Here is a 72,089-nt window from a genome sequence, read left to right as displayed (position 1 = left end):
AGCTGGCTATATTTACAGTGCAGGAGCCAGTGCCTCTAAAGGCTGCCTGCTGTCTGCACAGTAAATGACCATGAGGCGTGGTTATATCTACAATTCTAGTTCTTAGGCTCCCACAACATAAGAAAGTCAACGAGTTGCCCTGCCTGGTCCTGGGAAATGTCTGTATATACAACATATATTCAGTACAGATCTGTGTACCAGATGTACCAGGAGGTGATGTAGTTACAGCAAAGCAAGGGAAAGAATATGGATAACAGCCATGGAACTACATTTTAAGAAAGGTATATGTTTGATGGGACTTTGAGGTTTTGCAGCAGGAGAAAGTGCTTCTAAACCATTTTATTAATGAATCTCTTTCAGTGAGTTGGAAAGTTCAATTTGTTGAATTAGTATATTTTCACTCAGTATCGATATTACTATAACTAAAAAGCAGGAAAAAATCTTAAGAATATGTAATTTATCATCAAAATGTAGGCTAATTTAGGTCCATTTAACTGCTATCCTCATCAATTACCCCATCTGCAAAAATACCTCACTGTGATAGCACTCTGTCAACTTATATCTGTTGTAAATAATTTTAAGATTTATCCTGTTTCATAGCATTGAAAGAAGCTTCATGCAAGTGCAAAATAACTAAGAAAGAGTTCAGAATTTTTAGAAAAGAGTATGCATTTTATGTTGTCCAAATAAATACTTTGAAAGATTTCACATAAAAAATAGCTTAGCAATTTCCATGTTCAGCTCAATTTCCTCAGAAATTAAAAAGCATCAGAAAACAGCTGAGAAAATAAGCTCTGGCTAGTTCTACTTTGTTTACATTTTATTTATGTGGATCAGCTGCAAAACAGAGTGCTAATGCTATTCATCTTTAATGAACCTTTGTACTGAGGACAGGGAGTTTATGAGGACTAAACCCTGTGAATAATATTGGACTTCTGAGCTAAATCAGCACAGTAGGACTAAAATGCTTTATTGGATCTTATTCACAAGAGGTTTATACTATACCACTGATATCTTCCATTCCACTTAATCACTTTTATGAACACAGGCTAAGCCCCTACCACAAATTGCCACCCGAGAGCTTAGCAGTCTAAATGATACTTCGCTGAAGCTTCAGAAAGCCTCTGTTTTGGAGAAAACATACTAAAGCAACCTGGCCCTCTTGGTTTCAAATTTGCTTTAGAAAGCATTTATCACCACTCTTCTTTGGTAGGATCATATTCATGAATAACGACATTATTGAAATGTGTCTGTCACTCATCTGTATTGCCCCAGCTTGCACTGTCTTTCGGTAACTCAGAAAGTGTGAAGTCATTTATTTGCACTTCCTTAGAAATGCAAGAAATTTAGTAATGAGTTTTTGTAACCTAGGTGACTTTATATTATTAATAGTGTTCCATTACTTTTATATGGTTTCTACAGAGTATATAATTCTATGTTCCATATACACCATTGTGGCACTTGTCTTTGTTATAGGTGTCAATGGTTATCTCCCTATTTATGACAGTGGTTGGGGCTTTAAAGTAGTTTTTACTTACCCAAGAACTCTTTTACATTGGTAGCAACTCAAACCTTTGTGTGAGGGGAGGTCTGATAAATTAAACAGGGCACTATTTAATTCCTTTACTAGAGAATTAAACATGCCATGAGCTGTCCTCTGGCATTGAATCCAGGTGGTTCACAACTAATCGTGTCCTCTGCCTCTAGAAGAGTTTGCACACACTCTGGCCTGCCTGTGGGAAATGATCCCATCCCCATAAAGCTCCCAAGCCCTTTCCAGGGAGCAGGAGAGTAGTAGATGATTTAGGTCAGAACCAGGGCAAGAATCACCCTAGCAATTCACCAGGACAAGCAAGCTCCAGACTACTTGTAAAGACACAGGGAGGTCCCCATGAGGGATCATAGTACTTCACTGGAGCATTTTGATCGTACAGATATGAAGATTATCAGGTCCTCCAATGCAATAGTAATAGAGGTACTGAAATACTTTTTTCCATTGTGACAATAGACACATCAGGCATTCTAAAAGAATTGAGATCAGAAATACTGTCAGCTTAGGGCTTCTTGTTACTGTCATGAAAAGCATCAGCATGTTATTGCTTGTACAAGAAGGCAGGAACGTATTTCTAAGAGGCTGCAGTGCATTCGGATCACAAAGGTAATATTCCATGCAGTGCACCATTAAAGAGATTTCATTCCCCGTTGAAGAGCAAGAAGAAAAAAATGTGTACGCTATCATGAAAAGAACCTTCTTCACAGAAGTATTCATTTTAATTGGCTTTTTGTAGTTATCCTCTTCAAACAACACTGAAAGTGTCTTCTGACAGTAGCAAAACTGCTCCTGCATTTATTAATTGATGACAGCACAAAAGAAAGTAATTAAAAGTCCCATGAAGCCATTCATTCTGACTGTCCCACTTGTAGCAAGACATTTATTCCCACTGTGCTAAGATTAACTGTTTCAGAGAAATGTATAAACAATGTGAACTACAGTCAATAACACCCTCATCTGCCAGCAGCATTGGCAAATGACAGGCAATCTAGGCACCACTTAGACTGGCTCCTCAGATTACTTTCATCAGATTGAGTCTCAGTGATCAATACCAAATATTTAACGCTTGCACCTCCTGCTTTGCAACAAGACTGGAAACAATTTGCTGTACAGTTATCTTTCATCACTGGATTTATTTAGTCACAAGTGTACATTAGTGGTTCCCCTGTATTTTAGAAGCTTGACTCCCATATTCCACAGATTTTACAGTGAAGTAGCTGGTGAAATCTTAAAAAAACAATCTGTGAGGTAATGTATGTTCCCAAACCATCACGTCTGCTTTTGTGTGCACGGTGAATAGTGTGCTCTCTCCATTTATTTGTTTAATTTTTGATAGTAATCCCATTACCTTTTCTACTGATCAGAGCAGTCTGAGTCTGCCCAGCTGATTAGCTATTATTATGTCAAGATACTTCGTAATCCCCTCTGATCTCTTCTTAGCAGTGATGCCAGGGCAGTGATACACTTGTTTGGATACGCTCAGACATGCAATCATAGGAATAATGCAGCATACTTACCACTTTTCAACTGTGATTTCCTTATGACCAGAGTCACAGACCAGTTTAGAAAAAATATTTTCTACTTCTGACTTTCCACAGGCATGAAACAAACTGTGAGGCTGCTCCAGAGATACCTGGGACAGGGGGAGAGGGAACCCAGAGCTCACAGAGACTGATGAGACCCATGTCCCCTTGTTTCCTTTTCTTGGTTAACAATGTGTGTGTGGGAAATGCTACTCAGCAATGCCTTCCCAAAGTCTGTCCAATATTGCTTATGTTTCTGTGTCTCACAATAAGTAAATCAGCAGCTGTCCTGTCTGGAAGTTACTGTTAAGTAGCTGTATCCTGGATCTTATCTTAGCCACAACAAACAAAAGATGCAACACAAAGGGAAGAAAACAAAAATTTATATTAAATTTAGCAAAACAAGGACACTGCAGTGCCAAGTTCTCCTTTGGTAAATCAGCACAGATTCATTGTTGTTTACATCAGTGAAGCAGAAGAATGGAAACTGCTGACAGAATGGGAGCTCAGAGGCACATGAGTCACCACTCATTGAATTTCCATACTCTCGTGACCTAGTAGTGTTGATGGGGCATTCAGCAGAAGATGATTTCAAGATTTTTTCTCATCCCAGTAAATGAATGTTTGCATTCCGGGTGCATACTGGAGGTTTCCAGAAAGCTTTCTAACAGTGAAGAAAAAATTCAGACTAGCAACTCAAAATTAGCTTGCATCTCAGGCTAAAGCTCCTTGCCAGGGAAATCTACTAAGGTAAGATCTACTAAAATTTTACTAAGGTAAAATCTACTAAGCCTCCTAAGGGAAGCAGTGGAAATTTCATATCTTGACACATCACAAGCTACACTGGATAAGGCACTAGCACATGCATAAGAAGAAGCAATCTTGCTTTTCACAGGAAGATAAGTTCAAGCACTGAGCTGCTAAGATACTTTGGGGACAAGTGTGATGTGAGGTCTAAAATAAACAGAGCACTTCATTGCACTATCAGTAATGAACTGTAGAGAACTATCCTGTTCCCTGTGCTGTGCTAATAGGGCTCTATCTTCTAAAATACTGAACACCGTAAATGTTTGTTATAAAGGACATAAAATATTTTTAAGGGGAGGAATAAGAATCTGTAATAAAAATAAATAAATAAAAAGGACTTTGGTGATCATATTTATGAAATATAACTAATGAACAAAAACATGAATTGAAAACCTCCCACCAAAACCAGGCTTAATTTCAAAAGACATTTCAGAAAAGCTATCTTTTCTAACACTATTTTTAGTGTACATTTCTGTTAACTTCATATATGTAATTCAATTACCCTAGGTTTCAGTATGTTATTTCAAATGGGAGTTACAGTCAGTATGAATATATTTCAATACCTCTTTGTAACTGATCCATAAAAAAAATAATAATAATGTGGAAGAGGTTTGCTCTAATCTGGACTCAAGCTTTACCACATTTAGTAAGTCTAACTCTATCTAAGAACCTCAACAAAAATTATTTGTTCCGCTGCAGAATTTGGAATAAACATTCCAGCAGTGTGAATGGAAGTGAACATTAAGTGAACATTATTCAAAGGTAGAACATATTGGACTTGTTTCTAAAGTATTTACACACAGTTTGTGGAATTCCTCTATGTCAAACATTCGTCCTGAGATCCAAACATCCATACCAAGTCTTCTGTTATTTTGTAATACTTCAGTAATGCTCACGATTTCCTGATAAACCTTTCAAAGAACATGATCAAGACTGCATAATATATTTTTTGCTGTAATCATATGTGAAATCAAGAACTTAAGAGTTAAAATACACACAGAAGAGAAATCCCTCTCATTTGTTCTGTTTTGTCATCATATTTCTTCAAATAAAAGCAACCTTTCTTACCAAATAATTTATCAATAATTCTTTACTTAAACGTATGCTTCCTGTCATAGATTTTGGCACATACAAAGCATATTGTCCCAATTTAAAGTTATAATAATTTCGAGCACTTTGTGAAATGAATAGAAGTAGCAGTTAAATCTTTCCGTTACATCATTTATAAAGAGCACAGAACTTGCAGTTTCGTAATTCTCTTCTAAGGATCAAAAGACTGAAATGGAAAATATTTTTTAGATCCTGCAAAGAGAGAGAGATCCTGCTGCAGCATAGAGATAATTGTCTTGTGAGTACAAGCCTGAAGATTTCTTTTTTTTTTCTTTTCTTTTCTTTTTCTGCAATAGTGACAACAAATTGAAATAACTACTGAAATCTTTCTGCCTTGCTGAAACTTGCTTAAACAGTTCCCATCTCCATCTTCCTTGTCCCAGTCCGTAGCTCCCAACCTTGTACTAAAACTCATTATTTCCCTGGTTGTGCCTACACAACTGTTTCTGCAACATGGTGCTGCAAAGTCTTGTATCAGCAGTGTAGGAATGAAAACTACCAGTAGTAGTCGTGAATTTCCATGGCTTGAGGCAACCATGGTCAAAGAGAAAACACTCTCTCATGTCAATTTTTATATCTTTAATTGGAAGAACACTAATATTGTGTTTGCTATACCTAAAGCATCTTCACTAAGAGATTTATCATTTTAGCTATGCATGAAGCTAGGAAGCTAGCACTTCTTATCACAATCAAGTGGTCTACTGACATGACAGTGGATGAAAATATTTTTGTCACCATTGCAGAAAAAAAGAAAAAGTTTTTTACCGTATTTTCACATTACTCATTATATTTTATTTTTTTTCTCAGCACTCTTCTTTTGGAGTTACATTAGGCTTATTTTAATCATCTGCTCCATTTGTATGCAGGCCTACATCTGAGAGTCTGCTGTAGCTGAGACACTTCTGTATATATTGTGATATGTCTTATGGTAATCACTGTGATCTGATCCATGTGAAATCATTTCTTTATTCCTTGCAGAAAGTGATAGTTTCTGCCTTTGAGTGGATATATGCCAACTTGCTGTCAGAATGTGGTCACTGAGTTGGTCATAGTCCACAACAAGTCAGCCAAGTGAAAATACAGAAGTTGTGCCTTAACCCAATCACAGAACCCTGTCACTTCAGACTGCTTTATGTTGTACAGGACCAATATATATCAGACACTATATATACAAAAAGGATTAAGTATTGTTCCCTTATAGAAAATATTCACCCTGTGCTAGATGCATGGAATGAGGTAATCTTCATGTACCAGAAGAAGCTGAGCATAGAAGGGAATCTAGTTGCACTTCTCCTACAAGAGATGACTTACATAAAATGTAAATGCTGGACAAAAAGTCCAGCATACAGCTAGACAAATACATAATACATTGTGTGAACAATTGGCTGACAGGTCAGGCTCAAAGGGTTGCAGTAGTTGGGGTTACATCAGGATGGTGGCCAGTCACTAGTGGGGTTCTGAAGGGCTCCATTTTAGGGCCAGTTCTCTTCAATGTTTTTATAAATGACTTGGATGCAGGACTCGAAAGGACAATGTGCCCTGGCAGCCAAAAGGACCAATCATACCCTGGGGTGCATCAAGCATGGCATTGCTAGCTGGCTGAGGGAAAAGGTTGTACTGCTCTGCTCTGCACTTGTGCAGCTTCGCCTCGAGTACAGCATACAGTTTTGGGCATCACAATATAAAAAAAAAAAAAAAAAAGACATAAAACTTTTAGAGAACATACAGAGACAGGCTATGAAGATGATGAGGTGTCTAGTGGGCAAGATATATAAGGAGCGGATGAGGTTAATTTGGTTTGTTAAACCCAGAGCAGAGCAGGCTGAGGGGAGGCCTCATGGTGGCCCGCAGCTCCCTCACGAGGGGAGCGGAGGGGCAGGCGCTGAGCTCTGCTCTCTGGGGACAGCGACAGGACCCGAGGGGATGGCATGGAGCTGGGACAGGGCAGGGTCAGGCTGGGGGTTAGGGAAAGGTTGGGTGGTCAGGCACTAGGACAGGCTCCCCAGGGCAGTGGTCACGGCACTGAGCCTGACAGAGTTCAAGGAGCATTTGGACAACGTTCTCAGACACAGGGTCTGATTTTTGGGTGGTCCTGTGTGAAGCCAACAGTTGGACTTGGTGATCCTTGTGGGACCCTTCCAGCTTAGGACATTCTATGATTCTAAACTGTTGGCTGTGATTGAGTGTATAGACCTTGATTTCAAGCCATAATGCTTTGATAAATTAAACAGCTTTCAACAAAGATTAGATCAAACCACTAAGATGTTACTCTGAGTGAGCACTCCTAGCAACTCCCTGGCTTGCCCCCAGGTCCCTACCTCACTCTAGCTAAATTATTCTTTTTTCAAGCAGTGTGTTGTCACAGAAATGGGAAGACTCCAAACCCATTTTTTTTTCCACAAATATTTTACCACTGTCCTCTGCCACCCTCCCCATGTCATTGCCTGGACTTCCAGGGGAACCTCTGGCTGCACCCGGAGCTGAGAACCCCAGTGGAAGTGCACTTCTCTAGTCATGAGCTACTGAGCCAGGTGGAGATTTCCAGAGCTTTAGTAAGGATTCTCTCTGAAAACATCCTCATTCCATCACTAGAAGCTGTCTGGATACCACATATCAAAACTCTATCTTGCACATAGTGTTCAGTCGCTTCACAACTGCCTGCTGCCCGTGTATGTCAACCATTTGCTCTTTATATAGCTATTAATATTTTTTCCAGCTTTTTTTCTGCTTGCATTAAATTGGTTGTTGGTATTACTGAGCAGAACTGTGAAGCAATATTGTGTTTTAAGCAGCAATCTAAAGCATGAAAGCAAATCCATGATTTTATTTATTTATGTATTTTTATTTTTCACAGAGCCTTCAATTCAGTGTAGTCTCCAGACAACACAGAAGGAAGAACCTTATTTCTTGGGAGCTTGGTAGTTACTTTTTTTTTAAAGAATTTCTCCAGGGTGGATTTTGCACTTAAAACAAGACTTAATCAACATTTATATTGCTTAGCATTGCACTGTGAATGTCTGATGGTTTGACTGACTGAGCCAATCTTCTCTTTCCCTGTGCAACACTGAAATGAGGGACATCTTTTAAAACAGGGGAAGGCTGTTTCCCTGAAGTGCCAATGTCAGGAAAAAAGACCATTCTCTTAGAGTACAAGACTGACAGATATCTTAAGTGATGTAGCTGGAGCTCTGGAGGGCACTGCATGGGCACAATGTCCTGCAGACTGCTACAGCAGCAGCACAGAAGGTATGTTGCCTCTGTACCTTAATAGTCTACAAAACTTTCTGGGGATTGGGAGGAGAGGTACTGGGAGAGAGCTCTTATTGCCTTCTCATTCTTCTCTGGAATCTACTGCAGTAAAAGACTCTGTCAATGCTTTCTTTACTTTTTAGAGTAAAAGACTCTATTATGGCTTTCGCTTTACACAAAGGCATGTAAGACCAGCTTCTGCCTGCCTTGTCGTCAGTGATACTGCCTTCCTGCTTCCGTGCTCCTGGCTCAGTCATGTAGCCACGTGGTGCTTCCATTTGCCTGTCTCTGCCAGCAGGACACTTCCCCACAGAATGACTGTGAGAGTCATTTAATGTTTAATTAATTTAATAATAAAATTAATTAATTAATTAATTAATTAATAAGGACCCTTGGGTGTGTCCTGTCTGGTCCCATGTTTTGTGTATGTTCAATTGGGTTAAAAGCTCCCTATCTAAATTCTCCTGTGTTTCATTCCCACTGACTTCGCAGGGAAAGGAAACTAATGTTTTTTTCACTATTCTCTCTAATGTAAAATTGGTAGGACAGAGCTGTGAATTGGTTCAAAAAAAGCAGTTAAAGGGAGTCATGGAATAAAAATCTATCAGGACTCTTCCATACTAAGATGCTGATTCCACCACCTGATAGCAGGAAGTCCTCATTCAAAAGACGGCTAGACAGCCAGATGCCAAACATGGGAAACCTCACAGTTTGCTAACCAAATTGCTGTTCTTTTCCTTGTGCATTTGTTCCTGGTCTTCATTCCAGATGACTTCTACCAAAGAACATAGCTGAAAGACATCCACACCACCAGATAAGATCCTGGACTGAAGAACTTTTGGTCTAACACAGTAAATTCTTACCTTACAACATTTCTGTGTTTGTTTTTTCTTTAAAATTTAAAGTGTAAGCTTTAAAGCCTCCACTTCTGGTGAAGATATTACATGTATCCCAATGATGCAGGCCTAGATGTGAATGCCTGGTCACTCAGATGAGCAATGCTGTTAAAAATGCTTTTATTACTGTAGCTGTTCACCAACACAGGTTACATGCTAGCTGGACTATAAGAGTAGAAATTGGAAAACATTTTAAATATAGGTTTTAGCCAAACTGCACTTGCAGCATCTAAAAATACTGAAGTTAACAGTGGTTAGCTGTAACCTCTTCCATCACTTCTAACCTAGCAAGGTTTCTTAAGGAAGTGTTATCAGCCATCTGAGTGCTTTATAATTGTAGAGGGATCTTCAGTCTTTAAAGCTATTTTCTTGATACCTGACTGGGGCAAAGCCACAAAAGATTTAAATCCATCTCCACTTTAAAATATTGTCATACCCTCAAGCAACAAGTGAGGAATTCTTCTCATCTCGAAGCCAGTGGTTTTGTTAGGATAGCAGAAAGTGGAATATGAGGTTGCGGTTTATATAGATAATTATCTGAAGTCATAGTGGCCTTTGTTGAAAACTGCACTGAAGAATAATGAAGCACTATATAAACTGTGCATCCTAAAGGGAAGGCAAATGTACATAATGGCATCAAAGTCCATTAATTCCTAATAGGTCCTGTCACAAAGGGGACCTTTGCTATTAAATGATTAATTCAGTCCACTGAGATATTTTTATCTCAAAAACTCTACATTTACAGTCATTTTCATTCAAAAAGACCTACTACTTCTGATATTCACGATTTTTTAATGTGTATATTTAAAATCTCATGAATATTCTGAGGGTTTGACATTTGGAGGTCAGCAAGGGACTGTGCTAGCACTGCCCTCTTTAATATGCATATTAGTTGCTGGTGGTTGGGGAGATTGCTAAGTGTACAGCATCAGCAATTTGCTGAAGCCACAACCCCATGCTTCCCTGCCATCAAACATAGATGAAACAGCGTTTTTCTTTACCCTATGAAACAGACTATGTCCGAGATTGGAAGTCAACCCAGCTAAGGAATAGACATTAGAAAGATGAAAAGGAAATGAGCTTGAAAGGAAATACAATGAAAAAATAGAAAAACAGTGTTAGTATTAGTCAGTTAACTATATGTTGTTTATTCACTTCAGTATAGGTTTCATTGCAACATTGATGGAATACAAATTGACACAAAATTCATGTAAATTTATGTAAATGCATATATAAATGAGTTGCAGCCCTCAGGCTCCTGGCAAGTTGCCACAGTGGCTGTAAGCAGAGCAGAGATTTTGTGCCACTGTAGTACTCTGAGAGGTGTTATTGTGAATTAAAGTGTGGTTTTCTGAGAAACATTAGTAGCTTTATCAGTTTCTACATGAAGTTTGCCAGGGGCGAAAGAAATACCACTTTGTGAACTTTTGGCTTCTTATCTGAGTTAGTAATAGCACTGAGCCTAGAAATAGCTCATGTGTGACCACTACAAACTCTTTCACTTTCTCAGTAGAGTTTATAGTTACTGTGAGACAGAAACACTCAGTTTGTGAACATGATAAACTTCACTGGTGTTTCTCAGGAATCTGTAATAGCCATTAACTCAGAAATAGCTGGTTCATGACCATTATAAACTCCTTTGGCTTCTCAGTGGAGACTTTCTAATAGCCACGAGCAGAGAAATAGCTGGTTCACAACCGTTAAAATCTTTGTCAACATGTCCATTGGGAATATAATGGTTGTAAGCCCAGGAACAGCCAGTACACAATTTGTACACTTTTTTTATTTCTCTGTAGTGAAATACAGCTGTGTAGCCAATAACTTGCCAGTAACAAATAATGCCATAATACAGGCTTACTTAGGCATTCAAGGATAATGCAACAGAATAAAATATAATACATTAAGGTAAATGGCAGGACTACATTTGGGTAACTTTCAAAACCTTGTGACTTATGTCTGCTGATTTTCTCTCTAGCTGCCCCAATGGATTGGCATCCCAGCTCCATTCATAAGGGAAAAAATGTCTCAGAGGAGGTGTCACATAAGAGCAATGATGGGTCACTGTCCTGAAAGGCTGAGGGGCTGTTCAGGTAGGGAACTCTTCTTATTTTTCAATATAATGGATCTCAGGATGAATATAGCACTTCTATGGCATGTCTACAACACTATCTGTAGGCATGTCTACAGAGGGACTTGCTGGATTTGTACCTGTATCTATACGGAGTCAAGTCTGTTGACCACACTGGCAGGTTCAAGCAGCTGACATGGTGGCTGAAACACCCCCTCAGCCCTTAACAACCCACATAGACCACACTCAGCCATGGCATGACTGGAGGTGAGCCTGCTCAAGGCCCTCCTGCCTCTCCACAGAACACTCAGTCTTTGCTAAAGAGTCCTCTCTCCATCAGAAGACTTCTGGAGGAACTTTGGGAGGTTATCAGGGTCCTTGCACACCCATTCCTAGCAATTCTGTACACTTACAGGTGCCCACGCGACAGCTGAGTATAATTTGCAGGCTTCTACCAAAGCAACAAATGTAGGACAAGCCCTAATTTTTAAATATCAAAATGGAAAGGGAGCACTGTAGCACTGTTCCTCTGTGTCCCTTCCCACAGCCTCTTGCTGCACACCTTTTCCTTCCCCATAAGCCCTCTGCTGTGTGAGTCCTCCCTTGTCACTGATCTCACAGGAACCACATCTGAAAACACTTCTTATCAGAGAGATTTTCTGGGTGCTGAAAGTCTCTCCTTTTCCCTTTCTAGCCCACCATAAAAAAGACTGGGTGGGGGCAACAAGGTACTGGTGGCACAGGAGGAAGCATTTAAGCATTTACAGGCTCTTCTCCTTACTGCTTTGGGGAATATATTATTTCTTATAGAAAGAAGTGTTTGTGTAAATCAGGCTCTCTGGGACTGAGTGGTCTTACAGTCTTGGGAGCTAATTCTGTTCCCACTGAACTCCATGTCCAAATCTCTGTTGATTTCAAATGAAGCAGCCCTGGGCTCTTTGGTGGTTTCTCTATTTTTCCCACTAAGAAATTGTTTTCTTTAAACCTCTGACATCACATGATGCAACCCACTGTAAAAACGATGCTCTTGGTGTGCATAGATGTAAAGAAATAATTTTTCACTAATAATGATAATTCTCTGTGGCATAGTGAGCATGGGAGCTGAACCATTGCAGGATAGAAAGCCTCTGGAGGAAGCATGGACTAACACTTCAGGATTCAGAGAAGAAATCATGCTCCAGTAATTAAACATAAGAGGGGAAAAAAAAAAAATAATAATTTTACCTGAGTTTTCACTTTTCCCAAACAAATTTTGGGAAAGCAAAGGACAGATGGAACTTTCAATGAAGTTAAGGGATAAAAAATATATTGAATGGTCAAACTGGCAGGAAAACAGTAAGAGATGCCAAAGTGTGTTGTTATGGTGGTGCTGGGAAAGAACATTAGTCTCAGGAGAAGAGAGGAGGTGATCAAGGGCCTGATCCTGCAAATCTTTATTTGCTTATGTGAATGATCTCATTGATCTTAGCTGGACTCTGTGCCTGGGAAACTATTTGTGGAATCAGATCACAAAGTGTTAGAGAGAAAATGCTTCCTCATTCATTGCCTAACCTGTAAACATCTAGCCAGAGGGACAGACCAGGGCTGGAGGGAGGAAGAGAGGGGTTGTCAGAGTAGGAATGAGAAAGTAACACAGCAAGAGCAATGTTACTCCAGTGTTATCAGAGTGATGTCATTGACATCACTTTGCCACAGTTTGATCTAAAAGAAAGGAGAGATCCAGGATTTAAAGATTTTTATTTTTTTTTTTTTAATTAAATGCTTTTTCTGCATATAGGTTTGCTTCACCCAAGGCTTAGCCCAAGGGAAAGCCTGACAACAAAGTTATAAAACACCTTAAAAAATAAGAAATGTTGGTACAAATGTATCTAGCCTGGTGTAGAAACTGTATCCTACTAATATATTGTACCAGGCTATGATCTATGATGAAACTGCTAAAGAATAAATACCTACTGAAGAAATAAACCTGCTGAAGTAAAAATTTTGTGTTAATATTCATTTATTTCATTTCCTTTGTACTCATTACAGTACCTGCACAGTACCAAATTCATCACTAATGTTTTCCAGTGAAAAAGATTTTCACTTCCAAAAGCTTTGGACTGAGTTACAAGCTACATACACATTAGTTACTGCAAAAAATGGTATTTATGGCAGTTGTATTTTCTCCAGGACCATAGATCTATGTAGGTTCTCAGGGTGCTCCTGTCCTTGATAACATAAAATGTTACTTTACTAGCCCTTGGAGAAAAAGCAGAAGGGTAGATGCAATGTCTCCTAGTCTATTGCATAACCCACTGCTAATCACAGAGCAGCTTAATTGCCACAGTGAGAAAGCTGATGCTTTTAACTCTAACATTATAGATACTGCTGCTTTTCAGAAAAGGTTAGGGGAAGGATTTCTAGAAATATAAAACAGGAATAAAATTACACAGAGGTGTTTTCTTTTTTTTTTTTAACAGAAATGTGAAAGTTGCTTATTTGACTGTGGGATGTACTTTGCAAAAATGTATCTATGCTGAAGCAATTGCAATCACTTGCTGATGTGCAATCAGAAGAAAAGCAGACAGAATAAAAGTGTATGATTTATTTATAAGTCTGAGAAATAAAGAATGTTCACTTCTAATACTTTCCACATTGTAGGCAGGTAGGACAAAAAGGCAGGAAAACACAGAGAGGTGACAATAGTGATTTCTTTTAAGATGCTGAGTATTATTATTATTTTTTTTTTTAAACATGTAAGCTTACCTTCAGAGAGATATAGATCTATAATGACATAATGGAAGAGAAGTTTGTCCTTTCACCACCTGAGACATAGCTTAATCTGTCTAAGGCCATAAGGCCTCAGGCCTATTTTTAGCAAACGTAATGCTAAATAACTTTCTTTGCTTTAATTGAGCTCATTGGACTAATCACTAGAGATAGGAGATCAGGGTACAGTTCCTTAAGAACTATGATGGTAGTAGATATTGACTATATTGTTGATCTTTTCTAAAATAAAAAGCTATGTTATTGCTGATTCTGATCTCCCCTTGGTTCTGCATGAATGTAAATATAATTCAGTGCTTTCACTATAATTTCTTCACATTCAGCCTAGCATCAGTAAGATCTGAAAATGCCATTCGTTCAGCATTCTGAAGAAAATACCTGGCTTTTCATAAAGGCAGAAAAATTCTTATTTTAGTGATTTCTTTGTGATCAAACTTCCTTCCTGAAATATTTAGGGTCATACAGGGAGCTGCAAAGTGAAATGCTGAAAGACTAAGTTCCCAGAGTTAGAATCATATAGAAGAATCATATAATTTCTTGTTTTCAATACAAACAATTCTTCAGATTTCTTTTCCACTGCAAGCTGTTGACTATTCAGATTTTCTAAATTCATAAAGTCTGAAAAATGTAAGTATCAAAATTTTTGACACAGTCCTTTCCCTTTATCAAAAATTGTGTCCTGAGGTGTCATTTTCTTTCCCCACCTCAGCTATCTATCTGCCCTTTACTCTTGTTAACAACCAAAAACTTCCAAAACTAACAACCAACACTTTCCAAAAGGCCCTGTAGGGCATTTATCTGTAAGCCCTCAGATTTATCAAAGGGTGCCCACCGTGCAAGCAGAGGACATGCATGCGAGTAAAGACTGCTCTGGAACCAGCAAGTAGGACTGGGTATAGGGTAAAGGAATGGTAATAGATAAGCTAGAGCCGTAGTAACAGAGCTGTTTAATTTCTGTAAAGGTGTATCTTGGCATTTAAGGGGAGAAGTGTTAGAGGAGCACGACACCTCCAGTTGCCCTGCCTGTGGCCAGCATCCACAACATGTTAAGCACCTGTTGGAGGCACAGAGCAGACCTCCACGTTATCGCCACCAAGAATTACAAGGAACCACCCCTTGTGGCAGGAGATTCAGTATTCTCAGGTCCTGAGAATGCAATCTGTACAGTCAATACAATTATTAGTGCTTATTAAAAGAAGCTCATTGGGACGAAATGACTGAGATGGACTTATGATGAGCAGGAGTCTCCATCTTGAATTAAAAATATCTCATTCTCTCCGTGTGCTTTATGAATCTGGTGTGTATTTGGGAAATTTCTAATATGTGTCAGTTTCAGCTGAAGCTTATAATGTAAATAGGCATAGGAACATTTGGCAGATAACCCAAATTACAGCTTCGCCACTGCAATTTCATTATAAAACAGATATATTAGAAAACTAATCTGCTGGGAGGTACAGCACAAACCAACACTTGCCTTTAAGCTCTTACAATGCCTGAATTAAAGAATTTATTATTATTATTACCTTAACATATTTAAATTAAAGTCAATCAAGTATGTATCTGAACTCTGGGATGAATTATTATCACTGTGTCACTGCCTTGAAATCTGTTAATTATCTAGGAAGAATCCATTTGGAGACTTGCTGCACAGATAGATATGTACCATGTTCCTGATCTGAAGACTTTCACCTGTCATTTAAAATAAGATTAATCTCTTGGATATCAATACATGAGTGCAGGGTCATGAATCTGAATGAAATGATTCTAAGGCAAACTCATAATAAAATTAAACTCCGGCTTCTTTATTGGAGGCTAAAATCATAAGTAGACTTCACTGTCAGGCCTGATGTTTGATTTAATCAGTAATAAATAAATAATCCCTCTCACAAGAAGACCAACTGACTGCCAATTTAGACTTTGCATCGGTCTAACACCTGTGCAGAGTACACACCTGTTTCTAAAGTACTTTTCAAAGAAAGTAGCTTATAGGACATGTGACAAGCAAAGATCGGGAATTAAAGTCTTGCAGGGATCTACAAGAGCTGGGGACATTAGCCACTAAAGACTGGAAAGCATCTGCTTTATAGTGCAATTTAGGACATTCAACAGGCTAAATATTCAAGGTGAAATCCTGATTCCAGCCAAATCAGCAGCAAAACTCCCATAGACTTTAAAAGGCCAAGATTTCTCTTTATCTCATTGTAAGTACCTTTGAACTCAACTTTGTAAGATGATAAACACACAAAAGTAATGACTATTCTCAGTGACTGCCAGAGTTAGGACTTGATTTCAGCTCAGGCATATCTGATACGTTTCTTCATACCTAATAGAAGAAGAGATGCTCTGTACATGTGGGAACAGGTCCTTTACAAACTAGCAGTAAAGCCTGTCTTGCTTATCAGGGTATGGTTTAGGTAACCAGAGATAGGAACAAAGCTTCAAAGGAAGGAAAACCCCTACACTCATTTCTTCCATCCATCCTCCTCCACCCTGGAATAATGAAAGAAGCTCTTTTTGTTCCCTGCACAAAGTAATTTTTTAAGCACTTCTGTTTGAATTTTCCTTTGACCAAGTAGAAAAGGAACCAACAAGACAATTTACATGGTTGGTTACTAGTCTGCTAATTTAAAATATATATATATATCATAGGACAGCAGCACAGTTAGGAACAAGGAAATAAAGGAGCCCTGCAAGGAACAGCAAGCAATAAAAAGTTCCTATTGATTTCATAAAACAGGCCCAATTGTTCTTCAACAGGTCAATTGTGAGTTACGGAAAAGGGAAAAAGGACAAAGACTAGAGATAGTTAGAAAACAATTCCAAGACCCTGTGAGGGGAAAAATAATAATATATATATATATATTATATATTATATATATATATATAATATATATAATAATATATATATTATATATAATATATAATATATAATATAATATATATATATTATATATTATATATAATATATAATATTATATATATAATATATATTTTTATATAATATATATAATATAATATATAATATATAATATATATAATATATTATATATATATTATATATTATATATATATTATTATATTTATAATATATTATAAATATATTATTATTGTATATATATATATATATACAAGCAAAGGAAATCATGTTTTTTTATTTTTTATTTAAAGGAGAAAAGTGATGGATCAATTTCATTCATTGTTTACATCTCTGGATTCAGACAGTAGTATTCTACAGAAGTTAATTCAAAACCATACAAAATGCAGTTTCCAAATCTATGATTTTTTTTTTTTTTGACACTTTTAAAAAATGTTCTAGCAATATGGTACTTTCCTGCTCTCTCCTGAACAGCTTCTTCAAGAAGATGGCCAGAGTCCATTTTTTCTGTGTTACTCTTCTCACATCTTTGTCTGCTTTTATTTTCTTAATTTTCAGACTTTTCACACTTATCTCTATTTGTTAAATCTTTCTATCTCTATCTCATCTGGGGATTTATATTCACAAACACAGAAGGTTTCTGTTATAACAAGGTGTCTAACATGGAGTATTTACAAAGGCAAGAAGATTTGAGTTGGAAGGAAAGTAGTAGCAGAACCTGTTCTGACTAGTCACCTATAAAACACAGCAAAATTTCTCTCCCAGTCACAACTAGAAAGGCTTTATAGCAATTCCACCTCTACAAAATTACCTCTAGTTACGGAGCTCGCTAAAATCCTATGGTGAAGTAGGTTATCACCGAAAGTAACCATCCATGTGCCCCTGCATGGTTAACATCTCGTTTGTCTTACGGCAAAAAGTTGATCCTAATACATTTCTGCATGAGGTGGCTAATGTGACCGGGTAAAAATGTCACCTTCTGACAGTGGTGACAGCCTTAGTGTTTTATACTACTTCCCATCACTGCAAGCATCTGAGCGCTGTTCTTGTCAAATTGGTTGCATTAGGAAAATATATCTTCTGTGAAACACACAGTGGTAGCTGCTTTTTTTCTCTCTTCACTTTGAAGTTTTGATAGCACATAATTTATATCTTTGCTAGCTTTTGGTGACGACTTGCATATTTCTTGGTGCTTGAAAAATAAGTCTTCATAGCCCAAGAATGCCCACAATAGTTCAAAGCAGCAGACCATACATATCTTTGGAAATAGAAAGAGAAATTCTTCTAAGAACTTTTAAGATAGATGAAATAACCTTGCACACACTGTCTTTTCTGAATTCCACCTAGATAACATGGATCCTAAAACATTAGTGTGTGTGTCTTTGATCTTTTTTATCCTTTCTAATGTCACTATTGTAGTTCTGTTATTCAAAAAATTACATACCTTACTATGACTCCTTGGATGTTCTCGCTTTATACAAGAAAGAGCTAGACAGACCTCTTCTAACAGACAAAAAAATAAAAAAATAAATAAATTAAAAAAAAATGCTAAACTCCACAGAAACTTTCCAAAAGGGTTTTGCAAAGGTTCAGGTACAGATCAAAAATTTAATTTTAACTCCTTTAAGAGACCTTAGTATACTGAATAGTATAAGATAGCATTAGAAACAGTTTGAGATAACATTATCAAGAGCAGCTTAGCAAAGATGAACAATTGTAAACAGCATGTGCCTAGCTGAGCTTTAGTCATGGTACTAAGAAATAGGATGTCTAGAAAGCACTGTTAGTGAGAACATCCACAATTTAAAAGCTGAATGGGAGCTTTCAGTGGGTGAAGGTCAGAAAGCAGATCTGACTGTAAACAAACAAAAGTTCTGTCCCTTCTGGCACTGAACCTATATTCCTCATTAGATTCCCACCTGTAGATGCTCTGAAACCTTCTTGAAACTTAGATGCTGAACTGAGGTATAGTTAGGTAGCATTTGTCCCAAATGTCACATACTTGAAGCAGTTTCTAGAATAAATATTTTTCCTTTTTATTTATTATTCACACAATTGCAGACTGAATATTTTTCATGTTCTTGTTATATGTGATAATAATAAGTTATCTGCATTGCGCTGCTTTTAATCTGCTTATTTAATCATGTGTCTGATATTTTAAGCAAGATTCTCACACTGTGATAATATGGTTCCTCTAAGACTATTTTTTGCAGCATCTTTGTTTCCAGTTATATCTGTGTTTCAACACAAGCACTTTCCTGTACCAGTGCAAGACTCAGAGTCTCTGGCCAATGCTGCTTACTGAAAAAAATTTTATTTGCAGTGATGCTCTGTATTTCAAACCAGTTAAATAGATTAAAGAAGGAACACTTACACTTCAGTTCTCCAAAACACGTTCACTGGAGCGATAGCACAGAAAAATGATTAACAACCCAAACTTTAAGGGTCACCACATCCAGAGAAATACATGTTTTGATGTTTGGATTACTCTCAAATTGCTTTTAACACAAGATGGATAATGGGAAATATGTACAGAAGTAGATATAGACACAGTTATAATAAGTAATTATTTATTGTGGTTTGAATAGCTGATTACTTGGTTTAAATTCAAATTTAACATAAAATAATAATAAACAAAAAAGAATAATGATTATATATATGTACTTCAGATCCACTCCAAGACATTTCTTCTTTTCTCCAAATACTGCCAAGATGCTCCCCTACATGGTATGCTTAGGATGAAACTCTTATCTTTCACTCAGAAGAAAACCTTCTACAAGGCCATGAGCATGACCACTTAGGCTCCTATTGAGGTTATATTCAGACTCAAACCTTTACCCCGTCATGGATACCTATGATCTGCAGCGTCATCAGAGTGATAATTTTGATATTTCTCCTGAAGCGTTAATGGCCTCCTCCCTCTAAATTTTAAACTTATCAATGCCCCTTTCAGATAGTAAGGTGGAGTTATTTCCTGGTAAATAGAAACTTGTTAAGGACTATTTCAGTATTTAATATAAACAAGTCGTTAACTCACTGGGGAAGACAATGTTCCCTTCTGCCTGGTGTTCAACAAATTCAGCTCTCTGTACATATATTCCTTACAAACAAAAATCTGTATCCCATGTAAACATCTAAACTGGCAAATGTATTTTATACAAGCACATAAATTACAGCATGCATGGGACTCATTATGTGTTGTTGATTGAGGGTGGGCATAACCCTAGATGAAGAACTATGAAGAGGTATTAGATTTGGGGTTTCTGTAATCTAGACTTTGGAGAAAAGCACAGTACTTCACAGTCTGTGATGCCAAGCAGCCACAGCTATGATGATGAGTATTTTTTTCATTCCAAACCTAGAAAACAATCTGTATTTTACCTACAGGCAATAAATATAGCACAGGTCAGTCAGGTGTAACAAATAAGGCCCACAAGCCCCTAGAGCAAAATTGGTTCTTTGTTGCAGTCAGTCCCAGGAAAGGCTGAATGGTTCCCAGCTGGCACCAATTCTCAATTTCTTTGATCAAAGCCAAAAACACAGCTGCCACCTTGAAGTCCTTAGCCTTTTGTTTGTCGCTGTAGAAACTCATATTAACATCAGTGGTTAGAATTTCTGGTTCATCTGTTGCTGAACATTACCACGTTGTGTTTGCTGCAGTCTTTACTGAAAACAAAAACATGAAATCCACATAACTTAGACATTCTTCTTCTCTATTGGAAAAGCAGTGTAAAATAGCTCATTGCTCCCTGTCCCTGAATGTTCAACTCCCTTCTTTGCAAACTCACCTGTATTTCACAACTGTACTTCAGTGCCCTCAGCTGTGCTGGCTGAGAGGGCTGCAGGGCTGCTTTGGGCTGTGCTCTGGTCACAACCACCAGAAGGATCAGAAGGATTTGTTTATTTTTTTAAAAGAACTACTTCTGAAGAGAAACTTGGATCATCTCAGAGATCTGGTCAATATCATAGCTCATGGCACATAGGAGAAATACAACAGGCAGTGGAAACAGGTAGAGGAACATGAAAAATAATAACCTCTTAAACTGTCTTTGCTGATGGGGAAAATATTACTGGGATGAAGTGCTAGGGGCATGGCTTTGTAAGGCGGGAGGAGCCAAGTAGTTGTTCCGCTGCAGAAAAAGAGGAAACCAGTGCTCCCCCACCATGTCTAGACAATACCTACAGCTTGTGCTATCTGTGGTGTTCCTCCAGTGGCGTGGAGGGACAACTAAGGGGTTTAGTGAATTGAGTTCACTAAAATGCTATGCAAACTCAGTGGAATAATAAAAAGTTGCTGTTTTTTTTTTTTTTTTCTCTTTTTTTTTTTTTTTTTTCTCTTTAGCTGAATGATGGGGGAAAGAATTGGGGCAGAAGAAGGAAGGTGAAAAGGGAAAGTGTAAAATAAGATCTGCCATCTGCCCTTCAGGGGCAGCAGTTACTAATCTGGCTCGGATGTGTCATGAAAATTTGCCATTACTACTAGGAAAAATAGTAGCACTAATAAAAATCTAACTATTGTAACCACTAAAAACTATTCACGTGCAGTCAGACTTCTTGTTTTGAGGGCAGAAATGGGTTGTTGTTACTCAGCAAATCTCCTCTGCGTGATGTTATTTTCAGGGACATGAGTGCTCGCACTGGTGACACTTCAACAGGTAGAGACAAAGGGCTGCAGCCCAGCCTGGCTAGGCTGGACTTTGGAGCATGGGAAGCAAAGCAGCTGTAAACATCTCTGTTGTCTGACATAATTTTTAAATCTGTCTGGAAGACAACTTTATCACAGTGAGCCATCCTTCTGGGATTTCTTTCCAGCATTTTCTGGCATACAACCTGCATTGCCTTCTGCTCCTCCTAACCTTTGTTTAGCCCAGCAGTATCTGTTGGACATGGCTCTGGTGCAAGAGTACAGAGCAAAATGCCATTGCCAAAAGTCACTGCAATGCTGCTGTTCAGGCAGGTTCGTCTCCTTTGCATTATATCCACATAATTTGGAATATAGATCAGCCACCAGTAACAGCTTTGCATATGAAAAAAAGGAATAAGAAGTCTGAAATCACTGACTTCTCACTGATAAGATGTTATCATTGACAAGATACTAATGTTCCTCCCTGATACATACCTGCCATTATATGGAAATACGGTTATTCTTGATTTTTGCCATTTTCATAAAAGAGACTTTTTATTTTTATTGTCGCGCTCTAATTTTGTACTGCGTTGCACTGAAGTTAACCCCTGATGGAGCAAACAATAGTAAAACACATAATTTAGTATGGGGTTAAGAAACCCAGAACAGATAACAGAATCCAGGCAGCCCAGGAAACGAAAATGAAACACTTTTTTTTTTTTTTTTAATCCTCCTCTCCCCCTCCTTACCCAAGAAGCAAAGTAAACAACAGCAGGGGCAGTGAATTGCTGCCTCCTTTGGTATTACTGGGCAAAATAGCTTTACCTGTTGGTAAAATGGGTCTAGAGTTCTTCACTTACAGCTTAATGGTAAATCTGGGAGTCATTTCCTTAAACATTGCCTCATCCTGACATTGCACTTAACTCTGAGAGCATCACCTAATTTTCTAATGACCTTTCTGAACCTTGGGGTGCTCAGCACTTTTCCAAGCAGGGTCGTAAGCTAGATAAAGTTCAATGGTTTTACTGCAAACAAGTCTGCCTTCTGGTGGGTTGCTGTTGTTGTTGTTATTACACTGTAAATCTACCTACATTCTTTAAAAATATTACATTCTCTAGAAAAAGTAAGCAAACCCCAATAGCTTCCTCTGTTAGGATTTTTTTTTCCACACTTTCCTTTGTCAGCACGCACCTGACTGCTGCTGTGGCTGACACTGATAGCCTTTGCTCTGTTTACTTTAAAGAATAAGCCACTGCTGTTTGATTTAGTTTTTCATTTTTAATGTGTAAGCCCTCACTTGATCCTGCATTCCAGAGAAAAGGAACCAGAGTTCCTCTAAATATCATGCAGGGTGCCTCTGGAGCCAGAGATGTAGATGTAAATCTCCCTAGCAAATTTATAGAACTAAGATTTATAGGGAAAAACAAACAAACAAACAAACAAAAACACATAACAAACAAGCATGTGAGCACCAAGTTCCTCTGGCAGCATTAATGTGACAGGTGTACCTCAGCCCAGCCAGTCACTTTTCATTTAACTGTCAGTGCACTTGTTCAATGCTTCTAGCTGCATTGCACCAGGATGGCTTTTTATTCTAAAGGTCAGCCACCCACACCAGAGTTCAAAAAGACATTTAATGCAAACAAAAAAAAAATAAATCAAAGGTGGCTTTCATCAGACCTAACTTGGACTAGCTAGGAAAGGTGAGATTCGTTAACACACGGGTTCCAAATTTTAAAGAAAGAATTTTTGTCAAGGAGATACAAATTGCAGATTGAGTAAGATTTAAAGGGCTACATTCCTCCTTATGCTTCGGTCTTTTTGAAGTGCTCAGGCAGCAAACAGAGTTGCACAAGGTGGGGTTTCTTGTATTTGTATCTGGAAAGAATAAATACTGAAGAACAGGACTTAACATTTTGTTCTTAAGGGAGAAATAAGGATGCCGATCCTCTGTCAGGAAAACTCAGTGCAGGTGATCAGAGTGCTCAGAAGCTGGTTTTAAACCATCCGTTACAAACCTTCAGCCCCAGGTCTCGAAGGTTTTCTCTAAGGCATCACACTGGAGGTGCCTAATACAGGTGTGACAGCTGCTGCAGCATTTAATATCAAGACAGCAATGATCAGTCCAGAGCCCCGCTATCCCAGGCTCCCAGATCCTTCCCCTGTATTACTGAGAGAGGCAGAAAATGAGCTGCAGTGACTAAGTTAGACGTCAACAGAAGATGTCTCTATACGGCTCACGTAAAGCCAGTCTAGCAGAAAAACATCTCTCTTCCCTTCCCCCTTCCCCCTCTGTCTTTTCTTTCCTTTCTCATCTCTGGAAGGGAGTGGCAGAAGAATCACAACAGCACTTCACAAAACCCGGGGATCCCACAAAGCAGGAATATTCCTTCTTCTGGCCAAATTGCCTGTTTGTTTTGTTTTGTTTTTTTTTTGCTGCCAGATGAACAAAGCGGCCACTATGTCCAAGAGGACTGGAAACAGGGTAATAAATGTGAAATTAAAGAGTTTTTTTTTTTTTCTTTTTTCTTTTTATTCCCCATGCAGGTCCACAGTACAGCGACAGCTGCTCAAGATGTAAACACAGTCCTCTTTAGCATGGAAACCACTTACACGAGTTGTTTGAATTGGCTGATTCTCAGCAAGAGAAAGATGTTTATATAAATCCTACACTTCATCCCAGATAACAGCATAGTGACATCTTAATCCGAATGACACCAGGTCTGATCTTTCAGATTATTTGTGTGAAGACTTCCTGATGGATTCCCCATGTCAGAAACAGGTTACTAATCTATCCCTAAGTGCATTTGCCTGCTGCAAATATTTACAGTTCTTCTCTGGGCACTTCCAGCCCTTGGGCATCTTAGCTGGTTTTATGGTACCATGCCCATACCGTGATCCTGGAGACACCTCTAGGGATGCAAATCAGTCCCTGAAACACATCTGATTATGCTAAGGTAAAAGGAACAGCATTTCAGGGCAATTTTCCAGTACTTTAACGCTTATGTAGTAATTTACAGCTACAGAAAGCAGCATTGCAAATTGTCCTTCCAAAGAGGAGAACTGACGAAGCCTGAAAGTTCAGGAATACCCAGCTCAACCACTGCAAACATGGGGAACTGGACCCGGCCTCAGAGGAGACCGTATCTCATCTCCAAACCTTTCAGGCTCTTTTACATACCACAAAACAGGGGAAACAAACAACAGATCTCTTTTCCCTACATTTTCATGTCATTTTTTAGTTTAAACCTAGAGATAATAGCCTTGCAATTTTCTTAATTTTTCAAACTTTGTAAGAATGAAATACATATACTTATATAGTTTCCGGTTGGAAGCTTGGCTTTGAGCTTATTTTTTTTTTCTTTCTTGTGGAATGTTGAATAATGTGAAATTTTCGCTATCAACTGAAAAGCCATTTCAAGCTAAAAGCGACTTCTAGTGCAAAACTTTCATCAGTTCCTTTCTGAATGCAAATCTTTAGTACCTTTGCACAAAAACCTTGTGCATTTCAAGGTATATTCATACTTCACCATCTTCGATAAGGATATGCAGAGATTTAACTTTAAGTGTTTGTTCAAGTGTTTTGTTGTAAAGGAGCCTCTGAGACCTTGATGGCAGAAGGCATTGTTGTGGTGATTTCAGACCTCGAGGCAAGAAGAAAATTGCACATACTGCATCTTGCAAAGGATAGAAAATAACACTAGCTTTTTCTGAAAATATAAAAGCAGGCTTTTCCTTGAATTCTAAATGCACAAATTAGTGGTCATCAGCGAAGTCAAGGAAAGAACAAGGAAAATGATGGAGAAAGCGAATACCAGACGAATAAATAGATGTCTGTCTTCCTACAGGCCTTACTGAAATGCTTTCAAACAACTGCCTTTGGATCAAGAAGAATTCCTGAATGATTTTGCAAAACAAAGTAGAATTACAAATGAAAGCAACACTCTGACAATCAAAGGAGATGTTTTCCAACTCAGATAGAGTAAAACAAAAGGTCAGGGGAAGAAAGGAGGGAATTTGTGTCTCCATACAAGAAAAGGAAAAGGAAAACGGTTTCAGAGGGCTGGCAGTGCCTGTGAAGATGTAAAAGCACTTTACTTCCTGAAGTCTCAGAGATACATTTATATTCTCAATGTTTTGCAACCCCAACTCTGGCTGGTGTGGTTTGTAGAGAATTTCTATTTTCATCCTACTGCTGCTAGTTTACATATCAATTGAACTGTTTTCCTCCAACCTAAGAGATCCACAAGCTTGTCTTATTGAACAAAGCTGTCACACATACCCCCTGCACACCAGAGGTCTGTTATGTGTCTGCAAACTTCTGTCTCTTCTGCCTGTCTGTCTGTCTGTCCAGGACCCTCTGGCACTGACCCTACATGGGCTTTTTTGACCAGGCACTCCATTCTTTTTATTACTTTTTTAAACATTTACCTAGTCCTTAAAACACATGGCTTCTCCCTTCATGTAGAGCATCTGAATTGATGTTGGTTTGTTTCTTTCTTAATTATCTGGGATTCTGAGCAAGTGATTGTGTAACGTTTGGAAGGCTGTCATTTTTGTGCCGAACTGTGCATATTTTTCCCGAGGACTGGCCATCCTGTACCTTGCCTCAGACACGTTTACCTCACTCGCAGAAGCATTGTGCAACCTGACAAAATGTTTGATACTGCAAACACTTAGCTATCCTTGTTTGTGCTTTTAGGGTGCAAGAACATGGAAAGAACCACTCCAAAAGCTGAACACAGCCTTGCTGGCCACATAGGAAGGGATGTGGCCCTGCATGGAGGCCCCTGGCCAGAAATATGGCTGGCAGAGCTGGTGCTGGACCACATCTTGCAGAAGCCTTTTTTAGCACAAAGATGCCTAGCCACCTCTTCCTATGCCATCAGCTTCTGGGACACAGCAAATGGCAGCAGGCAGAGTATACATTGCAGAAAAGCAGTCATTGCTGTCCCTCTGGTCATCTCCTGCTCACCACACACATGCAAACACACTGTGCTTCAAGCCAGGAAATAACCCAAACCCCAACAGTGATCGCTGCATGGCACCACTGATTTATGGGGACAATGAAGTTTCCCAAATATGTGCCAAAGCATACGTGGCAGTCTGCAATATCTCTTTTTGGAGTGCGAGGAAAGGGAGTGCAGCCTGACTCAGACTGGAAAAGACTAGCTGCTGTCCAGCATTATTATCCAAACTTCCCCAAAAACAATAAAAAGAAGCATATTTATTGCCTGTATTCCAGGAACCTGACTGAATAAGCAATGGATGCTGTTTACTGTAGGCCAGAGAAAATTCTCTGCCAGAACAAGATTTTATTCATGATTTAACAACATTAATACAAGAGATCCAGACCTGGCTCTGGGAGGCTTTGGTTCCACAAACACTTGAGTCCAACACTGAGGCCAAAAGAAGCAGTCCCATTATCCCACTGCCACGATTTTTTTTTTTTATTATTATTATTTTTGTGTGTGTGTGTGTGACTGGACGTTGCCCTCTCCCTTGTCCTGGCATCAGAAGGTGTGGGTCCATGCAGTGGATCATGTTAAAGCCAGCCAGGACCTTTTTCCCAGCACAGCTTTCTCCTGGCCTGGTTCCCCTGCATGAAACAACCCAGCAGCAGAAAGGCCAGCATGGCACAGGGTCGAGGGGAAAATAGTCACAGGGCAAGGAGGAAGAAGGACTGCTTATTTCGGTGGCAGTGCTGTCTGCTCACTTAACTTGGTCATAAGTGAATTCGTGGCATCAGAGTTGTTTCTTCTTGCTGTAGCCTTCAAATTCACTGACTTGTTTTGGAAGTACGTCCTCCACAGTGCCTTTCTGTAAATTGGTAAGAGGATGTTACTTATACAGGATATTTATTAAAGTCACTGCATAGAGCTTGCACAAAGAAAATGCACAGAACGTTCAGAGAGTAAGCAGCATACATATTGCATGGTGTTACACATGGATTTAACTATGTTAATGCTAAATATCCAAATCTGGCTTAAAATTTTTTAAGCCAGAACATGAAATGGACCTAGGCAAGACCTGATCATTTAGTTCTCCCATAATCTATCACTACCAATAGGTACAGCAGAGCCACTGTTGAAAAAGCTCTGGTGAAAAATATATTCCAAAATAATTAACCTGATTTTACAAGAAGTTTAAATAAAGATTTTTTTTTTTTCTCAGCTAAATTTTGGATACTCTTTAATAAGGAAAAAAAAAAAAAGGGAAAGGAAAGGAAAAAAAGAAAAGAAAAAAAAAAAAAAAAAAAAAAAAACAACAGTATTTTTCTGGGACCAAAAAGCAGCAGTTCAGCTGCTGGCATGAATCCCCGTAGAGTATACGGAAGAAAAGAGAGGAATTGGGCTGTGCTATTTTAAAAGGCTGCTTTCATTGACCAGAACTTTGCTCACTGGACTGCAGCACATTAACACCAGGAGGGTATTTGACTTTTTTTTTTTTTTTTTTTTTTTTTTAATGCACATCTTAGAGCTTTGGTATTCTCAAGTGCTGGTCAGACTACATATTAAATATTTCCTCTGTGACATTGTTCACTCTTTTGTGCTTCGTCCTCTGCCCAGGATGGACTGATCTGCTGATGACCAATGCACTTACACATTGCCATTTGAATCTTTGATGATACTGATACCACCAAATGCCATGTTGCAGGAAGCTCTCGGTGAGATCAGGGGTTTGGTTTCTCCTCATTAACACCTCTGTTTTCCAGACAATGTGACTTTCCTGGCAGACATCACGCTGGAGTAGAGACTGCAGGAAAGTAGCATCATGAGACCTGCACCTCCAACACTTTCTCTTCTTCTTCATGTTTCTTTCTCTTTTCCTTTTATTTCTCCCTGTCATTCAGTGTACGGCCTACACTCTTCCAAGCTGGCTTCCTGCATTTTTTCTTCTTCTGGAACAATGACCCACCTCATCTACACCAGTCCCCTTAATCCTACATCCTTGTCCCCCCAAGACTCATCCCAGACCCCATGAGACAGTCCTTGGTCAAACAAGGTAGAGAGAAGGCTAGTAACTCTGTCCAGGTGATCCCCATGAAGCTGGTGAGGCAGAGGACTGTGCTATGCATCTTACAGATTTGAAGATGCAAGACAGGAGGGGATAAGGGTGGGGAGAGAGCCCCCAAACCCTGTGGCTGACACACTGCAGAGCAGCTGACTGGTGTTGCAAAGCTATACAAGCATCAGCACCTAATGATTTTGGTACTGCTTGATACCAGGTGTGCTTAGAGCTGCAGCATGCTGTCTGGCACTTCTAGCAGAAGGTGAGAGGGGAGAACCATTGCAATTGTTTGGTATTTTTATTTGTCTTCTACTTTTATTTATTTATTTATTTTAATTTTCACTGGTAGTGAGCAGGTAAATAATTCTCTACATCTGCTCCTTGTCCCCTCAGGCAGTGGTCCCTAACTCTTGGCTCAGAGACAGCATCTTGAGCACCAGATTCCTCAGCATTACTCGCAGCCATCAGGGAAAGCAAAGCACATCATCACACATCACTTATTCATCCCTTCTTCAGCACTATTACCCCAGACTACTGGAAATTGGGGTTCTTTGCTTGGGATTTAACGTTGGCCAAAACATCAGAAGGAGAAAACAACAAGAGCTGGAAAATCACAAAAATAATCTTGCTCTGTGTCTGGAAGCTCATCTTTTCACCACAGCAGGCCCTCAAAGACATGCCTGGGCAATTCTTTGCTTTCAGTGCCTCTCACAAACACTTCCTTCAGACTCATGAGAAGAGAGACAAAACAGAAACAAAACAAAACAAATCCAGAAAAAAGAAGAAGAAGAAGAAGAAAACCCCAAACTATACAACTGTCTGCATTGTAACAAGACTAGTTAGAGACAGATTCCTTTGCTGTACCTGAAAGTGAGGTAAACTGCCAACTTACATTTTCTTCATTTCTGTTCCTTCTTTTAATTTTTCATTCAGTTTTTGCACACCTTTCCTGCTGTTCTTCTACTCTGTCCCAGGAATATTCCTTTCTGTGGTGCTTCTGAGGCTGGACAGAACTGCAGGTTGCTGTTCAATGACTGCAGCACTGACTGGGCAATGGGGAATGGTTCCTTTCATCTCCCCACCTGTCCAAATCTGTTTCCTGCTGATGTGCTCCACTCTTGGCCTCTCACTTTTTACATGCCATCCTCTTTGAAATGTTTATTTTTTTTTAAATTATGTTTTCATCTTTTCCTTCTTCCCAGTCTTTTCCAATTCTTTTCTTTTCCCTTTTACCTCTGTCTCCAAGGATGGAGAGTCCACAACCTCCCTGGGCAACCTGTTTCTCTGTTAACCACCATATTTTACATCCAGACTGAGCTGCTGAGTCTATGCACCATTGTGCTGTTCTTCATCTATCCATTAGTTACAGGTTCCTGGTAGATGGGAAAATCTTGTCTTTGTTTATAATAATAATAATAAAAAATAAATAAATCTGGAAACATAATGAAATAATTCAGATTACACAGATCTATTTACCTGCTTTGGGATGATTTTTTTTTCAGCATATAAAGAAGGACTTAAAGCATTCTGGAGTTCAAACTGACCCCCATGTTTATTTGTGCTTTAAGTTTGATCAGAGAAGTATATAATTCATGAAAAACTAGTTAGGCTGCTATATACTGTTGATCCATAGCCAGTGATATGGCAAATTCCTGCTGACCAACTCTGAAGGTATTTCTCTCCTTATATTCAAGTACAGTGGTGATGATGGAAAACTGTTCCTCTGATGTCAAGAATAGCAGCAGTATTGCCTACTCAGCAGAAATGAAGAGCTGTCCAAGCAAAGAAAACAGATACACAGGTTGGCCTCACATATATAACAGTCTTGGCCAGACAGACTTAAAGTGAAAGACACATTTACGGATGGGATTGCAAGGGTCCATGTGCCTGACACTCTCCAGATTTGGATTATAATGGTTACACACAGATGAGTTAATCTTCTTCACTGCACAACCTGATTGTGGCTGAGAGAGAGATGATCTATCTTAAGGGATCTTGTCTTTGAATCTCCACCCTTCATTCAGGAGCACTCCACAGGCAGAGCTAACAATCTTGCGCAGATCTCCTACATGGAAGAGGAGAAGAAGTACCTTCATTGACCTCTTGAAATTATGCCAGTTTGGTCAGTGGCTCTCTTCTCAAGTGTAATGGGATCCCCCAGGTTCACCCTAGCACACTGGTTGTGTGTTTCCTTTCTACCGAGTAACATGTAAATACACCACAAGCTCCACATCTCTTAGTTGTGCTGCAAGCCGAGTACCTGCAGCAGCACAGCTTGCTTAGCAAGTTGCCAAGGCTACCCCGAAATCTCTCCCCTCCTCTTCTCTGCTTACTTTCCACGGCGTGCGAATGCCAGCGGCTGTAACCTGCGGCAGGGAAGCAGCTGGCAGCGACGGCAGCCACAGAGGAGGAGGCCCTCGCCGGAGACACTCTGCCGGCAGCGTGGTGCAGGCTCCCCTTCTCAGTTCACAATTTCTTGGCACCCACAGCCCTGTCTGACTGACTTTTACACGGGCAGAGAATCAGCCCAACAGATGGGCCTGGTGGCAGGCAACCAAGGACGCTGTGAATGCGCGTTGTCTGGGTGTGGGGACTCAAGCTGACAGTCAGGAAAATCCAAATCGCCGCCCGCCACTCAGCCCCGTGACGACAGCACAGAGATAGGCCCTGAACAGCCAAGTTTTAATATCTTTCGTAACAGCCCCCTTCGGAGACAGAAGAAGGACAGTAAAATGGCGTCATGGCTGACAGTGCTCCTGAGGTATCCGGTGGTGGAGAGAAGAGCCAAGAGGAAGAGTGACTGTCACCACCCCCTGTCAGCAGACTTCACAGGATATTTTATGTAGGACAAGGTGAGCAGCAGAGAAAGTTTGTCATTTGTCTTATTCCCTTTGAAACGAGGACCAAAATCTCATACGTTACATTTCAGCTACACGGCTCGATAACCTTTGGACAATATGTGGTGACCTCTGCACGTATCATGTGAGCCGACCAGCCTAGCAAGCCCAGTTACCAAGGAAACGGGTTTTAAACTTGAAACATAGGTAGTCAGGAAGACAAAGAGATTTTGTACTTTTTTTGGAACACATCTCTTTTCAGATCAGGGAACGTAGAATTTTGCTTTTTAAATCAGCCTCGGCTTGGTAACGGGGCCAGTGGAAAATGTGGCTGCACTGCTGACCCTGGCTCCCTGGTTTAGCAAAAGAGGAAACAATATATATGGAAAGGTCATTGCACAGCATTGCCTGCTGATTTACCTTAAAAGAGAGCAAATACAGGTGTTAATTAGGCAAGGGTTTCCTTTCTTTGAGGGAACTGATCAATCACGTTTTTTCTGTCCCGAAGTGAGATTTTTTTTTAATATAAATCTTTCAAGTCCCAGTGCTCTAGCTTTATGGGAAGACGAAATTGATCACCACCATTCCCTGACAGAGAGGCACTGAACTGGAAGTATCTTTCCTGCAAAATTTATTAATTAGTTCCTTCTCTCAACCTGATCTTGAACTTCTCTGATTAAATGATTGAAATTATTTTCTTCCAAAATTACAGTTTGTAGGACAAAATTCAGCCTGTGGCTGAAGAACTGAAAAGTGTGTTCTACTCTTTTTGCTTTGTATGGATTCTTATTCTTAAATAACCACGTGAGAGACATTGTAAGGCCCTGCAATATCTGGGCATCTGGCCTTGCTGATTCCTCTCCACCTGACTGGCTCGGGCAGTGGTAGGTTGCTGCTCGCTGCCCCTGCTTCCCCAGCCATCACTGCCCTCCCTAGAAGCAGCTCCATGCACTGTTGAAAGCAGAATCACGCTTTAGCATCTCATTTCACAGCCCCTCTACAATACATAAACTGGCCACAGAGAGCTTGAAAAATCGCTTGGTGCATGTAACACAAAGTGAAGGAACTCAGCTAGCTTCATTGTCATCTCATCATTTAAAAATACAAAAGTTACACCTTCTGTAGGATAGTGCAGTGAAAGTTGTGAAATTATTACTTTCTCACCACTTTATTTGATCAGCCTGTCAGGCCTTATCTACACCGTCAAAAATATGAATCTTATTTCTTTGCTAAAATAGCACCATCACTTTTGGCAGCAGTGTAATATTAATGCAGATCGAGATCTTCAGTAATTGTTTCTTTTAAATTTTCTTACCCTAACAGTTTAGAAATACCAGACTTCATTTGTTAATGGTCACACTGCATGTACTGCTGGTGCAGGGTCATCAGTGCTGACAGTGGTGGATTTATCATGTAAATATACCCTTTTAAACAAGGCTGGAGAGAAAGCTTGAAGGAGCAATGACTGGGCTTGACTGCATGCTTAGTTAAAACTAAGCTATTCTACTGACTGGTAGGGCTGCATAAAAATAGCTGCTAGTAAAACTTACCTTGGAAACAGAAGAAAAAGAAAGAGAGAAAGGAGAGAAGGAGTGAGAGAAAAGAGAGAGAGAGAGAGAGAGAGAGAGAGAGAGAGAGAGAGAGAGAAAGAAAGAAAGAAAGAAAGAAAGAAAGAAAGAAAGAAAGAAAGAAAGAAAGAAAGAAAGAAAGAAAGAAAGAAAGAAAGAAAGAAAGAAAGAAAGAAAGAAAGAAAGAAATTATTAAACCAAAACAGTATGTGGTGGTTCATTTTGCAAACAGCTACTTTACTCACCAATATATCAATGATGAAAGCAAACCTCCCCCACTCCCAGAAGGAAGGGAAGGGAAGGGAAGGGAAGGGAAGGGAAGGGAAGGGAAGGGAAGGGAAGGGAAGGGAAGGGAAGGGAAGGGAAGGGAAGGGAAGGGAAGGGAAGGGAAGGGAAGGGAAGGGAAGGGAAGGGAAGGGAAGGGAAGGGAAGGGAAGGGAAGGGAAGGGAAGGGAAGAAAAAGAAAAAAAAAAAAAAAGAAAGAAAAAAGAAGGAGGAAAGCAAAATTGCCTACTCAGGGTAAATGACACAAACAAACTAGAACAGGAAAAACACATTAATGAATCTTCTTCTAAGAGGTAAACAAAATGCTGGCTCCTTGCCAGGGAGGAATACATCGACATCAAGCAAGGGATCCCAGAAAGCGCATCAAAGCAGCTGATGAAGCCTCTTTAGCGCTGCACATGAGGCAGATGCAATCTGAGCAATCACTGTGCCATGCACTCAAGCAGAAGTGATCAACTCGCCTGGCAGCTGCAGGGGCACACGTGGGCCCTCATTCCTGACCATGGGGGCTGCAGGAGGCCACTTCCTCCAGCAGCATCCTCAGAGGGATACACCAAAATACCTTAATGATGCCATTCTTGCCCTTTCAATGGGGAGGGCAGAAAGAATCAGACAAGGCTGAGTCTGATGCTTCATGACATTCCCCACTTGCTGCCACTCAGTTGAGAGGGAGCAGCTTGAGCTGAGCCCGGCAGGTGATGCATCCCATTAGCTCTCCAGGCCCCAGTGGCTGTGGAGGCCAGCATCTGTTTGCACACTGCTCCTGTACCCGCCAATGTAAAGGCTATGGGGTTTCTTGAATAGTGATGCACGCTGCTCTGTTCTTATCTGGAAGGTTTTATTTCTCCCCTTGAAAGGCTCCTGAAGATCCTCAAATGGGAAAGGGAACATGGAAAGTCTGCCTTTTCTCTTGCTCAAGTCAGTCCAGAGCCACCTTGCAGATTAATGCATTAAGACAGTGGTTCAAAAAGAGCTTTGCAGAGCGCTCTCCCTCACTAAGTCTCAGTCACAGGGATTAATGTGGTGATTTGAATGCATGCACTAATAGAGGTAGGTGCACAACTAGCAGTCCCAGTTCTGAGGGAGGAAGATGAAGTCTCTAGCGCCTGGCAAAAGTTAGAGACCTGTCTGAAATTTCTGTTTGCATTCACAGGACAGTGGGTTTTCTCCTTGTCAAGTTTCTGTGCTAAAGGACAAATGAAATAGTCACCTACTCATCAGCAAAATAAAAGCAAACAACCTCCCCAAATCCACGGTAATCTGTACACTGACATCTGTCAAGTTATATTTGACTGCATACACAACTTGAGATTTCTTGTGTACATCACATATAATTAGGCCCCTAGCACAGTATCCACTGATAAAAATCCAGTGCTGCTTCTGCAGAAGATAAGAACTGGAGAGTTTAGCTGAATAGCATGGGAGGATACCCACAGAGCAACAACACACCCCATTCACTGAGAAGGTACATAGCTACTTTATCCATAAAGTTGAGGAATATTGCAGTGTGAAACAACAGAATTGCTGGAGCTTCTGATTTGCAGTAGAATGGGCAGTTCAGTGACTGGACAGTCTAAAGGCAAGTCCAAACACAACTGAGGTTCTTCTAACTATGCCTCCTGGATGTTTCTCCTGAACTGTATTTCTGTAAATGAAGAGCAAAGATCACAGATGTAACCCAGAGATGGATCCTCCAGGTACATCACATAAGGAATGTGCTTGGTAACCAAGAAGACTGCAGGTTTGCAAAGTGAAAATTATGGTGTCCTGAATTTCTTTGCACTGCAGTTTTTCTGGTTTTGAAGGCATTGGACTACAGCTAGTCAATTAGAAATCTCATTGTCTTTCTTACTTTAGAACAGGGAAATCATGGGGTTTCTTACCTTCACAGAAATACAAAATCAATAAAGTAATTAAATGTTTATATTATAAAAGTATTTCCTTTGAAATAGTAGGGCCATTATTTGATAAAAATAATATAGAATCCAGCACTGGTGTATTAATCACACTGCATTGAAGGCAGAGAAGAAAAACATTCCTCTTTTGTCATGTCTATTGCTAAGAAAAGACTCCTCTCAAAGTAGAAACACTTCAATATTTGTTCTACAGATAAATAAGATGAAATCTTAACCTTTACTCTTCTGAAATCCTTAGAGAAACATTCAGTTATCTGCATCTGAAATTAATATTGGATTGCTTTATTGATTCATTGGCTAACGATACAGACTGGCCCTGGAAATTCCTCTCTGCTTGCATTGACACATTGAGCAGGAACAAAAAAAAAAGTCATTTAAAAGCAGTTTAGCCTTGAGAAAATGGACAGTCATTGTAGGGTTTGGCATTCTAGCAAAAAAAAAAAAAAAAAGAAAAAGAAAAGTTCTTGTATACCACTTAAGAATCAAGATGCTTATATAGAACAACTTGATAGACATGATAAATAACTGACTACAATTACACTACTTGAGGTGCTGCTCAAGGGCAAGACAAACATAGAAAAGCCTTCACAGGACATCAGGTTTAAAAAAAAATATATCAAAAACACATAAATAACCTCTCACCTCTGAGTCAGAGTTTCACATACAGTAAATCACCATGAAAGCAATGGTGGCATACTCCTAATCTGCGGTCACCCAGACCGTGGCCCTGGGGTTTATCTTTGTGCAACAGCTTGTAATATTTAGCCTGAAAATTGGCAGCACTAAAAGGACAATGGGTGGGTATTGGATATGTTGTAGGCGACCCGGGTGATCCTACTACGGGTGAGCTCAGTGCAAATTTATTTCCCAGCCTTAGTGTTTAAACTCTGATCCCATGGCAAGTGCAAGGTAATCTGAGGTAATCACTGCTCCACAGGGAAGGGGTAAACACCTCACAGCTATCATGGGTAAGATTAAGTAAAATGGTAAATATGGTGGTACAGTTGCTGTATCACTTATTCCTTCCTCCCTTTATCTCCGTAGTTTGTTTAAGTATATCCACATTCATTTGAACCATGACAGGTTCATGTAGGTTTATCATGCAGCTGAAGTAACGACGTAATATACCATCTCACACTTTCCAGTCCTTTTGCAGGATGACAACACTTGTCGGAAAGGTTTAATGAGAACAGGCTGCTTTGTCATGCTGACCAGCTCCAACCCTTATGCCTGAGGAGCGTGGGGAGCCCTGCTCTGCCCCAGAGCATCCTTGGTGTGGCAGTTTTACTCAGCTGGGCAGCTGGGCTCCACCACAGCCACTCTCTCAACCCCCTCCTCAAAGGAAAAGGGGGAGAAAATACAATGAAAAGGGCTTAAAGGTTGAGATAAGGACAGGAAGATCACTCAACAATTATCGCCACGGGCAAAACAGACTCAGCATAGGGAGATTAATAAAATTTATTACCTATTACTAACAAGCTAGAGCAGTGAGAAACAAAACAAAATTAATTAATTAATTAATTTATTTATTAAAACACTTTCCTCCCACCATCCTCTCCTACCTCCTTCCACCGAGTGGCACGGGGGAACGGGGAATGGGGGCTGTGGTCAGTCCCTAACGCTTTGTCTCAGTCTCTGCCACTCCTTCACGGTCCCTCTCTGTCCCTGCTCCACGTGGGGTCCCTCCCACGGGATGCCGTCCTTCCCAAACTGAGCCTGCGGGGGCTGCCCATAGGCAGCAGCTCTTCAAGCACTGCTCCCACATGGCTCCATACCACGGGGTCCATCCATCCCCCAGGAGCAAACTGCTCCAGCACGGGGCCCCCACGGGTGGGCGGCAGCTCCCCCCAGACCTCCTGCTCCTGCGTAGGCTCCTCTCCATGGGCTGCAGCTCCGGCCCGGGGCCTGTTCCTGCGGGGGCTCTCCACGGGCCGCAGCCTCCTCCAGGCCACATCCACCTGCTCCACCGGGGGCTCCTCCACAGGCTGCAGTGTGGAGATCTGCTCCATGTGGGACCCATGGGCTGCAGGGGGACAGCCTGCTCCACCAGGGGCCTCTCCACAGGCCACAGGGGAACTGCTGCTGCCTGCCTGGAGCACCTGCTGCCCTCCTGCTGCACTCACCTGGGGGGCTGCAGGGCTGCTTCTCACTCCTCTCCCCCAGCTGCTGTTGTGCATCAATTTTTTTCCCCCTTCCTTAAATCTGGTCTCACAGAGACACAATAAACATAACGTATTCACTCAGCTCTAGCCAGCAACCGATCCCTTTGGAGACAGCTGAAACTGGCTCATATCTGACGGGGGACAGCTTCTGGATTCTTTTCAGAGGCTACCCCTGCAGCCCCCTGCTACCAAAACTTTGCCGTGTAAACCCAGTACTCTTGGCAAATGGGAATTGTCAGTCTTCTGTAACAGGCAGGAAGGTACATCTTCCTGGAAATATTGGCATCTCCCGATACAAAAAGATACTGCCTGCAACTGTGAGAGAAGTCAATCATAGTGTTGCTCTGTTTTTTGTTGTCGTTGTTTCTGTTTCTGTTTTGTTTTGGATAAAATTATGATGTTACATGATGAGTTTCATCTGCTGCTGGATAAGAGCACTCTTGAGCAAATGATCTGAGTTTGTATGGAGAGTAACCAGCCTCACCAGTTCCTTTCTCTTCAACACCTGTCTCTAAATCAGGTCAATTGCCAGTAAAAGACTGATGTTACAGGTTTTATTTTACTTCTTTCCAGTAGTAACTGTTCTGCCAACTAGTATCATCATGTGTTGTAGCACTACCTATTTAGACTGTACCTGTGAAGCCCTCACAGGGAACACCTGGGAGACCTTTCCACAGCCATTTAGCGTACAGTTTTGTACAAAATGGCATTATGCCTGGGTGAGAGGAAATTTTTTAAAGGAACTAGGAGTACTGGGACACGACTAATAGACTAATAGTAACTCTGCTGGTTTAGGTCAGACATTTCACACAAAAATATGATGGTTTCAGATGTAGCAAATTCATCCCTTTATACACAGGTTTCATCATTTGATCTAGTATCTTGAATAAGGGTACACTGTAATTCATTCATTTTAAGAAAGTCAGTGTAAAATCTGGGCCTTATCGCTTAAGGAAAAATTTCTAATGTTGGAGTTGTCTAAAGTGGTAGTTCTGGACACTCACCTCCATAATAAAGTTTTACTCAGGCTAATGAATGAATGGGGAAATAATAACTGTACTGTTGGATACACCCACATTTTCAGACAAGATCCCTTCTTAATGAGAAGGAAAACTACTTTTAGAAGCAGCAGCATAAATTTCAAAGGTTGACACAGTATAGTATTTTAATGTTAATTCCTGTCAAATGTGGGAGTTTTACCAGTCCATCTGCAGTGAGCATGATTACAAGTAGGAGAATCCTGTTCCTTTATCTAGATCCAATGTTATTCACATTAATGGATGTTTCAAGGTGTGTCTAATTCCATCCTCTGCCTCCTCCACTTACAATATGTAAACACAGCTTGATGTTTATTTCTTCTACCTTGTGTAAGAGCTAGTATTTTGGCAGTAGGGCTCATCATCTTCTAGACATACCTTCTACATTCACTTTAGCACTTACTGATGCATTTTGTGATTATGTGCGTTACTCACTTTCAGCAGGGGGGATGAGAAGATGTGAAGATAACCTGTGAAGAAATACCAAGGATCAAGTAAACATTTCAAAAACTTTTGAAAGCCACACATTCAACATGTGACACAGTGTTGCCTAATGATTTGAAAAAAAATATGAGGCTCATATGTAGCAATGTTATGTGTCATATTCATCCCACAGGCCAGTTATCCCATCCCTGTTTTAAACAGTATAAAACATATGTTTAGTCTGATATATAAACACATAATAACAACAACAACAAAACAACAGGGATCTGTATTTTCAGAAGTGGATGGTGATACTTTCCAACCCTGTTATTTTGGTAGGCTGTTGGGATACTTCAAAGAAGCCTGTTTTCAGGAGTCAGTTCCAACTAAACGTCACAAATTGTACCCTTAAATAAGAAATGCCTATCATCAAGTTAAATATTTAGGGTTCCTAGAAAGCCAGTCACCCATTCATTAAACATAACTTCTGTTTGCATACCCTTTCAGAGACTCCTGTCACCCAGAAAAAGTCAGGAGCAAAGGTGGCTCTCAGTGTATCTTGATGTCTGTGCGAGAGCTAACTGAGGTTCCTCAAGATGGAAAGCTGTCTGGGAATGAGTGAAGAAGTGCTAATACACTGAAAGGTTTGTTAGATTGTTTTCCTCCAAGAGAGCAGGAAGGTTTGCATCTTTGGCCAAGTCTATTCACTTTGTGCTATTCAGTAATGGCTCTTCAAAGAGCAAGAGGCTGAACTGCATTTCCTCACTCACAATAATCACAAATGAGTACAGAATTTATACAGCTGATACCTGAACCTTTCCTTCTTTCCTATGAACAGGAGAAGTGGAACAGTAGGGACACATGTTGAAGAAGGCAGCTTGCTTGATGAGAGTTTGTTATTTAAAGGCTGTTGCATGGTGATGCCTTTCATAGTACTGTCCAGCAGAGAAGATGACACTTGTGGGCAGTTGTGTTTCTCCAGAGCTATGTTGTAGACTTAAGCAATTGCTATTTCTCTTGAAGGGTGTAGGTACTGTAAGATCCACAAGGTTCCCCCATTCTGTCTTCTCTAGCTAAGCCTACAGCTGAGGCAGTCGTGACAGATAACAAGGGACTAAATGTTCTCTCTTGGGCAGCACACACATTATCAGTGATTTATGTCTGCATTCTGTGACTTATATGGACACTCCAGCAGCCACAGGATGATTTTACCGCAGCAACAGACAGCATTGCTCTTTCCATTCGAGCCACTTACAGAGAAAGAACCTGAGCTTGCCACAGCGAGCCAGGGTTTTTGTCCTTTTGAAACAAGGTTGTATTAATATGGTCCTCCAATTATGCCCCAAATGCAAGGTAACCATGAAAACACTAGCCCATTTAGTGGCAGATGTTGCCATATATGTTACATATGTATTTTGTTATATATAACATTGAGTGAATTTCATTTCAACTCACTTTAAACATGGTGCATTGCGAGACGATGTCTTCTCTGTGTGATCAACAAGGTGTGTCATTCAGACACTCCTCAGTATAAATGAAGGAGATCTCAGCTGTGAAAGAGAGATCAGGCTTTTTATCAGTCTACCATCATCCACTGTCACTACAATCCTTGTCATGAGTCAATGACCATCACATCACCGGGCATTTACGTGAATGCAAGGAACAATGAAAAAGAATTGCAAGTTAAGGAACCCTCCTACTGACCAAGAGCAAATTTGGCTACAGTGACCCCATGGCATCCCTGACTGTGCCCCAAAGCACACAAGCTAGCAGATGAAGATACCTGCACAGCGCATTGGGCTCCTCCTATTCACCTTGTACCGGTGTGACTATATGGTAAGTATAGGGCAAGCGTGTTCCCTCTAAATAAACTGCCAGAGAGACTCGCTTAGTCATCTGTTGGGATGAGAGCTTTCTAAACTGGAATTAGAAATATAAACTTTGCCTTTATAACACAGATTACTTTATTACTAAGAAAAACAAATTAAAATGGTTTCATGAATTTTCAAGTTTTGCATGTGTTAAAAGTAAGTAAGCATGTGCAGAGCAGTAAGATTTACTCAGAGAAGGTGTTTTTCACTTTAAAAGAGAAAAAATATTATATAAACAGCCTCCCTGCCCCCCCCCAAAAAACCACCACCACCACCAACAACAACAAAAAAACAACACTCCTAGCAAAAAAAGGCACACAAATACTTTACTTCTTTCATAAATAATGTATTTTATTGCATATGGCTATTAAGGAGAGCATCCATGATCAATACAGACTAAATACAATACACTACTCTAGTTCCATTTATTCTGGTCTCCAGCAGCATCACATTTATCCTTATATACAGCGTGTACATTGGAAGACACAGCAAGATAAGTTAAGTCTCTTGTCATATCACAATAGCAAGAAATATATTTAACATCTTGATATCCAGAAACAATACGTACCCAAAAAGAAAACACTGCTTAATAACTGTTAAGGTTATATAGCAAAAAATATTTTAAATTTAAGGTAAGTCAGGCAAAATGTACAAAGACCCAATATACATTGTGAAATTTTAGCAAACATAACATTTATACATTTTGGTTCCATTCTGTAAACTAAATTAAGAATGTAAGTATTGCATATGCCTTTGCGAAATATACAGGATAGAGAAGAATTGACTATATTGTCAAGTTTTTGTTTTGAAGTTGCTGTATGCGTTTTAGCCATTTATTTTAGTGGCATGAGTTCCTAATCAGTACAGAGGGCTCCTTCAAAATAGAAGTTCAAAATTTTGTATTCAGCAGGTACCACGCTCAGTGCTATAGGGAGGTTCAGACAGAAAATGTCAACAACGGTATTTGCTTTTTCAGTTCCAGAATTGAACAAGCAGCATTTTAGCATGTTTTCGAACCATTTATAGTATTATTATTATTGGAAAAAAAACACAACTCAGATAGATTAGATATTTAAATTGATTTTAGATCTAATATTGTATTAACCTATGCATTGCTGTGATTTAAGACCCCCAAAATTATACTGAAAAATAAACGTGTTTCAAGGGGTAGGGAAGGAATTAGTTTACATTCATCTTTGTCTTGTAATACAATCCTCAGTTCTAAAAATTCAGCATGTAAGCAGGAAGATCACACTGTCATTCATTTGTAAGACATCGACTCTCGTCTTCCTCAGAAAAAAAAAAAATCCAAAATGATAATGCATTGTTAATAGTGATGTACAGGTCCCACCTAGCACAATGATTTTCAGAAAAATAAGTCTCACATAACTCAAATAACTTAGTAATACTTACATGTCTATCAGAGCAGGCACTGGGGAGGTACCATTAAAACGTATATGAACTCTTCAACAAATTTATCAAAGGAGAAACAAGGTGGCATGACATTCTGCTAGTCTGGAGCATCAGCTGTGTATGACATGTGTGACCACAGCCGCCAAGTCACTTGTATTTTCAGACTGCTTGAAACGTGATGCACAAGTAGTCTTGAAAATAACTCCGGATAAGCGACTGTAATGTTTCTTCTTTCCCTGTAATAATGCCTGTAAGCTGCAGTGATGCTTTTCTGGTAGAAGGCAAATATTAGGACTTCCTAGATGGCAAAATAATACTGTGTTAATATTAGCGCTCAAACCTGTCCGATACCCACTATCAGCCCTGCATTCCTAGCATGCCTACGTAGATTTTTGGTTACAAGAAACGCAGCTAAGAACAGGGTTAAACTGACAAAAGTGAGCTTGTAGATAGGAGAAAAGGCTTTTGCAATCTGAAGTACCTACATCAACACCTACATAGAGAGGATTAAACAAGTTGTCAAAGGTAAAGAGAGATACCCCCGATACAGTTTGATGTTTTTAACTCAATGTCACTTCAGTTACACATTTTTATTTTTCAACTACTCTAAATCCTCCGTCCAAGTCCGATCCACAGAGTTTCATCCCGTCTTAGACTTTCCAGTGCCCTCACCAGGCTCCGTCTGAGAAGCAAGCTCTGCAGCTGGCGGTGGAGAAGCAGGCAGCAGCTGTATGCGTTACAAGTTCAGTAAGGCTGGCGACCGCTCTTGAGAGAGACTCAGCATAGAGATAAAGGAGGTCCTGTCGTACACCAAACACCGCAAATCCGGCTTTACTTTGAACTGAGGTAGGTAGTACTGTGATAGGCTTGAAATTATGCCAGTAAATACCAGATCTGACTGCTTCAGCAGGTGCCACAGAATCCCCTAATATGCCAAAGGATAAACACAGTTTGTCTTTGCAGAAAAAGGAAATGAAGGCATTGGCCATTAGTTAAAGAGGCTGGCAGAAAAGTTCCTACTGCCTAAAGAACATCTCCAACTCCTGCCAAAACAGCAGCAAAACGATAGTGTAGATGCCATTGACAGGACGTGAGTTGGGCAGGTTGCTTTCCCTTCCTCGCTGATCCGCTGTACGGTTTAGTCCACAACAGTTCGAAAGTTAAGTAACCGTCCAGACCAACAATGACAACAACAAAAAGTAAACCTTAAGCAGCTTCAGTTAAAAAACAAACAACAACAACAAAACAAAACGAAACAAAAAACCATGTATGCTGAGCAGCTTCTTTGAATGTTGTACTCTGTTGTTTGAGGTCATGGTGATAAAACTAACTCCTTCACTCTGAAAAGAAAAACGAAAGAGAGTCAATAACAGCTGCAACAAAAATCATATTGATGATTAATACAACACAAAATACTATATAGAGATCATTCAGAAGGGGGTTTCATGGAAAATAAGGGTACGTAATAACTGCTTTTCTATTTACATACATCGTAAGGCATTATGGAGGCAACAAAAGGAGCTCTTTCCAATCCCATGCCATGTTCCAGACTTCCCTGCTGCAGCTCCTCAAACTAGCAAAACACAGGAGGCAGTACTGGCTAGAAAACACGCCATGAAATCCCCCCAGTTCAAGTTGTGACCCTCACTGTTTTGTTTCAATTGTAAGAAAAAGGCGTTGCAGAAAGTAGGTACAAATTCATGTGTTGTTTTTTTTTTTTCTTTTTTTTTTTTAATTGTCTGGTTGTTATCAAAAGCTGTCCAGTTCCAGACATTAAAAACAAGAGTTTCTTGAGACTGTTTTAACTTTAGGGAAAGAGTCTTACAAAAAAGTAAGAAAGGCCCTTGTCCTAATCTAGTTGTTTGATTTACTATTATTCTGTAAGTAAAAGAAAATGAATTTGTCGGCAAACGGATGGAACCTTCTTCAGATTACTGCCTACAGGGCTGCTTTAAACATTGAAAGTGAATTACGCAGTAACATAGAAATTGATTATGAAGTGACCCATCCTATTTTAAAGAACCCAGCTGACTCCCCTCTTTTTTTACTGCTGAGAATGAATGGATAAGATATGCCACCGCCATAAATAGATTTCATATTGATTGACTCACAACATTAAGGTCATTCGTTAACATGGTCATTAAAAATCAAATTTCCTCAATTTGTTGTTTATTGATAGTTTTCCAGTTTGCTAAGATTTTTATAAAGCAGCAATGTAAAAACAGTAGTGATCAAAACACCAAGACTGTAAATTTTATATGAAAAAACACTGACACCTCATTTTGAAAGGTGCTAAGTGGTATAGCCCGATACAATCCCAGGCTGCAACACTACATTCCTCTAAGTACCATTAATGTTATCTAGTCTATCTTGTTGTTTAAAACAATTTCATTGTTGTATGTTGCTGTACCCAAGTTTACAAGTTAGACGAAAACTCTAGCTTGAAGACATATGTCAAAAGTTTTTTTCAGAAGCTGAAGCTTCTGGGATTTTCACTCTGGGAACTAACATTGTTACCTAGAAAAGCCGTAGTACTTCAATTTCGACTGTATGTATAGAGACAGTATTTGCTTTGGGACCACTATGAATTATATATGACCCCTGGATGTCAAAGTGCTTATCTGTGCAAGTTTCACTCCACACAAGCTTCTAATAAGCCAATACAAAGGCTTTTCTTCAAGTCTATACAAAAAACACAGGTTGACATATCTTGGCACATATGTGAGAATTACTAAATTGCTATTGAATTGCTCAGAGCTAAGGTTTACTTAAGGAATAAGTACTGTCGAAGTCAATCGGAGCTGCTGTATGATCAGTTACTTAGGATGTTACTTAGGATTTAGTTTACTGACACAGCCTGAGATGAATTAATAGCTTGCCAAGACCAAAAAGAAACTATCTCATTGCCCGCAACCACTGCCATTTATTTGGTACCACTTTTCTGATCTGACACTAAGTCAATTCTAGCCATTCAAACTTCAGAAGAAGAGCTTTTTTTTTTTTTTTTTTTTCCCATCCCCAAACTAATAACCTGAATTGACTTATGATACAATTAAGGAAGCCCCAAAATTGCCAGTGGGACAGAATTAGAAGTAGTACTTAGATACGTAGGATGAAATAGGAGCTGAGGAAGTAGGAGGGAAGCTGATGTGGAAAGAGGACATGGAAAGCCTGGAAGAACAGCAAAGTTTGTCATTTTTGTTGGTTGTGAGCTGTAAATACAGCTGCTACGGATACTGAAGATCCCATAAAATGAAACCATATCCTAGAGGGTTTTGTGAACTTTGAATCTGGAGTTGGGAACCAAAAGAAAGTAACTGGCCTGGCAGTCCTCATCTATTCCAGCGAGACTATGAAGGAGAACAAGGGCAGCATGGGTGGCTCTCAGGAGGGAGCAGAGATCCCTTGTTTGAGGAAGAGTTGCCTAGCAATCCTCTTTGTTCCGACTTTTATTCGGGGAAGCAGGATGCATGCACATCACAGAATCATTTAGGTTAGAAAAAACCTCTAAGATTATCTGGTCAAACCTTTAAGCACTTACATGTATGCCTACATTTAAAGATATGCACTGATTCTGTGCAATGGCTTTCCTTCTCCAAGTGGAAACCAACAGAACAGCTAAGTTTAGGTTACCATTGCATCAGAGCAATAGCTAAAGCCCAATATTTTTATTTTATTTTTTAAATAGATAAATTTAAAAATAATTTATTCAGATAGGGAAATCAGAGAAGGAGACTTTTGTACATGCAAATACAGCTGGCAAAAATGTTTTGAGAAGTATGTCTGCTTAGGGTGGCCACCAGGAAGGATTGATCGTTAGCTACTGAGTAAATCTGTGATTGCTCTCAATTGCTCTTGCAGTACAACAGGTGCTTTCCAGACAGAATTGAATTGGAGCAGGTGGGGTGGTTTGTGTTAGAGCACTCCCAAACTTGGTTCACGGGGCTTTACATGGATATTTACATCAATATCACTATCATTATTGCTATTATTGATTTATTTTACTTCAGCCATTAATATATTCTACTTATCTCAAGTCCCAGGTCAACATTGCTCTTAAAGTCATCTATCACGCAAGCCAAACCAGTGCGCATCACCTTTACGCTAGGACTAAGCAGAACTCCCAAATGACATGAATATATTATTTGATAATCTTATTCCCCCTGGGTACACACAAATCACAATACAAAGAGCAGCACTGTTTCAGTGCTGAAGTTCCCTCTTGTTTTTGAGTTTTGTCACGAAAAACCTCCATGCTAGCTGCTGGGTTTCCACAACTACCTCATGTCAGCTGATTACACCAGTGCTTCCTGGGGAATAAATCAGATAATAAACACATACAAAAATTGCTCGGAAGTGACCAAATGCTCAATGGTTTGCTAAATACACTGTGAAGAGAATACAGTGGTTAATCGATTAAAGATCTCATCTTCTTATTAATTTTCAAAGTCAGTAACCGATTAGCAAAATTTTTCTTAATCCCTAAAAATAATTCTCTTTTGCTAACAAGCATAAAAGACAGAAACCGCTACTCGTGTGGCTCGTGGCACAACACGGTGCTGGTTATTCATCATCAGTCAATTTATTCAAGTGGCAGGGCGACCGTCAGAGTGGATAAAGCACGGGGCTGAGAGCCCCCAGCGCTGCTGCGGGCTTGTGCCCTGACTCCAGGCAAATGGCTCCCTGGCTTTGTCCCTTTGTCTCCCCTCCCCACATTGCCTGCCAAATCAATTAAGGCTCTGATCCTGCTAACTAACTTTTCCTGGAAGAGCAATCCTATTGATATAACTGAATCCCAAGGTTAACAACAGGGATGTTTGCAGGCTTCGGGCCAAGCACAGCCCAAGGACCTGGATCCCACCTGCAAAATAAATGGCAGGAGCCAAATCCTGACCTAGCTGTGACTCTCATTAAGCAACTTAAGGAGCAATATACTTAATAAAAAGCACAGAGGTAACCCTGCTAAAGATAACACAGCTCTTGTGTTTAGCTGTGGGTCTCCACCAGTAATTCCAGGGAATTCAGTGAGAATGCTCCTACCAAATAAAGCAGAGCTTGGCCATCGTCACAAGGAAACATTTCCATTGGAGCTTAAACATTTGCCTTAACAGCACTTCACAGGAAAACATGAAGTAGTACGCTCTATCAATTTACGAAGTCCAAGAATAATAGCAATTCAAAGTGAAATGTCTCCAGATTTGATGTGAAAAACAAGTTAAACCATGAAATTAAAAGGCACATTATAAGTACTTTTTTTTAAAACAAGTCATGGTTGATCATATTTGGAGACATGGTGCCCCAAGTAACTACCCCCTTTTGGTATGAAAGTCCGCTAAGGAACAGTACATGATGTTATTTGGATATGCTTTTGTTGTTTTGTGCGTTTATAAGAGCGAGTATTGGGTCAGTACTGATTATTCATGACTGATAACAAAAACTACTGAATTTCTTTCAGGTAGTAAAGCAAGGATGCTGTGGCCACAGTCATCTCTATTAACATGAGCTTTGTAGTACTCCTCTCTCTTCAGTCAAATAGTTAAAAATCGTTACACTTTGAATTGCATTATGATAAACATGGAGAAATATTATCTTCTAAGGTGGGAAACGGAACACTAGGTTGCCTGGAAAAAGATGCTACATGTCAGCAGTTGCGAATACTGTTTGTTTCCCCTAGCATACGCACAAAAGGCTGACACGTTCATCTGATCTATGGACAAATCCCCACAATTAATTTATTTTGAGTGTCAACTTTTATCCAAAGGTACTAATAAAATCAAAGGCATCTGTATTTGATGCCATCTATTTACATGGATAGCAAATATTTTACCTGCAATCTTTCACTAGCAGATGAGTCCAGAGTTGAAGTGCAGATGACAATGGGTGCTACGCTTAGTTGATTTCAGAATTTGATGTAATTTGTGTTTCATATCATTTTGTCAAGGTTTTTATAGATTTTGTAATATGAATAACTAAAACATTAAAATGCAATTATGTGGAAAATAAAGGATTAAACTTACAAATGCCATTATAATGAATTTATAGCTAAAGTGCTGGTCCAGAAACACATTTCCCATATAAATTATAATAAAAATAGGCACTTCAAATTTAAAATGAAGAAACTAGACACGCTCATTTTTCCAGGATTAATTTAATACATTAGCAATCATACCTCTTAATTTCAGAGCTACAGCCACTGTACACTATTAAACAAGTTTGTATAGATGTGATTTAATCCCACGATTAGGGAAAAAAAAAAAAAAAAGACAAAAAACTCAACATAGTACTATCTGAAATTTGTCCAATTACCCTTCTCTTGCTGTATAGCAAGTTGGCTGTTTAAAAATGTTAAATGAAATTAAGCAAAAATCAAGCTTCTTTCTCTTAGCAGGCAAAAAAAGAAAAAAAGATGTCTAGTCCTTTTGGCCTTCCACTGGGAGTTTGTAAGAGGGACAGAAACACATACAAAGAAGCAGATGTGGCAACTATATAGGAAATGTGCTACTGAAAAGATTAGTCTATGGCGGGCAGCCAAAGAGCCACTCTGCAGTTCACAAGTAGAGGATTTAGCCATCATGGAAAAAGGAGTCATCTTCTTGGTTGATGGCCATTACCATGCAACTGTAATTGCCTCCCACCTTACAAACCATCAAATCATTCCTTTAGCATCGTGGATGCAAAAACAAAACGCTGGAAATGTAGCCTCAATTAGCCTGTTGGCTTGAATTTTTACTGCTCCTTTGGTCATGTCAATGAGAGAGAGCAGCTCTTCCCAGGGAAAGATTGATGGCAATGAGCAAATTCTAGTAACACCTCTTTGCATATATAGTGAGACGGGAAGTTTCTTATTAGAGACAGTCTTTGCAAAACAACGTGCTCACTTTACAAGTGATGAAGGGCGAGGGAGGAAGGGATTGGTGACTAATACAGCGAACTACATGCCATCCCCATCTTCAGAGACACAACAAAACCACGTATATTTGCATGTCTACCCCTTAGAGCGTACATTAGGTTAACAGTCATCTCAGCACACTTCTAGCATCCCCAGCGTGTACCTCTACATCTCTGACCCACTCACCCTATAAGGAGCTAGGATGACTAAACTCTGGATAGTCAAAGGAAAGAAACAGGCACTTCTAAGCAACAACTCATCTGCCCTATTTCACACAAGGCTCAGATGAATAACAGTAATGAAAAATCTCCAAGTCTGTGAGGTGTACAACTTTGTATTCCTCTCAGGAGCACAGACCAAATCACCTTACACACCTTTACAGCTGCTGAAAGTTTGCTCTGCTTGCAATTCAAAGGTATATGTGTCCCTCCTCTAACACTAAGCAGTAGCCATTAGCAAGGGCAACAATGACAAGAAAGAAGACCTCTTGTAACTAGAGCTTGATATTCTCACACAACCATGACTGAAATGCCATCAGTATTGGTAGACTTAGTTCAGGAAGGTTACAATGAAAAAGAAAGCATAATTGGACTTCAGATTAGATCCATAAGCAAGAACCTAACTGACATTTTGGACACCAATGGCCAGTACCAAAGACTGATGGCTTCTTCTAAGCCACTGGGTTACCTCCGTACATGTGACTAAACGTACAATGGTAGAGTGCACTCAAAGAGATGAAAAGCATGCCTTTCCTCTCTCGCTTGGGAGAAAAAGCAATCTTTTCCAGTGATTAAATTGAAGAATTATTCATATTAAATATTTAAATATTCATGGGAACAGGAATAAGGACTCATGTAAGTTGTGGGAAGTCATGTTCACTCTCTCTTTCCACTAGAACAGATATCTAATTATTCCATGAAAACAGCTTCAGTAAGAAAGAATGAGAGCACTCTACCGAAGAATATATGGCTAAGATGTGCTAGGGACTAGGGCATTGGGGAAAATAATTGACTTTTTTTTCAGCTATAAAGGTACTGGATGCAGGTCAGTACTGGGTGAGTGCTCTAGCCACTTAAGCATTGTGGCTAGGGGAAGAGAAATACTTCTTTCAGGCACTCTTTGAAAGATTGATCCCTTCCTTCATCATTGACAAAAGGGCTTAGGCACCTAGAATGAAGAGGTTTCAGATTTACGAAGTCTGTATGGAGACTGGAACACTCCTCCACCCTAGAGGAAGACATTTATCTTCCTGAGAGTGCCATGTTTTAAAAGACAAAGCTCTCTTCAGCTTTCACAATCAACTGCCTGCTTTGCAAATAGAAACAACCTCCCCAAAACCATGAATTGAAATGGGCAATACAACACAACTCCTGCACCTAGCCTCCCTTCATGGAAACTTTCAGTACCTGTAGTCTGGAGTTTCACATGTCAACTACAGGGTGTGAGAAGAATGATATCCTTTTGTTTGTTCACAACCTGCCACATGTTAATTTAATGGCTCCAATAAACCTGGAGTTTTAGTTCCCATGTACTAAAGAGTCCCATATACCATCCATCCCATGGTGTCTTTACTTCATATATTGAGACATGAAACAAGTAGAACTGCAATTCACCCATATGGGTGTTTCCTGCACACAACAGAAAGGCTCAAAAACAGTGCCCCAAAATTTCTATACAGTCCTGCAAAACTGGGATGAAAAGTTCTACATGGCTGACAAACACTTTCTTCAGGATTTTTAGGAGAAGAAAACCTATGCTGCATGTTACATGAAAAAATTTCTAATGCTTTGATCGAAAATAAATTATACAGTGTACACAGACTGGGGGAGAGGATGGGAAAAGAAATTCCCTATGAGAAGAGAAAAAAGTATCCACAGATGTCCAGTGCTGAGCTCACTACTTTATTTTGCCCATTTACTGTCTGCTTTTTAGAAAAAAAAAAAAAAAAAAAGTGGAGCAGAAGTAGTATTCTCTTTTTACATGATTTCCTAATGGATTCTCAATATTTGACACACAGAGAGCTCCTATAACTTATTGTGTGTTCAACCATGCTTCTCCCAGTAGGCCTATGCAAAAGTATTTTTTTCCTTTTTTTTTTTTTTGGTCATTTGTCTATGAGTTTAAAGAGCTTTTTTAGTTTGTTTGTTTTTCCCATGAAACCAGCGTAGAATCCTTCCTTCAAACTAAAAGAATGAGCCACTGTTTTAGGGAATGCTGCTTTGAAAAAAAAGTAGGAAGTTTGCTTTCTCAATTTCTTATCTTCTGAAATATCATTACTGAGAATCATTAAATACCCACATAATTCCATTCAGCTATTAATCTTATTGTATATAATATTACTCCTATTCTTTTAAGAGTATGTCTCTAGTAGCCCAGAGTTGTTAATACAGTAGCACAAACCAGGTTAAGCACTTCACCTTTTTCCACCTAATTCCACCTAAACAATAATTCAAGCACCTATATACAGAAGTTTGGATAAAAAAGTAACATATTTCCATTATCCGAAGTCTCCTTATTTTAAAGGCTTTTTTTTTATTCTGCAAACTTTGTGGGGTTTGTATTTATGTTGTGCTTAGAAACCTCTATTAATGGAGCCTATAGTGCTAGGCACTGCACATGCACAAAGGCACGATATATTTCTCTACTAATCACAGGAAATTATCTGAATAGATGTGTGATTATGGCTTTTTATTGAATGTATTGCTCCTGTTAGTAATGAAATATTTGTGCTATCAACATATAAAAGAGGAACTGAAAAGAAAACTCTCGTAAAAAGTGCTTGGAGTACTGTGAAAAGAATTCAAAAGACTAAATTTGTGAGAAAAAGACACAAACAAAATGTAGTGAAAAGGTAAACTTCACTTGTAACAGATCTCAGTACTTTGCTTGTGGCAGCCCGCCACCAGTGATGGCCAGATTCAATATGCTATCAGGGACACGACAACACGGACGTGAGGGAAATACATATTCCTGTGAATGAGCCTTTACATTTTTCAAGCCTCTGAAATATTTCTGCAGGAAAATGATTTCTGGCTGTCTGAAGCACAAGCTTAGTTTATTGCTGGTCAATAACTTTTTAAGATCTATTTCTGTGCATTACAATATTATGGTTGCTATTTTATAATCTGTGCATCTTACTGTGTTCAGCTACACTCCTTACCACTGCGGTACCTGTTAAGCACAGTCTACACAACACCAAATTAAAATTTATAAACTCAGTCTCAGATTTACGTTGACAAAAAGCAGCCACAATTTAATATACTGAGAAATGTCAGTGCCTACACCTGAAACAAGGCAGAGGAACTCGCCTGACAGCCCTCAAGTCCTGAGCTTAAGGAAGACAACTACCAAGCAGGGAACCCACTGCACTGCTCAGGGACTCCCTCTCTGCCCCCATGGCTGGGTTTTCCCCCAGATGGGTATCAGGAGGCAGGATGGGGGTTGGCAGATGATGCAAACCTGTTTTTTTGTTGTTTTTGTTTTTGACCAGTAACATGGGATTTGGGAGACAGATCCTGCCCAGAACCAAAACAATCCAATTTAAGCAAATACTTCATAATACCCCCACAGAGAATGATCAAAGCATCTCACCTTTTTCCCAAGTACACATAGGGGCTATGATCGTATTTCAGGAGAGTGTTTATAGAAGGTAGGTAGCCCTAGCTACCTTGTTAAAGGCAACAAACCAAGCTCTCATTAACATCCTTGGACCGTAGGCTTGCAACCAATACCTACACATGGGAGAGTGGTTACTATCTTAAAGTCAGAAATTAAGTGGGGTGCCAGTCCCCGTTGATTTCAATACCTTCATCCTTTAGATTTCTTATTTACAAACTTATATGCTCTCCCTTGGATCAACAGCATTTCTGAGAAATGCTAGAAAAAAATAAGTCATTTTTATGTTCATTTATAAAGCAAACGTTTAAAACAAACAGGGGAACCTGTAACTTCCTTTACAACGTGTTGTTCTGAAGTTAATCTCTAGATGAATTAGCATTTACTTCTGAAGCTGATATGGATCGTATTGCATACGGAAGTGAGTATTACGGTACAAGGTGAAGGGAGAGGATGTATGTTTGTCACATGGGCATCATAAATGCCATCCACGTATCACACCTGGAGGCTAGCTGCTACTCTGTTCACAAGCAGAGGCAAAGAGCTCAGTAAACTGTTTAGAGAAGCAATTCTTGTTTACAATTTATCTTCTGAGAACACCAGTTTAAAAACTGGAAGTTGGTCATAAAATAACTCGCGATAGCAGCAAGTATATAGAATAATATCCTCCTCTTACTCCTGTTTTCCTTTCTCACCCCCAAAACACAGATTATACTGAATAAATGAGATTGTTCCCAGCTCTACTGCATGTACCTTGAGTCTTTCCTAGGAATTTCCTGCAGGTGTAAAGTGAAGCAAGCGCACATTCATTAGCTCAGCAAGACCAAACAGATGCAGAAGCTTCACTTTGGAGAAGGGTAGCTAAAGAAGGTGAATGCAAAATGCCAAGTTTCATCTGCCCTAAGGAACGACTAGGAATGAGACAGGTGATGAATCTCAGCTTAGAAAACAGCACGTATTTGGCTGTTTTTCTGCAGTGAGACCTGCAGTACAAAACGTTACTTCCCTCAAGAAAAGAACATTTGTTTAAATACAAGAAATACTATGCCCTCAAAGCACAGTGTGCTTTCACAGCACTCTTCTCCAAACTTCACGGACTTAAAATGAAGACAAAAAATTGGTATCAATCATGTCCAATATTGCTAACTCCAGAGCACGATGCACTCTCTTGTGATTACAAAAGCTCTCAGTACACATTTGTACAAACAAAGCTGTACTTGACTGCTTCAAGAGTTCTGTTTTTTTCCTCATCTCACAGGTGCTCTCACACATGCATCTTTGCCTTCTTTTGTTTAATGGCTCACCTGATTTGTTGCTGTGTAAATATGTTTATAAGCAACCATTGATGCTTAATTTCCTTAGAAATGTTCACCACTACCTCAGGTAGCATTTTGAAAAATACTTTCTACTTAGAACAATATATCTGATATAACTGATACTGGCATCTTTTTGAAATTGCTAGGACTCTTCCAATAAAGCAAACAGATTAAAAAAAAAAAAACACAAACAAAACAAACATCTTTGTCACTTCAGACGTGACACCTGAGAGTTTGGCTCTAGTCCCACCAGTGTCTAGCAGAGAATTCCCCTAGACTTCAGGGGGAATTTCCAGTACGAAAAGACCTGCACGTATTTACTGCCACCATCCCAGCTTTCTGAAGCTGTTTAGGACATCTCACGCAGGTGTTGTGAACACTGCAGGATGTCACATTCAGGAACTACAGCTAGGATGCTGTGCAGTACATGAGACTTCATATAAACTAAGATGTTGTAGAAATACTCTGAAAAACAAAAAAGGAATTGCAGAAGAAATACTTTGCAAATCACAAGTATTTTCCCTAACATGCCTGCAGCTTTAAAGCACAAGTTTGCTTCCAAGTTTTAAGGAGGTGAAATCATTGCATATTTCATGTATTGTAATTGAGATCAGCAAATACACTGAAAAGTGTTCAGTGAATATTGCAGCAGGTGCATAGCTAGAGAATACGCAAATCCCTTTCAATTTCACATTTACTGACCATGCACAATACACCATAAACTATCACAGAGAGAACAGGCCAGGCCAGGAAGGAATGCTTCGCTATAGCAGTTGATACACATATAAATACCAGTCTTGTTTTCAAGTCATTTTGTTTAAAAGAGCCCCTAACACAGCATGTTTGACCTCACCAAACCGCAACCCTCTACTAGATGTCCCATTTATGCGAAGTATGTAGGGTCCCTCTATAGTCAGGGAAGACAGAAGGCTTGTATCAGCCATGAAGACTGGCTTTGACCTGCCTCTTCAGTACTTTACAGGCACCTATATCTTTCCAGTGACTACCTATGCAAGTTAGATCCTCATCTTTAGAGGACTGTTTCATTATGCTCCTAATAAGGAACAAACGAGGTGTCTACAGGTGGGGCCAAATCCTCTCAGATCTACATACAGTGAAAAAACAATGGCTAGATGAAAGAAAACACCATATATATAGAAACCTAAAAGAGGATACTGACACTAGGACCTACTGGAGACACTCACACTGGAAACTTACAACACTGGTGGAACTGAGCAGCTTCGTTCAGAACACCTGTACTAAGGTCCCCTAAGATTTTACCACAGAAATAGAGAACTACAGAAAGGTTTGGGTTGGAAGGGACCTTAAAGATCACTCAGTTCCACCCCCTGCCATGGGCAGGGACACCTCCCACCAGACCAGGTTGCCCAAAGCCCCATCCAGCCTGGCCTTGAGCACCTCCAGGGATGGGGCATCCACAGCTTCTCTGGGCAGCCTGTGCCAGTGCCTCACCACCACCGTCATGAAGAACATGAAGTCCTGTGGTCATCCTGTGGCCTCAGAAAAAGATATTTCTGCCTATTAATTATACTCTTTTGTCCATCTGACCAAAACAAGAGCCCAGCACATCTAAACCCCACAAAACTTGTTAGGAAAATATGGCTTAATTGCCTCTGGAATATGTCCCCCTTGCCTTGCAAATATCCTACCCAGCCCATGCCAAACAATCAAACAAACTCTTCCACAGCAGTCACAAGATGTCTGCTTGCAAGCAGGAAAAACAAACTGAATAACGTGAGGCACTAATAAAAGGCACAATAGCTCTGCCAGTGTTTTCCAGTTCAGTGCCTCAGCCTCCCCAACAGGCATCAAAAAAGTCTCTAAGTAAAAAAGCCAGATTCAGTCGATATTTGAGATGAGAGACCACAAAAACACACTTTCCCAAACAGCAGATACAAGACTTGGACAAAACCACTTAGGTGAGAAAAACATCTCCATAAAACACACATAAAACAAACCCAACATGAACTGCCTGTAAATGAGCGGTTCCTCAACACCGGAGCTTTAGCAATTGCAGTCCACAGACTACCTCAGAGCTGGTAGCTTATACTGTGTTGAAGGTCCTTATTTCCAGCAGCTATTTGGAATTAAAGTACATTGAAAAGATTTAATTGATGCAGTTAATTACTGTGATTCCAGAAAGATACTATGTGGCTACAAATGGTATTAAAAGGGTCCTACGACAACTCAGAAGAAAGGAAATAAATGGTTGCAAGCTTCCCCATTAATATCTGATAGCTGCTATGAAAGATCTTGGAAACCTCTGTCAAAATAAGATCAAAAGTTACCTCATTACAGAAGCAGAAGAGACGGTTAAAAATAGGCACCACCATATACTTCAGGACAAATACATACACTCCAAATACACAAGAAAAATTCCAGTAATAGCTCATCAAATGAAGAAACAGGAATTCAGACTAAAAAGACACGTGGCAATGCCGTTCATTCTGAGTTGCAGTCATAGCCCACTGTGCTATATCCCGTACTGTTCTGGGTACCGTGTATTTCCAGTGTTTTTCCTCAACTAAATCACATAATTTGGACATGTGTTTCCTGCTCCTGGATTAACTGACAATTACCGAATGTAATTCTTTTTAGCACTGTGCAGTTTCTTTGGGAGAAACCTATGAGACAACAGTTCTCCATGTATCAAATATGCTGTATTTCCTGCTTCCTGGTAAGAATTAGCTTTGCTCGTATATGATGCAAATAACGAGTAAATATCTTTTTAACACATGTCAAAATGTGAGCTGTTTCTCAGATTACAGAAGCAAAATGAAGACCTTACTCAGGTACACACACCTACAGCTACACTAATTTGAGTAAGATAAAGCCACTTCATCATAAAAACACTTGAGCATTCAGTGAAGCAATGGTTTCACGTGGTTAAAAAAGTAATAATAAAGGATTGCAAAGAAGAATTTAACAATTTTCATAAAGGATTTATTCGCCTACTGCTCTGCCACCCTCAGCAGAGCTCCCTAGGAGTTTGCCTACCAAGTGGAAAGAAGAACAGTTGGCTGCTCAGGTAGCCCTCTACAAAGTGCTTGGGAAAAACACCTCAGAAAGACAAACCAAAAATCAGTGCTTGATAAAGGGGATGGGATCCAAAATAGACTAGCATGAAATCCTAAGCAAGGAAATGTTTCTTAATGCTCGCATCTTGAGTTAAGATACTGCACGACAATATGCATATACTTTGTTCCACTTGGGATGGGGAGTCTAAACCTGTCTCCTACACATGAATCCTCAAAAGAGCTTACTATTTTCCTTTCTAAACTCAGCAAGTAAAGAACAGTTGAAGGACCAGCCTTTCTCCATCTACTCATACTCAGTCCCATGCCTCCTATCTGCTGGGAGTCCGAGTCCTACGTACAGGTCTTAAAGTCCCACTTATGCTTAATTTAAGGAAACAGAGAAAGCTACGCTATAATTGTAAGGACATTATTAGTGAAAAAAAAAAAAACAAAAACCACAGTGTAAGTATATCTGTTGGCAAAGTACAAATAAGCAGAATACAAGGCTGAGTCTAAAGACAAAAAGTGTCATGTAAATAACTCTGAGAGTGTTTTTAAAGTATTATGGTTGAAGTGTTATCACCTTGTAAACCTACACAAGCCAATTTATGAGCACAAAAGAAAGACATTTATCAAGGAGTGTGCATAGTATGATGTTACATTATTTTCTTTTAATATAGAGAGCATCCATGTGGCCAGTAAGGCAAGTCAAAACTTGCCATGTTCTTGACAGATGCAGCAGACTTGGGGAACAATTTCACTTGCAGACCACTCTGGAAGTGACCTTCTGTGATCCCTACATCAAACAGCAGCATTCTATCTAAACATCTTACACAGCTCGTTCACAGCACAGGGCAGCTCCCTCTGCATTAAAGCACACCAGTTTAACCAGGCTCATTCAAGCTGCAAGATCTAAGGCTGTTGTTTACACTTCCTAGCATAGGCCAGTATACAGCTATTAAGAATAACAGTCCATCAATTTATTTCTTCAGGGCCAAATTCTAGTTCTACTAAAGATCAGTAACAAAAACAAAACATCAAAACACACAGCTGTTTCACTACCACCATGGTCTGGCATTTTTTTGTTTAAAAACAAACAAACAAACAAACAAGTTTGTTTTCTAATGTTATCAGTTCTCCCACAGCTTTTAGTTTACTGTCACTTAAAACGTCCGTACTAATATGAAAAAAAATAAAGAGGACCTGGTGTAAAAATCACTTACTGTACTGAAATACACAGGTTGATTTATATTTGGAAATAATCCTATTGGCTAACATTTAACAATCGATTACTACCAATTTGTTTACTTAGAACCCACACAATCTACTATTTACTTAGAATACACCACCTATTGTTAAAAGTTTACCTTGGTAGGATTTTCATTTGACATTTAAAGATTTAAACACAGCAGTGCAATGATATATTTTTGTAGATCTCCAAAAGAAAGCAGCAGCACCTATGTGCACACAAGGATCTGTCTGATATCTGTTTGAGAGGAGCTGCTGCAATAAAATGGTAAGTACTCCCATTTTAAGTTTATAGCCAACTCCCTGAATTATTATGTGCCTCAGGAAGGATCATGTATGTTTATTCCTAATACCCCTCCCTGCATACCCACTGCTCTGTAAATATTGTTAAAGTCACAAGCACTAATTCTGTGACCAGCATCAAATGAATTATGTTCTCTTGAATTGTTTAACAGGTTTGATTCTGTCTAAATATAAGTGTTCACAGTTTTATAGTAAAGACTCATTAGCTGTAAATAATAATATAAAGTGACTTTTCAAAATTCACAAACTTAAATATTTATCAGATTTTATCAATACTTTTTGTACAACATTGTTATTTTAGGAGCATAACTTTTCTTCTTATGCTAAACAGACAACATTATTATACTATAATAGTTAATACTCCATTAATTTTGGCAGCAATAATTGCTCAGGACTGAAACCTGTTGTAAAAGATGCAAGTCCAGCCTCCTACAAACATTTCCAAATGTTTATGTTGTAAAAGCCAATGATACTACAACACAATTGAGTACAACTACTTTACAGTTGAATTTTATCTCTACCTTCCAGATCCAAACCTCATAACCCCCTTGCAAAGAAGTCTTTTTATGGTATCAGGGAAAATTTTGTTTAGACACCTCATTGGTGATTTGGTCTGCTTAAAATAAACCAAAAACTATCACTGGAGTTTTGGAAAGAAAGTCAGTATCAGAGAAACTGGTAAAAAGAAAACCAAAGAAAATCTCATTGCACCCTCTCAGTAATTCAAGCACTGGAGAGAGCACAGTAGTTGAAGCAGTCGGCTTGGTGATGTGAAAGAGTTTGGTACTAACTAAACGGGAAACAGATTTGCATCCCCATGTCAATCTCATCTTATTTCTTTCAAATAACACTAAAACATAGCACTATCAGTCACTGAGAAAAACTTGCTATAGTGCCAGTTACCTCCCTGAAGGTAGACGAAGTCCACTTCATTACTGTTTTCTTGTCCTAGAGCTACTCTTCAAGTAGCCTTCTGTAGCCTGCTTCCCATGGAAGAGCTAAGCCTATCTCAAAAAAACGTTCATAGGAATGTCTTGCTCAATCATCTTGTAACTTGTGGTGAGCAAAAGCCTGGATCCAAAAGGAAAGTCTATCAGACTCATGTACAGAATGAGAATTTGGAAATGTTACCCAATTTAATGAAAGGTTAAACTGGACAAAAAGGACTATCATAAACACCTGTTTCTAAAATCATATACTGACAGAGAGGACAGAGGCTCACAGGCAAAACTACAACTGCCTAGCCCTAATTTCATTGACATGATTCTCCCACTGCTACTGGAAAGATGTATTGATTTGTCTTTGACTTCAGAGCAGCAAAGTCCCCTACCTCAATCTCACTTACAGCATTATTCTTCACCTACTTCAAGTTGTCTGAGAATCAGCTTTGAAGTTGAGACCAAACTGAACAGTGAGTTTCATACCTTGCACTCATCATCACAGCACACTTGCTTTTAGAGCATCACTTGGAGAAGCTCGGAAGACTTGCTGCTGTGTCCTGCTGGTTCTGAGAAACTTCGGCTGTTGCTGGTTCCAGCAAGTTCACCAGTTTGGCATTACACTAAAGCCCCAGTGCCTCCATTTCTGACCCCTTCAAACAAAAACAAGCTGCTCAACAATGTCTAATCCGTGCGTCATGTAATCCCGCTTAATACTCTACAAACTCTGGGTAATATTTGGGTAGTTTTTAAATTTAGCAAAGAACATCCTGGCCTACTTCAAAGACACCCTCGCCTTGGGTAGCATCCGCTAGGAACGTCACCCAGACACATTTCAAACAAGAGAAGCAAACGAACAGGAACACAGAAGAAAAAATTACGAAAGACAAATTAAGACCCCCCTGGCCTAGTGACGTAATAAAAACCTGGAATACTACAAATCAGATGTCTGGAGAATGAACACGTTATGCAACCACCAAGCACTCCATCCACGTACAGATAAAGAGATGTCCTTTTTAACGCAGCTTCGGGCCCACCAGGCAGCACGGGACCGAGCCCCCCGGCAGCACTTCAGACTCCCCTGGGGATGGCTGACAGGTAAATCACGCACGTGCTCCTGCCATCCACACAGAGCTGGGAGGTAGGAAATTGGATGTCACTCTGGTGGAGTAATGGAAAATCCCTTCTTTGAGGCACCCTTCACTTTCTGCAACGCAATTATCTCAGAAGCGCCTCTCACCCACCGCACGCACTTCCGAAGAAGCCCAAATTAAATTCCACGGTAATTCTCACGTATACCGTCCTGACCGTCCTTCCTCAGATCTTCCAGACCCTGGCTGAAGGACAAACGCAATCCTGTTTTGTTTAGGCTGTCAGGCAGACAGCCTCCCATCATTAGCCTTTTGTCAGCAGCGATGCCGGGGTAGATTACTAGCGCAGCGCCTGTCGTGGCAGGTGCATGGCCCTGGGGCTGCCATCTGCCAGGAAGGAAGTGTTCTCCTCTAGGATGCTGAAGAGATTGACAAAATGTAAACAAAACACTGAATCATTCCTAATCTATGGAATCGGGCTATTACGTTGCTCTTCCGCAACGTGGACTGTATGATCAGAGGTGGGGGCTTCGGTCTGGGGCTTGTTATTTGTTTTTTTTTTCTTGACTATTTTTTGATTGGTTTACTGAAATAATGCACTCTAAACTATTTTTTACATCAACTGAGACACACAAATCTGGATTTGACAGGGAACAAACAAACCTATTACCAGAAACACATATTTTAGAAATTACTCCTCTGCTTTCAGCTTCTGATGTGCTTCTTCACATCCTTCACTGTGTGCAAAAACTGTGGGTTTTTTTTTGTTTGTTTGTTTTTTAGTATTTTCGATACACCTATACAGAATTTTGGGCTGCCATAGCTGATAAAAAAGTGATAATTTGTTTTGAAAAAAATAGGAAGTTTGAAAATTAAAAAATGGATAGATAACAAGTTGGAGCATTGTCTTTGGTCTTTTAAAATTAATTTCCAACTGGATCCCTCACGATTAGACCAAACTATTTATTCTAAATTCTGCTGGTTTTGCTTTGACTGGTGCTGGTCGTCCATTTCGCATTGCAGGGGCCAGGCAGCAGCACTTCTCCAGGCAGAGGCAGACGCACTTACCGGAGGAGTCACAGTAATGACTTCAGGAGCATTACTGCTTCGTGTCCAGCACAGGGGAGAAGGCACACCACTGCTCTCCTCAAGTGAGCCTCAGAGGTTATTCTACTAGCACCCTACACTCAATGAAGTGTATTTTTTTAAGTTATCCTCCATAAAGGTGCAAGTAATCCTTATGTTGCTTTTTCCAAGTTTTCAGTCATGCTAACAATGCCTAAGCCCCAAATACAAATACAGCCCTGCGACTAAGGGACTCATCCTGAGTACATGAGTGTGCAAACTGCACGTAGCACCTATACCAGTCATCCAGGTTTCTTCCAGAGCTGACAGAGATGCAGTCAAGCTGAGGGGAAAATTCATGCTGCTTTCTAGTAGGAATTTAAAGTAGGTGGGAGGAGCCTTGGTGGCTCTGTTTACTCCTGCTGATTGTAGCGAGCGCCTAGAGCACTACTGGGAGATGCACACAGTCAGGCAGCAGAGACAAATACCAGTGTGAAAGCAAAAAAAAAACAACAAAAGTTGCCCTTTGGACAGGCTCCAGGAGGAAAAACAGTCTTTTCAGCAGTTGGCAGCAAGGAACTACTCAGCTGAACTTGGCTCTTCAAGGCTGCCACTCTTGACCCCCCACATACATACACACAAAAACTTTAAAAATAACTGCGTACCAGACAATGCGCACACAAGCAAAACACGACTGAACTCTGGGGTCAGTGCACCATCTTTTAAAAGTGAATGGATGCTACTGATTTCCATGCGCACACAGCTCACTTCTAAGCAAACACTCTAAGCAACAACAAAACAACAGAGTTGTGAAACCCGAAGAATCGCACATCCCAGTTCATCAAATAGGCTGCTCACGTTATACTGTTACTACACGCACTTTGACACCTAGACACAAAGAGAACAAGTGGACAACCACTGTAGTTCATACAACACCTCAACAAACTGGGGAAAAAAAAAGATACAGCCATTTATTTATATGTTCAGTACTTCAAAAAGAAACATATGATTGATGCTTTCTCGGTGCTTTAAAGAAAATCTGATATAACCAGAAAGTACCTGAATGTATCTATGCTGCCACTGACCTGATGAATAGGGAGGAAAGTTACACTACATACACTGAGGATAGCACAATTTTCTGTGGATGCTTGCTGTGTTTAAACTTTTAAACCACTTCAGCATCCCGATATAATTAACACTATTTAAAACTAATAGTAAAGTAAGTGTAAAGAAACCCATGTTATTCTCCCCTTATTACAAAAACAAAACAAAAAAAGAACCAAACACCACCATATAAAACATGTCCTAATGCTCCCTCTGTTCAAACATTCCTTCATCCATTTTACTCACAAGTGAACGTTAGTCTCTGTAGCTATCTTCAAAGAAATCAAGTAATCAGAAGCAATCATCAACCTAAGCATTTCCTCTGCCTTGAGCAATGACTGTACCGGTTCATTTTAGAACAAACCCACCATTCAACTCTGTCTATAACAATTTATCTTAAACGACTCAAAGCAACCATGACATTCTTTATATGAACAGTATAGCTAAACATAATTTAGAGTATAAAGCAAAATAGAAGTCTAAAACGTGTTACAAGTTTTAATATTCTGTCTGCTTGTAAAAAGCTGACGTCCGTATAATCAACATCATTTAAAATATCAAAGGCTTCATTTCATCTCAGATAAACTCAGTTTACATTTTGTTCAATGAATGGCTCTGCTTGGTTCAGACCTAACCATTTTGGTGTGGTCACCTGTAAAATGCAATTTTAGAGACAAGAAGTGCATTCATAGAGGCAGCAAGAGACAACCTCAGACTTTTAATTCTTAGTTCAAGAGGTGAAATCCAACTACGTAAGCTATTAAGAGTAGTTCAGTCCTTTCGGGTGTTAATTACAATGTTCTCAAGGAAGTTGTCAGTAAGAGAAAATACTACACTTACAACTACTTTATTCAAAGAAGATTTTAAAACATGTACAGATTTCTAACACAGCATATAGTTCTTTCAATTCTTTTAAGGAGTCATTTAGAAATGAATGCAAGTTTTGGAAACGAGACAATTAAACATTCTCATGCCGCTCTGAGAACCAAAACTTTATGGCATTTGGCACAGTAGAAGGGAAAAGATCTTAATAATTCATTGTGCAAAGTAATCTAAAAAGAAAAAGGAAACAAGGGTTATGTATTAAATAATCTGAAATGCCATTAGAAAGACACGGGAAGAGATTTCTTAAGATAGGCTTTTTATTGTTTAGGCGCAATCATAAAACCCTCACAAAAGTAAGAGCTAATTGACAAGGGGGAGGTTCATTATTATCAAAAATCACCTTATTACGATCTTAAGTAGATGCATTACAGCTGATGACTACTTTAAATAAATCAAGACAAAGGAAACTAACACAGGAGGAAACCACCCTCTGGTTTTTTGCATCATTATACATAGTATCTGTTCAGTTTTGGAAAATTAGACCAACTACTAGAAGCATTTAAAAGTTACAGAGCATTTTGTTATAGAAAACAGAATTGAAGATAACACACCCAAGTATGGTGTTTTCACTCAAGCAAAATTCCCTATTACACACCCACTGAATTTAATGGGAATTTCACTTAGGAATTCCAGGATTACACACAAAGGGTAAAATCTTGACCCCACCGAAATTGAGACAAAACTCCCACTGGACTTCAATGGAGCTAAGATCCACCACAAAAACTCAGCTCATCGTTGGGTGTGATCTGTCATAAATACAGTGGAATAAATAATTTACACTATATGTGAAAATAACCGTAAACATCTCCATAAATAACAAAAACCATACACAGTTCATACTTTTTTAAAGCAAGAAAAGCAATCATCATTTAAGAACAAAGGCTAGCTAATTATCAGCATGTAACAAGAGTTTTAACTGACCAGTAACAGTATTATTTTATTTACATGTTGGACGAAGGCAAGCGTTTTCCCAGATTCTTAAGCATTTGCACACTTTCAGAGTACAGTAAATCTAAATGAGCTGATAATTTCAAGCAAACTTTTCATTTTTCTGTTTTCACTGCTATTGTGGTGGCAGGAGCTTGCTCTTGTCATGACAGGAGAGAATCCCAGAAGCGCAGCACTGCTACAGCAGAGGTCAGGTACTGGCCGAGGAGACAAGCTACACATGAAAACCAACCACCTCCAAATGGTACAGATAATTCCCATTCAAATACTTATCCACATGAAAACATGTTGATTGCTACAGACCTTTAGGAAGCATTCAAATCGATTTTTCTCTTTTTTTTTTTTTTTTTAAATGTATTTTACTTTGAATTACAACGAGATTGTTCATATATCCTGTATCTGAGATGTTCCTCTATTCCAACTACTAAACATATATGGATCCTCCATTGTTTTTAAAAAACTCCCTAGAAAACTCCCTCTTTAGTTTTGAAGAAGTAAGGCTTCCCACTTTGATAATATATTCAAAAACAACATCTGAAAAAAGTGCAAAGAGCTAAGTAAACAATGCTGACTATATACAATATAAGCAATCTCTTGTACAAACCATTACTTTACTAAATTAGATTCTCTCAAATCTACCAGAATTACTTTTGTGTTAAAGTAAGTTTACTCTTCCTTATGCACAAATACAGTTTTCTTTAAATTGTCTATGTATTTCTCTGCAGAATACGAAAGTCTTAGTAATCTCCCAAGCCACAACTTTTGATATTTAAATACGCTAGCACAACACTAAGTCATCTTTTTAACAGTGGCAGAAGCAGCTCTGTAAACAAACTTCAGTGTGTAATCCTAACAAAAAACAAAAGAGAAACTCAGAAATTTGCACAAGTCAATCCTACATACACTCCTAAGATTCTCTGTGATATATTCCTGCTTTCCCATGCTATGACTCTCCCAGTCAGTCTGCCACAAACACAACTGGCATGAAACCCTGTGTTTGACATATAACCCAGAACGCTGCTGAGGGATGCTTGTGCAAGTTTTTTCTTACCGCCCTGGCCTGATATTGGCTACAGCAATCCCCGAGCAGAGCGAGACTGCACCGATGTGCAGTAGGCGGACACATTTTTCAGGGAAACAGAAGGATGGGAAAGAGAGCTTTGCCTCCTACGTGGAGATTAAACCTCGACGAGTTTACCCAGAACGCTTCTGGATGCAGTCGACATTTATAAGCTTAAAGGAAACGGGGGAAATAAATACACATGCAGATTACATATTAAAGTAAGTCTATAACCACCCGTGGATAAATATACAATTAAACCCTCTCCTCTGTACACCGTGTACCAAATTAACGTGGCTGTGTTTATTGCATTACCCTTTTGTTTACTTTGTCAGAAGGACAGCAGTCAATTCCCCCAGCTTATCTGGCTGATCGGCTGCTCTACTCCTGCTTTCCGCCTGGGTGATGGAAACGCCGCCATCCACGCCAGGTTTTCTCTGTCACTGGCTCCCGCTCCCCTCCCCCTGCTCCCCCTCTGCCTTGGGGTCAGCAGTTTGGAGACTGTTGTGGAAATCTCTCCTTCCCAGCACCCCCTGGCTTGCAGTCGTAGCCATAGGTGGCTCAAGACAAACCCCTTGTTTCTGTGAAAAATCAGTTTTGTTTTTTTTTTTTTTTCAAAGAAACGTGCACGGTTGTTTGCCAGTGTCCTGGGCTGCGGTCCCAAAGCTGGCCTTTTAGATGGCAACGCCACCAGTAATTGCAGCATCCACACCGCTTTAGGTCAAGACACACGAATCCCGAAAACGTCTCCAGCAAAAAATAAAAGCAACTGACAAGGAACACTCTGCACCCAACCCTTCGAGTCATTCAGAGTAAGCGTTCATCCTTTAAAACTTTGCCATTTCATTCAACAATCCTCTCGTCTTAATTAGGTTCAAAGCTCGCTCTGCCAACGGTGGATCTCTCATCTTTTCCATCTTCCTGTACTTCCTATCAAAAGAGAAAATATTTTCTTCTTCAAAATCAGCTAGCTAGTTAGAAAACAGAAGGAAAAAAAAACCGCAAGTGTAGCTCTACAAGCTGTCAGTTTCCGAGTATGATTGACGACCTCTGTCAGCACTGTGAATGCAGAAGCAATACCTATTTACCTCCAAGCAACTGCTTCTGCACGGTATGTCATTTCACCCCGCTGGACCCATAAACATCTATTACAGCTCTATATGCATACAGGTTTAAAGTACCATGTCTTGCATAAATGCAACAGCAAAGAGGATCCCTACGGTGCCTCATCATTAACTTTTAATCCTTGACAGATTGGCTGCTCTGGGCCCTCCCCAACTAGCGCTCACTTGTGTACGAATTCTCGCTTGTTAAGAGGAGGCGGGTTGCTATTTGAGGGGGGGGGGGGGTTGCTCTTTGTTCTTTCCTAAAGGAAAAAAAAAAAAAAAAGCAAAAAGCAGGAAAACCAGCACCTCAACAAAGGAACAGCTACATAATTAAAACAGAAATTCTCCCTCGGCCCCCCGTTTCGGGTTTCTTAGGCTTGCTTTTGTCTTCGAGCAGCCAGCGTTTTTTCGACCCACTCCCAAGCCCGCCACCCAGCCGGTGATTCCCAGTGGGGCCCCGGCTGCACGCCACCACCCTAGGGTCGGCCTCGGAGCAAAATGTGCAACGCGACATGGAACAGCTCAGGCGTACGGCGTCTTCTGGAAAAGCTTTTTTTTTTTTAAGAAAAAAAAAAAATTCACATTCCATGCTCACCATGATTTACTGTTAAACTTTTGCAAGAGATAAGAGATTTCCAAATCAAGATATTAAAATAACCCTCCTCGTTTTGTTGCGACTGACCTTCCCAGCTAGAGCGCCAAGGATTTCTTTTTCTGTAATCTGATGGTCTCACCGCAACAATTCTGCTTTTTAACTCAATCGTTTTACATTTTTAAATGGTATGTGGAAGCTGCATTAACAGAAACTATTTTGGTCACAATTTCCAAACGCTTGCTGAAAACCTTACATAAGAAAACTCTTAAGTATAACCCAACCATGGTAACAGCGTAAACATCAGCTTCTATTGGGGTACCCAGAAGTACACACTCGTAACAGCACAGCAGAACTTACACCTGAAGCAATACCCCCCAATTAAACTTTTCCCTCATACAAAGAGAAAGCCAGTTCCTCCAGGACCGCTGATTACGGGATGGGTTTGGGAAAAGGGATTTTGAAGGCAGGAGGCAGGGGAGTGCTCTCCATGACAAAACAGGGTCCACCCATGAGGAACAAACACGTTTAAGCAAAGCCACACACGTGGCAGGCACCGTCAGGCGTAGCTACTCACCTTTCACAGCACTTGCTTCTTTCAGGTTGTGAGACAGAAAGTCTATGCTGGCATAGGCGCTCGTCTCCACTCCGTTGATACCTCCTTTCAGGACGTGCCTGGCTTTCGACCTGGCTTTGTCACAGTTTGCCAGGGTCCCGTCCACCACGTCGATGGCGATGTAGTTGAGGCCGTTCTGGAAGCCGGCCGAGGTCTCCCGGCACATGGGGCTGCTGCCCTGCTCCTCCTCCAGGCCTTCGCTTTTCCTGAGGGACACGTTCTCCACCGAGGCCGAGTTGTGCCTTTTGGGGTTGTGTGCAAAGGAGGGGGACACGGGGGTCACAGTGGTGGTGGAGGAGAAAGTTTCCGAGCTGTGCCTCCTGCGCCCCTGGGGGTCGGCCCGAATGACCTTGGCCCCGCGGTTGGGGTCTGGGGGCGGGCTGGCAAGAATGAAAGCCTCCACCCCGGAGAGGGTGAGCCTCTTCACCCCAGCCGTGGGGCTGGTGACCCGGGCACTTTCTGGCTTCTGAACGATGGGTTGGGGCGGGGTGGTGGCCATGCCAAAGGTCATCTCGGTGTAATCCCCGCCGTCGGACGGGCTGGACAAACAAGTCACCCCCACAGCCGCTTTCAGGTAGCGCCCGTCGGGCTGGCTGGTGCTGGAGGAAGAGCCTGGAGAGAGCGCTTCCAAGGAGCCCACCGAGACCGTGCCCGACTGGGAGGGCGACTGCGACCCGAAGTCAATGTTCATGTAGTCGGAGAGGGGGGAGCGCCTCTGCCCCGTGCCCGAGCCCAGGGAGGAGGCTGGGCTGTCGGCGGGCAGCGAGGGGGGAGAATAGACAGCGGCATCCCCGAAGTCGATGTTTATGTATTCCCCGGGGCTCTTGGGCTCGGGAGGCAGGGGGTGCTCGTTCATGCTGGGCAGCATCGTCCGCAAGGTCTCCAAAGAGAGGCGGCTGGGCCGGACCGCCCGCTGGCACCGCTGGCTCAGGAAGCTCTCGGTCCGGCTGTGCCGCAGGGGCGAAGGCACCGTGTGGCTGGAGGGGGCGAAGGGGACAGCCGGGGAGGGACCCGTGCCGCACACCGCCTCCTCCGGGATCATCCTCCCCGGGGAGTTCATGAAGACGTACTGGTCGCTGTCCTTAGCCAGGCCCTGACTCTTGTAGGAGCGGGGTAAGGAGCTGTAGGAATAGCAGCCAGGCTTAGGGGGCTCACCGGCCCCGTGCCCCGCAGGGGCGAAGAAGAAGTCCGGGGGGGTGAGGGAGGGAGCCTGGGGCCCGTGGTGGGGGTCCCGAGGGGACATATTGATGTAGTCGCCGTTGCTCAGCCTCCCGTCCGAGCTCTCCACGGACAGCTTGGAGCCACACCACATCCTCATGTAGCCGCTGTCATCAGGGGAGCTCTCCCCGGGCGAGCTGGTCTTGTAGCTGCTCCCATTCCCGGGGGACCCGCCGCCCACCCCGGGCCGGGGCTGTAGGATCTGCTTGGGGGCGGACACGCTGGTGGGGCTCATGGGCATGTAGTCATCGCCTCCCCGGCTCCCCCGCCCGAGGGCTGCTGCCACTCCGGGGGTCATGGGCATGTAGCCATCATCATCCCCCCCACCGCCTCCTCCTCCTCCTCCTCCTCCTCCCCCCCCTGCCGGCGGCCCCAGGTTGGTGCTGCTGCTGCCGGAGCTGCGGTGCGAGCCGATCTCGATGTCCCCGTAGTCCTCGGGGTAAGGGGTGTAGGTCACTTTGGGGGAGGCGGCGGCAGGGAAGGAGGGGAAGAGGCGGCCGGCGCTGCCGGCGAAGGAGGCGCGCATCAGCGTGTACTCGTCCAGGGAGGCGGAGGAGAGCTGCGGCGGGGGGGGCCTCTGCCGGCACGGGGTGGTCAGCGAGTATGTCCGCTTGCGGTGGCCCCGGTCGGCCGCCGGGTCGGGGCAGGGCCGGTAGCAGAGGCGGCCGCTGGGGGGTCTCTCCATCGCCATGTAGCCGTAGAGGTCGGTGCCACCGCCGCCGGCAGCGGGGTCCCTTGCCGGGGGGGTGTCGGCCACCGACTCGGGCGTGTTGCTGCGGTTGCTGGCGGTGGAGGAGGAGGAGAAGGGCCGCAGGTCGCCGCCGGGGCTGGAGCCGTACTCGTCGAAGGACATGAAGCCGGCGTCGCTGGGCGAGCCGGAGACCGAGGCGCTGCCGCTGGACGGGCGCTGCGGGTGGTGCGGGTGCGGCGGCTCGGAGCCCAGCCCGCTGCTGGACGACAGGCTGAGCGGGCTGGTGGCCGAGGGCGGCGAGTGCGAGGCGGGCATGGACATGGAGCGGCTGCCCTGCAGCCCGCCGCCGCCCAGCACCGGCAGCAGCTTCCCAGCTGCCGGCCGGGCTGCTCCCGCTCCCCCTGCAGCACCGCCGCCGCTCAGCGTGTGCGAGCGGCTGAGCGGGGTCCGCACGGGGCCGGGGCTCATGGGGCTGCCGGCGGCGGAGCCCACCCGGCAGCCGTCGCCCTCGCTGGCTGTCCGCACCCGGCAGGGCGTGCACTTGGGGCCGGCGGCCAGGCTGTCGGTGCGGGAGCGGCGCAGCAGCCCGGTCTGGCTGGGGGGCAGGTTGACCAGGTGGTGGTGGTGGTGGTGGTGGTGGTGCCGGCGGCCGGGCACCGTGATGGGGTGGGTGGCCGAGGACGGGGCGCAGCCGCCGCCGCCGCCCGCCCCGCCGGAGGAGGAGGAGGAGGAGGACTGGCTCTTGCTGCGGGGCCGGAACTCGGACAGCTCCTTGAGCGCCTTCATGGCCTCCAGGATGGTCTCGTGGATGTTCTGCGCCACCACCGAGTCGTCCGCCTGCATCCACAGCTCGCCGGGCCCGGTGGCGGCCGAGCGCCCCACCTCGATGAAGAAGAAGCTGTCCGAGTGGCCGCAGCGGCGGATGTTCATCAGCTGCAGCGTGACCGACGGCAGCTCGCAGTTGAGCCGCACGAAGCCGATGGTGCGGGCCGACAGGCACAGCCGGTGCACGCCCGTCAGGTTCTTGCTCTGCCCCAAGCCCTTGGGCTTCAGCGTCACCTGCCAGACCTCCCGGTAGGCGGCGGCGGCCGGCGTCACCAGCCCGTAGTTGAGCTCCTCGCCGGCGGCCGCCAGCGACGAGGCGGCGGCGGCGGCGCTGCAGGAGGCGGCGAAGGGCGACGGGAGGTGGCGGCGCGGCGAGCCCTGCCCGGCCGCCTTGCCCTCGTTGAGCAGGTCGGTGAGCGCCCGGTACCAGCCCTCCTGCTCCTGCTCGTTCTCGGCCGCCACGGCGAAGTACTCGTCCTTGGTGTAGAGGGCGATGAGGTACTTGTGCTTGGCGTCGGCGCGCTTGTTGATGTTGAGGCACGAGTCCAGGGCGATCACCCGCTTGGGCGCCCCGGACTTGTTCCTCCATTTCTTCTCGCTCTCGTAGTACTCCAGCCGGGCGCCCCCCGCCTCCTCCCCGCCGCCCGGCCCCCGCAGCACGAAGAAGCGCTTGTGGCCGTGCTTCTGCTTGCGCAGGTAGCCGCACTTCCTCACGCCCTGGTTGTTGTTGTTGTTGTTGTTCAGGTTGGGGCCGGGCGGCGAGCCCGGCGGACCCAGCACGGCGGGGCTCGCCATCCCCGGCCCCGAGGCGGCTGCCTGCCTGCGCCGGGCCGGGACGGGCGCCCTCCGCGGGGACACCGCGCTACGAGGAGGAGGAGGAGGAGGAGGAGGCGGCAGCAGCGGCGGCGGCTCCTGCTCCTGCTGCTCCTGCTTCTGCTGCTCCGGCTGAGCTGCCGGCAGCGCTGCTCCTGCTGCTGCTGCTGGTGCCGGCGCTGCGAGCGCTTCCCAGCGCGCCGTGCTGCTGCTGCTGCTGCTGCTGCTGGTGCTGCCTGCGCCGGCGGGAGCGTGGCAGTGAGTAACGCATCGCGCACCGAGTGCCCCAACTAAAGAGCAAAACAACACGTGACCGCCCAGTTACCGAGGCGCTCACACACCGCGGCGGGGGCGGCGCCCCGCCGCCGCCGCCGCCGCCCCGCATTGGCCGCCGCGCCGCGCGAGCGACAGCCGCCGCCACCAATAGCGCGGCGGGGCGGGCGCCGAGCGGAGAGGCGGCGCGCTGCCATTGGCCGCCGGCAGCCTCGCCTCCCCCCGCCCCCGCCGGCGGGCCCCTTCCCGCCCACGACCCCCGGCTCCCCTCAGGCGCCGCCCGCGGCGGCGGCGGGACCCGGCCCGGCCCCGCCCCGCCCCCGGAGCGTGCCCGCCTCGGGGACCGTTGCGACCGTTGGCGGGGCGTGAGGGGCGCGGTGGCCGCGGGCTCGCCCCTCCGCAGCCCTGAAGCCGCAGCGGGCTGTGGGGGGCTGCCGTCAGGTGGCGGCGCCCCCGGAGCCG

At 41.7% G+C, this 72,089-nt stretch overlaps 1 protein-coding gene across 2 annotated transcripts; it reads right to left on the bottom strand.

The window, feature by feature from the left end:
• Window positions 1–40,947: 40,947 nt before the first annotated feature.
• On the bottom strand, window positions 40,948–71,468 carry IRS2 (insulin receptor substrate 2). 2 transcript variants are annotated; one of them, XM_084301676.1, is made up of 2 exons: window positions 67,769–71,468; window positions 40,948–43,333 (listed from the first exon to the last, which is right to left on the bottom strand). In XM_084301676.1, the coding sequence occupies exons 1-2, from the start codon at window positions 71,334–71,336 to the stop codon at window positions 43,329–43,331; spliced, it is 3,573 nt and encodes a 1,190-aa protein (XP_084157802.1). In that variant the 5' UTR covers window positions 71,337–71,468; the 3' UTR covers window positions 40,948–43,328. The 2 variants fall into 2 exon arrangements, with proteins under 2 accessions (XP_084157802.1, XP_084157801.1); XM_084301675.1 differs by lacking the exon at window positions 40,948–43,333 and adding an exon at window positions 63,743–66,423.
• Window positions 71,469–72,089: the final 621 nt, after the last annotated feature.

The sequence above is a fragment of the Netta rufina genome (genome assembly GCF_964035555.1).
Source record: "Netta rufina genome assembly, chromosome: 1".
NCBI classification, from domain to species: Eukaryota; Metazoa; Chordata; class Aves; order Anseriformes; family Anatidae; genus Netta; species Netta rufina.
This window is presented reverse-complemented; position numbering and strand designations above follow the sequence as displayed.

What these genes read in the sequence shown, in the direction of transcription:
- IRS2 (XM_084301675.1), bottom strand. Translation starts at nt 71,336, where the DNA reads ATGGCGAGCCCCGCCGTGCTGGGTCCGCCGGGCTCGCCGCCCGGCCCC. An exon ending in AGAAGCAAGTGCTGTGAAAG is followed by an intron (nt 66,424 to 67,768) that starts GTGAGTAGCTAC and finishes CTCTTTTGATAG; the next exon opens with GAAGTACAGGAAGATGGAAA.